This window comes from Lolium rigidum, chromosome 5, assembly GCF_022539505.1.
Source record: "Lolium rigidum isolate FL_2022 chromosome 5, APGP_CSIRO_Lrig_0.1, whole genome shotgun sequence".
Lineage (NCBI taxonomy): Eukaryota > Viridiplantae > Streptophyta > Magnoliopsida > Poales > Poaceae > Lolium > Lolium rigidum.
Window position 1 is genome coordinate 240835244 of NC_061512.1, and position 60948 is coordinate 240896191.

General features: G+C 44.9%; 4 protein-coding genes across 4 annotated transcripts; 1 reads left to right on the plus strand and 3 right to left on the minus strand.

The window, feature by feature from the left end:
• Positions 1–21677: 21677 nt before the first annotated feature.
• On the minus strand, positions 21678–22904 carry LOC124651197 (ornithine decarboxylase-like). Its single transcript, XM_047190327.1, has one exon. It carries the CDS (start codon positions 22902–22904, stop codon positions 21678–21680), a length of 1227 nt encoding a protein of 408 aa, XP_047046283.1.
• Positions 22905–38339: 15435 nt separating this feature from the next.
• On the minus strand, positions 38340–46943 carry LOC124653697 (BAG-associated GRAM protein 1-like). Its single transcript, XM_047192765.1, has 18 exons — positions 46710–46943; positions 46572–46613; positions 46356–46453; positions 45822–45897; positions 45126–45254; positions 45000–45046; positions 44521–44644; positions 44313–44429; positions 43119–43148; positions 42937–43036; positions 41942–42048; positions 41576–41719; positions 41395–41499; positions 39868–40014; positions 39587–39640; positions 39315–39378; positions 39162–39223; positions 38340–38677 (listed from the first exon to the last, which is right to left on the minus strand). The coding sequence occupies exons 1-18, from the start codon at positions 46893–46895 to the stop codon at positions 38537–38539; spliced, it is 1773 nt and encodes a 590-aa protein (XP_047048721.1). The 5' UTR covers positions 46896–46943; the 3' UTR covers positions 38340–38536.
• Positions 46944–49752: 2809 nt separating this feature from the next.
• Positions 49753–50457, plus strand: LOC124653028. The gene is made up of 2 exons (XM_047192083.1): positions 49753–49966; positions 50050–50457. Exons 1-2 carry the CDS (start codon positions 49842–49844, stop codon positions 50345–50347), a joined length of 423 nt encoding a protein of 140 aa, XP_047048039.1. The 5' UTR covers positions 49753–49841; the 3' UTR covers positions 50348–50457.
• A 1178-nt stretch (positions 50458–51635) lies between these two features.
• On the minus strand, positions 51636–57420 carry LOC124657337 (disease resistance protein Pik-2-like). Its single transcript, XM_047195908.1, has 2 exons — positions 56320–57420; positions 51636–53468 (listed from the first exon to the last, which is right to left on the minus strand). The coding sequence occupies exons 1-2, from the start codon at positions 57418–57420 to the stop codon at positions 51636–51638; spliced, it is 2934 nt and encodes a 977-aa protein (XP_047051864.1).
• Positions 57421–60948: the final 3528 nt, after the last annotated feature.

The following is a 60948-nucleotide window of genomic DNA, read 5'->3' on the forward strand; positions in this document are numbered from 1 at the left end:
TTCCATCATTCACCTTTGCAATATATAGCTCATGGGACAAATAGCTTAAAAACTATTGTGGTATTGAATATGTACTTATGCACTTTATCTCTTATTAAGTTGCTTGTTGTGCGATAACCATGTTTCGGGGACGCCATCAACTATTCCTTGTTGAATATCATGTGAGTTGCTATGCATGTCCGTCTTGTCCGAAGTAAGAGAGATCTACCACCTTAATGGTTGGAGCATGCATATTGTTAGAGAAGAACATTGGGCCGCTAACTAAAACCATGAATCATGGTGGAAGTTTCAGTTTTGGACATATATCCTCAATCTCATATGAGAATAATAATTGTTGCCACATGCTTATGCATTAAAGAGGAGTCCATTATCTCGTTGTTCATGTTGTCCCGGTATGGATGTCTAAGTTGAGAATAATCAAAAGCGAGAAATCCAAAATGCGAGCTTTCTCCTTAGACCTTTGTACAGAGCGGCATGGAGGTACCCCATTGTGACACTTGGTTAAAACATGTGCATTGCAAAGATCCGGTAGTCCAAGCTAATTAGGACAAGGTGCGGGCACTATTAGTATACTATGCATGAGGCTTGCAACTTGTAAGATATAACTTTCATAACTCATATGCTTTATTACTACCGTTGACAAAATTGTTTCATGTTTTCAAAATAAAAGCTCTAGCACAAATATAGCAATCGATGCTTTCCTTTTTGAAGGACCATTCTTTTACTTTTATGTTGAGTCAGTTCACCTATCTCTCTCCACCTCAAGAAGCAAACACTTGTGTGAACTGTGCATTGATTCCTACATACTTGCATATTGCACTTGTTATATTACTCTATGTTGACAATTATCCATGAGATATACATGTTATAAGTTGAAAGCAACCGCTGAAACTTAATCTTCCTTTGTGTTGCTTCAATACCTTTACTTTGATTTATTGCTTTATGAGTTAACTCTTATGCAAGACTTATTGATGCTTGTCTTGAAGTACTATTCATGAAAAGTCTTTGCTTTATGATTCACTTGTTTACTCATGTCATTACCATTGTTTTGATCGCTGCATCCACTACATATGTTTACGAATAGTATGATCAAGGTTATGATGACATGTCACTTCAGAAATTATCTTTGTTATCGTTTTACCTGCTCGGGACGAGCAGAACTAAGCTTGGGGATGCTGATACGTCTCCGACGTATCGATAATTTCTTATGTTCTATGCCATATTATTGATGATACCTACATGTTTTATGCACACTTTATGTCATATTCGTGCATTTTCTGGAACTAACCGATTAACAAGATGCCGAAGTGCCGCTTGTTGTTTTCTCGCTGTTTTTGGTTTCATAAATCCTAGTAACGAAATATTCTCGGAATTGGACGAAATCAAGTCCCAGGGTCCTATTTTGCCACGAACCTTCCAGAAGACCGAAAAGGATACGAAGTGGGGCCACGAGGGGCTGCCACCATAGGGCGGCGCGGCCCAGCCCTTGGCCGCGCCGACCTGTGGTGTGGGACCCCCGTGTGCCCCCCCACGTCGCCCTTCCGCCTACTTAAAGCCTTCGTCGCGAAACCCCTGATGCGAAAAACCACGATACGGAAAACCTTCCAGAGACGCCGCCGCTGCCGATCCCATCTCGGGGGATTCTGGAGATCTCCTCCGGCACCCTGCCGGAGAGGGGATTCATCTCCCGGAGGACTCTACACCGCCATGGTCGCCTCCGGAGTGATGAGTGAGTAGTTCACCCCTGGACTATGGGTCCATAGCAGTAGCTAGATGGTTGTCTTCTCCTCATTGTGCTTCATTGTTGGATCTTGTGAGCTGCCTAACATGATCAAGATCATCTATCCGTAATACTCTATGTTGTGTTTGTCGGGATCCGATGGATAGAGAATACCATGTTATGTTAATTATCAAGTTATTACATATGTGTTGTTTATGATCTTGCATGCTCTCCGTTACTAGTAGAGGCTCTGGCCAAGTTTTTTGCTTTTAACTCCAAGAGGGAGTATTTATGCTCGATAGTGGGTTCATGCCCGCATTGACACCGGGACGATGTGATGTAAAGTTCTAAGGTTGTGTTGTGCTCGTTGCCACTAGGGATAAAACATTGGCGCTATGTCCGAGGATGTAGTTGTTGATTACATTACGCACCATACTTAATGCAATTGTCTCGTTGCTTTGCAACTTAATACTCGGAAGGGGTTCGGATGATAACCTGAAGGTGGACTTTTTAGGCATAGATGCAGTTGGATGGCGGTCTATGTACTTTGTCGTAATGCCCAATTAAATCTCACTGTACTTATCATGACATGTATGTGCATTGTTATGCCCTCTCTATTTGTCAATTGCCCGACTGTAATTTGTTCACCCAACATGCTTTTATCTTATGGGAGAGACACTCTAGTGAACTGTGGACCCCGGTCCATTCTTTAATACTGAAATACAAATCTGCTGCAATACTTGTTTTATCGTTTTCTCTGCAAACAATCATCTTCCACACAATACGGTTAATCCTTTGTTACAGCAAGCCGGTGAGATTGACAACCTCACTCGTTTCGTTGGGGCAAAGTACTTTGGTTGTGTTGTGCAGGTTCCACGTTGGCGCCGGAATCCCTGGTGTTGCGCCGCACTACATCCCACCGCCACCAACCTTCAACGTGCTTCTTGGCTCCTACTGGTTCGATAAACCTTGGTTTCTTACTGTGGGAAACTTGCTGCTGTACGCATCACACCTTCCACTTGGGGTTCCCAACGGACGTGTGCTTAACGCGTCATCACAATTCAACATCCGGGAAGTTCATGTCGCGCCCTGGCAGCCGAAAGCGACACGCCGCCGCGTCGTAAGCGCGCGCCGCCAGCTCCGGCGTGTTGTACGTGCCGATGGTGAGGCGGAAGCCACCGGCGCGTATCTCGGCGGTGAACCTACCGCTCGGACGCACTCGAACGCCACGGAAACCGGACGCCCCTCGACGACGTAGAGGCATCCCGGAGATGAATGAGCGGAGGCGGTGGCGACATGTGGTTGCGCCCGCACTCGTCGCTCTATATAGCGCACGCGGGGCATGGCACGTGTAAGCAACGGCTACACACGTCGCACGCCGGCGTCGGCGGGGCGAGGCACGTGGAAGCGGTGGCTACACGTCGCACGGGAAAAGACAGGAGGCGGGAAGAAAGTGGCGGGTGGGATAAGGATGTTTGGGTAAGCTTTAGTCCCGGCTGGAGGGTGCAACCGTGACTAAAGCTAGCGGGAAGAGCGGATACAATTTTTTGATATATTATTTGTATTTTTAACATTTTGAATTGAATTAGTTTTACCTTACTTAATTTTTTGATATACTATTTGTATTTTTAACATTTTGAATTGAATTAGTTTTATTTTTCTGATTTTTTTGATATATTATTTGTATTTTTAACATTTTGAATTGAATTAGTTTTACTTTTCTTAATTTTTTGATATACTATTTGTATTTTTAACATTTTGAATTGAATTAGTTTTACTTTTCTGATTTTTTTGATATATTATTTGTATTTTTAACATTTTGAATTGAATTAGTTTTACTTTTCTTAATTTTTTGATATACTATTTGTATTTTTTACATTTTGAATTGAATTAGTTTTAGTTTTCTGATTTTTTTGATATATTATTTGTATTTTTAACATTTTGAATTGAATTAGTTTTACTATTCTGATTTTTTTGATATATTATTTGTATTTTTAACATTTTGAATTGAATTAGTTTTACTTTTCTTAATTTTTTGATATACTATTTGTATTTTTAACATTTTGAATTGAATTAGTTTTATTTTTCTTAATTTTTTGATATATTATTTGTATTTTTAAGATTTTGAAATGAATTAGTTTTATTTTTCTGAATTTTTTGATATATTATTTGTATTTTAACATTTTGAATTGAATTAGTTTTATTTTTCTGAATTTATTGATATATTATATGTATTTTAAAGATTTAGAAATGAATTACTTTTATTTTTCTGATTTTTTTGATATATTATTTGTATTTTCAGATTTAGAAATGAATTTTGTTTTGAAAAAGACCTTTAGTCGCGGTTGGCCTGGCCAGCCGCGACTAAAGGCTATTTTCCGCGGGAATCAAATTTTCGGCGAAAAATGACCTTTGGTCGCGGTTGGTCTGGCCAACCACGACTAAAGGGTAACCTTTAGTCGCGGGTCGCCTCCCCAACCGCGACTAAAGGGGGGGGTATATATTTCACGCGCGCCGCCTGGCGGTTCACTTCTCTTCTTCTTCCTCGAACCGTCAGGCTGCGCGCGCTCCTTCTCCTCTTCCTCGATGCCGGCAGGCTGCCCTCGACCGCCTCGACGCCGACGCCCTCGACCGCCGCCGCTCCTTGACGCCGACGCCCTCGACCGCCTCGCGTACGTCGCCGCCGTCGACCGCCGGCCGCGCCCCTTCTCACTTCCCGCGCCGCCCCTTCTCGCCGTACCACCGCGCGCGCCGCCCCGCCGTGTTTCGTCGCCGCCGCTGCCGCCTCCGCCGCCCCGCCGTTTCGCCTGCCGCCTCCGCCGCCGCCCACCGACTGTACCGGCCGCGCCGCGCGCGGGAGAGAGAGGGCGGGGCGCGCCAGATACACGGCGCCCCTGCCTCTCAATCTCTCTTTTTTTGTTTTTTTTTTGTTTTTTAACTTAACAAAATAACTTAGCAAAAAAATAACTTAAAATGAATATATAATATTAACAAAAATTTAAACTTAACAAAATATTTAACTTCAAATTTGTTAATCAAAATTGTAACTAAAAATTTTGTAAACTTAATTGTTTTTAATTTTGTAACTTAAAATTTTGTAACTTAAAATTGTAACTCAAAATTGTAACTTAAAATTGTAACTCAAAATTGTATTTAATTTTGTAACTTAAAATTTTGTAACTCAAAATTGTAACTTAAAATTTTGTAACTTAAAATTTTGTAAACTTAATTGTAACTTAAAATTGTAACCTCTCTCCTTTTGCCACCGCCGCCCCCCTTTCGCCACCGCCACCGCCGCCCCCCTTTCGCCACCGCCACCGCCCTCTCTCCTTTTGCCACCGCCAAATTAATTTGTTTTTACTACATGTTTTCAGGACTGACATATGGTGGACGATAGAGCTGACCCGATTATGGACAACTATGATCCGGACGCTGAAGACCATATGTTCGGCATCATAAACGGCGATATTGTATATGTGCCGACCGGACAAGAAGAAGATGATATCTCTTCTTATCTGAACCTTGACGGTGAATGATACGTCTCCAACGTATCGATAATTTCTTGTGTTCCATGCCACATTATTGATGTTATCTACATGTTATATGCACACTTTATGTCATATTCGTGCATTTTCTGGAACTAACCTATTAACAAGATGCCGAAGTGCCAGTTCCTGTTTTCTGCTGTTTTTGGTTTCAAAATCCTAGTAACGAAATATTCTCGGAATCGGACGAAATCAACGCCCAGGTTCCTATTTTACCCGGAAGCCTCCAGAACACACGAGAACCGCCAGAGAAGAGGCACAGGGCCACCAAACCCTAGCCCGGCGCGGCCAGGGGGGCGCCCCCCTAGGGTGTGGGCCCCCCTTCGACCTTCCTGCGCCGCCTCTTCGCCTATATAAAGCCCCTGGATCAGAAAACCCGATACCAATTGACGAAACCCACGTAAACCTTCCGGAGCCGCCGCCATCGCGAAGCCAAGATCTGGGGGACAGGATCTCCGTTCCGGCACCCTGCCGGAGCGGGGAAGTGCCCCCGGAAGGCTTCTCCATCGACACCGCTGCCATCTCCACCGCCATCTCCATCACCGCTGCTGCTCCCATGAGGAGGGAGTAGTTCTCCATCGAGGCTCGGGGCTGTACCGGTAGCTATGTGGTTCATCTCTCTCCTATGTAGTTCAATACAATAATCTCATGAGCTGCTTTACATGATTGAGATTCATATGATGATGCTTGTAATCTAGATGTCATTATGCTAGTCAAGTGAGTTTTACCTATGTGATCTCCGGAGACTCCTAGTCCCACGTGTGTAAAGGTGACGAGTGTGTGCACCGTGTGGGTCTCTTAGGCCATATTTCACAGAATACTTACTCATTGAATGGCATAGTGAGGTGCTTATTTATATCTCTTTATGATTGCAGCATGTTGTATCACAATTTATCTATGTGCTACTCTAGTGATGTGTTATTAAAGTAGTTTATTCCTCCCGCATGTGTGTAAAGGTGACAGTGCGTGCACCGTGTTAGTACTTGGTTTATGCTATGATCATGATCTCTTGTAGATTATGGAGTTAACTATTGCTATGATAATATTGATGTGATCTATTCCTCCTACATATGCATGAAGGTGACGAGTGTGCATGCTATGCTAGTACTTGGTTTAGTAGCGTTGATCTATCTTACACTAAAGGTTACTAAAACATGAGCATTATTGTGGAGCTTGTTAACTCCGGCATTGAGGGTTCGTGTAATCCTATGCAATGTGTTCATCATCCAACAAAAGTGTAGAGTATGCATTTATCTATTCTGTTATGTGATCAATGTTGAGAGTGTCCACTAGTGAAAGTGTAATCCCTAGGCCTTGTTCCTAAATACCGCTGAGTTACTACTCGCTTGTTTACTACCGCTGCGTTACTACCGCTGAGTTACTACTCGCTTGTTTACTTGTTTTACTCGCGTTACTACCGCTGCAATACCACCACCATCAACTACACGCCAAGCACTTTTCCGGCACCGTTGCTACTGCTCATACTTATTTATACCACCCGTATTTCACTATCTCTTCGCCGAACTAGTGCACCTATTTGGTGTGTTGGGGACACAAGAGACTTCTTGCTTTGTGGTTGCAGGGGTTGCATGAGAGGGATATCTTTGACCTCTTCCTCCCCGAGTTCGATAAACCTTGGGTATCCACTTAAGGGAAACTTGCTGCTGTTCTACAAACCTCTCGCTCTTGGAGGCCCAACACTGTCTACGAGAAAGGAGGGGGAACGTAGACATCAAGCACTTTTCTGGCGCCGTTGCCGGGGAGGAAAGGTAAAAAGGCACTCGTACTACGGTCTCAGGTAAACTATTTTTCTGGCGCCGTCGTGTGTGTGCTCAAAGCTATTTCCTTTAGATCCTGCAATTGCATCTTGTTGTTTCTTGTTTACACTAGTTTGGCATAATGTACAAGAGTGAGCTTCTTATCCTATTTCCTGATTTAAAACATGGATTGTTTGATGCGAAAATTAAAAAACCTATGGAACCTTATTTGCATGCTGGTAGTAATATTAGTATGAACGCTTCGAACACCATTGTTGCTAATGATATAGAAAGTTCTAAGCTTGGGGAAGCTGGTTTGCATGATATTTTTAGTCCCCCAAGCATTGAGGAGAAAATTTTCTTTGATGATACTTTGCCTCCTATTTGTGATGATAATGATAGTGGTCTTTTGGTACAACCTACTATGGAGAGTAAATTTTGTTGTGATTATACTATGCCTCCTACACTTGATGAGAATAATAATGATAGCTACTTTGTTGAATTTGCTCCCACTACAACTAATAAAATTGACTATGCCTATGTGGAGAGTAATAATTTTATGCATGAGACTCATGATAAGAATGCTTTATGTGATAGTTATATTGTTGAGTTTGCTCATGTTGCTACTGAAAGTTATTATGAGAGAGGAAAATATGGTTGTAGAAATTTTCATGTTACTAAAATGCCTCTCTATGTGCTGAAATTTTTGATGCTACACTTGTTTTATCTTCCTATGCTTGTTACTTTGCTCTTCATGAACTTGTTTATTTACAAGATTCCTATGCATAGGAAGCATGTTAGACTTAAATGTGTTTTGAATTTGCCTCTTGATGCTCTCTTTTGCTTCAAATACTATTTCTTGCGAGTGCATCATTAAAACTCGCTGAGCCCATCTTAATGGCTAAAAAGAAAGAACTTCTTGGGAGATAACCCATGTGTTATTTTGCTACAGTACTTTGTTTTATATTTGTGTCTTGGAAGTTGTTTACTACTGTAGCAACCTCTCCTTATCTTAGTTTTGAGTTTTGTTGTGCCAAGTTAAGCCGTTGATAGAAAAGTAAGTACTAGATTTGGATTACTGCGCAGTTCCAGATTTCTTTGCTGTCACGAATCTGAGCCCACTGCCCTGCAGGAAGCTCAGAAAATTATGCCAATTTACGAGCATGATCCTCAGATATGTACGCAACTTTCATTTAATTTGAGCATTTCCGTTTGAGCAGGTCTGGTGTCCTAATAAAATCCATCTTTACGGACTGTTCTGTTTTGACAGATTCTGCCTTTTATTTCGCATTGCCTCTTTTGCTATGTTGGATGAATTTCTTTGATCCATTGATGTCCAGTAGCTTTATGCAATGTCCAGAAGTGTTAAGAATGATTGTGTCACCTCTGAACATGTTAATTTTTATTGTCCACTAACCCTCTAATGAGTTGTTTCGAGTTTGGTGTGGAGGAAGTTTTCAAGGGTCAAGAGAGGAGGATGATATACTATGATCAAGGAGAGTGAAAGCTCTAAGCTTGGGGATGCACCCGGTGGTTCACCCCTGCATATATCAAGAAGACTCAAGCGTCTAAGCTTGGGGATGCCCAAGGCATCCCCTTCTTCATCGACAACATTATCAGGTTCCTCCCCCGAAACTATATTTTTATTCCATCACATCTTATGTGCTTTTTCTTGGAGCGTCTGTTTGTTTGCTTTTGTTTTTGTTTTTGTTTGAATAAATTGGATTACATCATGCTTGTGTGGGAGAGAGACACGCTCCGCTGGTTCATATGAACACATGTGTTCTTAGCTCATAATATTCATGGCGAAGTTTCCTCTTCGTTAAATTGTTATATGGTTGGAATTGGAAAATGATACATGTAGTAATTGCTATAATGTCTTGGGTAATGTGATACTTGGCAATTGTTGTGCTCATGTTTAAGCTCTTGCATTATATGCTTTGCACCTATTAATGAAGAAATACATAGAGCATGCTAAAATTTGGTTTGCATAATTGGTGTCTCTAAAGTCTAGATAATTTCTAGTAAGGTGTTTGAACAACAAGGAAGACAATGTATAGTTTTATAATGCTTGTAATATGTCTTTTATGTGAGTTTTGCTGTACTAGTTCATCCTTGTGTTTGCCTCAAACAACCTTGCTAGCCTAAACCTTGTATCGAGAGGGAATACTTCTCATGCATCCAAATACTTGAGCCAACACTATGCCATTTGTGTCCACCATACCTACCTACTACATGGTATTTCTCCGCCATTCCAAAGTAAATTACTTGAGTGCTACCTTTAAACAATTCAAAATTTATTACCTCTTATTTGTGTCAATGTTTTATAGCTCATGAGGAAGTATGTGGTGTTTATCTTTCAATCTTGTTGGGCAACTTTCACCAATGGACTAGTGGCTTCATCCGCTTATCCAATAATTTTGCAAAAAGAGCGGGCAATGGGATTCCCAGTCCCAAATTAACAAACTAAAAATAGACACTCCTCCATGGTATGTGATTGTTGGACGGCACCCGAAGGATTCGGTTAGCCATGGCTTGTGTAAGCAAAGGTTGGGAGGAGTGTCATCATAATAAAACTAAAATAAAAAGGTACTCCTTCATGGTATGAGATTGTTGGCAGGCACCCGAGGATTCGGTTAGCCATGGTTTGTGAAAGAAAGGTTGGAAGGAGTGCCACCCAAAAATAAAATAAAATGGGAGCCGCTCTTTGAAGGTTTGTCCGGCAAGGGGTTAGAGTACCCACTACCATTCGTTGACAACAACAAACACCTCTCAAAACTTTACTTTTATGCTCTCTTTATGTTTTCAAAATCAAAGCTCTAGCACAAATATAGCAATCGATGCTTTCCTCTTTGAAGGACCATTCTTTTACTTTTATTGTTGAGTCAGTTCACCTATTTCTCTCCATCTCAAGAAGCAAACACTTGTGTGAACTGTGCATTGATTCTTACATATTTGCATATTGCATTTGTTATATTGCTTTGCATTGACAATTATCCATGAGATATACATGTTACAAGTTGAAAGCAACCGCTGAAACTTAATCTTCTTTTGTGTTGCTTCAATGCTTTTACTTTGAATTATTGCTTTATGAGTTAACTCTTATGCAAGACTTATTGATGCTTGTCTTGAAGTGCTATTCATGAAAAGTCTTTGCTTTATGATCCACTTGTTTACTCATGTCATACATATTGTTTTGATCGCTGCATTCACTACATATGTTTTACAAATAGTATGATCAAGTTTATGATGGCATGTCACTCCAGAAATTATCTTTGTTATCGTTTTACCTGCTCGGGACGAGCAGAACTAAGCTTGGGGATGCTGATACGTCTCCAACGTATCGATAATTTCTTGTGTTCCATGCCACATTATTGATGTTATCTACATGTTATATGCACACTTTATGTCATATTCGTGCATTTTCCGGAACTAACCTATTAACAAGATGCCGAAGTGCCAGCTTCCTGTTTCTCGCTGTTTTTGGTTTCGTAAATCCTAGTAACGAAATATTCTCGAATCGGACGAAATCAACGCCCAGGTTCCTATTTTACCCGGAAGCATCCAGAACACACGAGAACCGCCAGAGAAGAGGCACAGGGCCACCAAACCCTAGCCCGGCGCGGCCAAGGGGGCGCGCCCCCTAGGGTGTGGGCCCCCCTTCGACCTTCCTGCGCCGCCTCTTCGCCTATATAAAGCCCCTAGATCGGAAAACCCGATACCAATTGACGAAACCCACGTAAACCTTCCGCAGCCGCCGCCATCGCGAAGCCAAGATCCGGGGGACAGGATCTCCGTTCCGGCACCCTGCCGGAGCGGGGAAGTGCCCCCGGAAGGCTTCTCCATCGACACCGCTGCCATCTCCACCGCCATCTCCATCACCGCTCGTTGCTCCCATGAGGAGGGAGTAGTTCTCCATCGAGGCTCGGGGCTGTACCGGTAGCTATGTGGTTCATCTCTCTCCTATGTAGTTCAATACAATAATCTCATGAGCTGCTTTACATGATTGAGATTCATATGATGATGCTTGTAATCTAGATGTCATTATGCTAGTCAAGTGAGTTTTACCTATGTGATCTCCGGAGACTCCTAGTCCCACGTGTGTAAAGGTGACGAGTGTGTGCACCGTGTGGGTCTCTTAGGCCATATTTCACAGAATACTTACTCATTGAATGGCATAGTGAGGTGCTTATTTATATCTCTTTATGATTGCAGCATGTTGTATCACAATTTATCTATGTGCTACTCTAGTGATGTGTTATTAAAGTAGTTTATTCCTCCCGCATGTGTGTAAAGGTGACAGTGCGTGCACCGTGTTAGTACTTGGTTTATGCTATGATCATGATCTCTTGTAGATTATGGAGTTAACTATTGCTATGATAATATTGATGTGATCTATTCCTCCTACATATGCATGAAGGTGACAAGTGTGCATGCTATGCTAGTACTTGGTTTAGTAGCGTTGATCTATCTTACACTAAAGGTTACTAAAACATGAGCATTATTGTGGAGCTTGTTAACTCCGGCATTGAGGGTTCGTGTAATCCTACGCAATGTGTTCATCATCCAACAAAAGTGTAGAGTATGCATTTATCTATTCTGTTATGTGATCAATGTTGAGAGTGTCCACTAGTGAAAGTGTAATCCCTAGGCCTTGTTCCTAAATACTGCTGAGTTACTACTGCTTGTTTACTACTGCTGCGTTACTACTGCTGAGTTACTACCGCTTGTTTACTCGTTTTATCGCGTTACTATCGCTGCAATACCACCACCATCAACTACACGCCAAGCACTTTTCCGGCACCGTTGCTACTGCTCATACTTATTTATACCACCTGTATTTCACTATCTCTTCGCCGAACTAGTGCACCTATTTGGTGTGTTGGGGACACAAGAGACTTCTTGCTTTGTGGTTGCAGTGGTTGCATGAGAGGGATATCTTTGACCTCTTCCTCCCCGAGTTCGATAAACCTTGGGTATCCACTTAAGGGAAACTTGCTGCTGTTCTACAAACCTCTGCTCTTGGAGGCCCAACACTGTCTACAGGAAAGGAGGGGGAACGTAGACATCAAGCACTTTTCTGGCGCCGTTGCCGGGGAGGAAAGGTAAAAAGGCACTCGTACTACGGTCTCAGGTAAACTATTTTTCTGGCGCCGTCGTGTGTGTGCTCAAAGCTATTTCCTTTAGATCCTGCAATTGCATCTTGTTGTTTCTTGTTTACACTAGTTTGGCATAATGTACAAGAGTGAGCTTCTTATCCTATTTCCTGATTTAAAACATGGATTGTTTGATGCGAAAATTAAAAAACCTATGGAACCTTATTTGCATGCTTGGTAGTAATATTAGTATGAACGCTTCGAACACCATTGTTGCTAATGATATAGAAAGTTCTAAGCTTGGGGAAGCTGGTTTGCATGATATTTTTAGTCCCCCAAGCATTGAGGAGAAAATTTTCTTTGATGATACTTTGCCTCCTATTTGTGATGATAATGATAGTGGTCTTTTGGTACAACCTACTATGGAGAGTAAATTTTGTTGTGATTATACTATGCCTCCTACACTTGATGAGAATAATAATGATAGCTACTTTGTTGAATTTGCTCCCACTACAACTAATAAAATTGACTATGCCTATGTGGAGAGTAATAATTTTATGCATGAGACTCATGATAAGAATGCTTTATGTGATAGTTATATTGTTGAGTTTGCTCATGTTGCTACTGAAAGTTATTATGAGAGAGGAAAATATGGTTGTAGAAATTTTCATGTTACTAAAATGCCTCTCTATGTGCTGAAATTTTTGATGCTACACTTGTTTTATCTTCCTATGCTTGTTACTTTGCTCTTCATGAACTTGTTTATTTACAAGATTCCTATGCATAGGAAGCATGTTAGACTTAAATGTGTTTTGAATTTGCCTCTTGATGCTCTCTTTTGCTTCAAATACTATTTCTTGCGAGTGCATCATTAAAACTGCTGAGCCCATCTTAATGGCTAAAAAGAAAGAACTTCTTGGGAGATAACCCATGTGTTATTTTGCTACAGTACTTTGTTTTATATTTGTGTCTTGGAAGTTGTTTACTACTGTAGCAACCTCTCCTTATCTTAGTTTTGAGTTTTGTTGTGCCAAGTTAAGCCGTTGATAGAAAAGTAAGTACTAGATTTGGATTACTGCGCAGTTCCAGATTTCTTTGCTGTCACGAATCTGAGCCCACTGCCCTGCAGGAAGCTCAGAAAATTATGCCAATTTACGAGCATGATCCTCAGATATGTACGCAACTTTCATTCAATTTGAGCATTTTCGTTTGAGCAGGTCTGGTGGCCTAATAAAATCCATCTTTACGGACTGTTCTGTTTTGACAGATTCTGCCTTTTATTTCGCATTGCCTCTTTTGCTATGTTGGATGAATTTCTTTGATCCATTGATGTCCAGTAGCTTTATGCAATGTCCAGAAGTGTTAAGAATGATTGTGTCACCTCTGAACATGTTAATTTTTATTGTCCACTAACCCTCTAATGAGTTGTTTCGAGTTTGGTGTGGAGGAAGTTTTCAAGGGTCAAGAGAGGAGGATGATATACTATGATCAAGGAGAGTGAAAGCTCTAAGCTTGGGGATGCACCCGGTGGTTCACCCCTGCATATATCAAGAAGACTCAAGCGTCTAAGCTTGGGGATGCCCAAGGCATCCCCTTCTTCATCGACAACATTATCGGGTTCCTCCCCTGAAACTATATTTTTATTCCATCACATCTTATGTGCTTTTTCTTGGAGCGTCTGTTTGTTTGCTTTTGTTTTTGTTTTTGTTTGAATAAATTGGATTACATCATGCTTGTGTGGGAGAGAGACACGCTCCGCTGGTTCATATGAACACATGTGTTCTTAGCTCATAATATTCATGGCGAAGTTTCCTCTTCGTTAAATTGTTATATGGTTGGAATTGGAAAATGATACATGTAGTAATTGCTATAATGTCTTGGGTAATGTGATACTTGGCAATTGTTGTGCTCATGTTTAAGCTCTTGCATTATATGCTTTGCACCTATTAATGAAGAAATACATAGAGCATGCTAAAATTTGGTTTGCATAATTGGTGTCTCTAAAGTCTAGATAATTTCTAGTAAGGTGTTTGAACAACAAGGAAGACAATGTATAGTTTTATAATGCTTGTAATATGTCTTTTATGTGAGTTTTGCTGTACTAGTTCATCCTTGTGTTTGCCTCAAACAACCTTGCTAGCCTAAACCTTGTATCGAGAGGGAATACTTCTCATGCATCCAAATACTTGAGCCAACACTATGCCATTTGTGTCCACCATACCTACCTACTACATGGTATTTCTCCGCCATTCCAAAGTAAATTACTTGAGTGCTACCTTTAAACAATTCAAAATTTATTACCTCTTATTTGTGTCAATGTTTTATAGCTCATGAGGAAGTATGTGGTGTTTATCTTTCAATCTTGTTGGGCAACTTTCACCAATGGACTAGTGGCTTCATCCGCTTATCCAATAATTTTGCAAAAAGAGCTGGCAATGGGATTCCCAGTCCCAAATTAACAAACTAAAAATAGACACTCCTCCATGGTATGTGATTGTTGGACGGCACCCGAAGGATTCGGTTAGCCATGGCTTGTGTAAGCAAAGGTTGGGAGGAGTGTCATCATAATAAAACTAAAATAAAAAGGTACTCCTTCATGGTATGAGATTGTTGGCAGGCACCCGAGGATTCGGTTAGCCATGGTTTGTGAAAGAAAGGTTGGAAGGAGTGCCACCCAAAAATAAAATAAAATGGGAGCCGCTCTTTGAAGGTTTGTCTGGCAAGGGGGTTAGAGTACCCACTACCATTCGTTGACAACAACAAACACCTCTCAAAACTTTACTTTTATGCTCTCTTTATGTTTTCAAAATCAAAGCTCTAGCACAAATATAGCAATCGATGCTTTCCTCTTTGAAGGACCATTCTTTTACTTTTATTGTTGAGTCAGTTCACCTATTTCTCTCCATCTCAAGAAGCAAACACTTGTGTGAACTGTGCATTGATTCTTACATATTTGCATATTGCATTTGTTATATTGCTTTGCATTGACAATTATCCATGAGATATACATGTTACAAGTTGAAAGCAACCGCTGAAACTTAATCTTCTTTTGTGTTGCTTCAATGCTTTTACTTTGAATTATTGCTTTATGAGTTAACTCTTATGCAAGACTTATTGATGCTTGTCTTGAAGTGCTATTCATGAAAAGTCTTTGCTTTATGATCCACTTGTTTACTCATGTCATACATATTGTTTTGATCGCTGCATTCACTACATATGTTTTACAAATAGTATGATCAAGTTTATGATGGCATGTCACTCCGTAAATTATCTTTGTTATCGTTTTACTCCGCTCGGACGAGCAGTAACTAAGCTTAGGGATGCTGATACGTCTCCAACGTATCGATAATTTCTTGTGTTCCATGCCACATTATTGATGTTATCTACATGTTATATGCACACTTTATGTCATATTCGTGCATTTTCCGGAACTAACCTATTAACAAGATGCCGAAGTGCCAGCTCTCGTTTTCTCGCTGTTTTTGGTTTCAGTAAATCCTAGTAACGAAATATTCTCGGAATCGGACGAAATCAACGCCCGGGTTCCTATTTTACCCGGAAGCATCCGGAACACACGAGAACCGCCGGAGAAGAGGCACAGGGCCACCAAACCCTAGCCCGGCGCGGCCAAGGGGGGCGCCCCCTAGGGTGTGGGCCCCCTTCGACCTTCCTCGCGCCGCCTCTTCGCCTATATAAAGCCCCCGGATCGAAAACCCGATACCAATTGACGAAACCCACGTAAACCTTCCGGAGCCGCCGCCATCGCGAAGCCAAGATCCGGGGGACAGGATCTCTGTTCCGGCACCTCGCCGGAGCGGGGAAGTGCCCCCGGAAGGCTTCTCCATCGACACCGCTGCCATCTCCACCGCCATCTCCATCACCGCTCGCTGCTCCCATGAGGAGGGAGTAGTTCTCCATCGAGGCTCGGGGCTGTACCGGTAGCTATGTGGTTCATCTCTCTCCTATGTAGTTCAATACAATAATCTCATGAGCTGCTTTACATGATTGAGATTCATATGATGATGCTTGTAATCTAGATGTCATTATGCTAGTCAAGTGAGTTTTACCTATGTGATCTCCGGGAGACTCCTAGTCCCACGTGTGTAAAGGTGACAGGGTGTGCACCGTGTGGGTCTCTTAGGCCATATTTCACAGAATACTTACTCATTGAATGGCATAGTGAGGTGCTTATTTATATCTCTTTATGATTGCAGCATGTTGTATCACAATTTATCTATGTGCTACTCTAGTGATGTGTTATTAAAGTAGTTTATTCCTCCCGCATGTGTGTAAAGGTGACAGTGCGTGCACCGTGTTAGTACTTGGTTTATGCTATGATCATGATCTCTTGTAGATTATGGAGTTAACTATTGCTATGATAATATTGATGTGATCTATTCCTCCTACATATGCATGAAGGTGACAAGTGTGCATGCTATGCTAGTACTTGGTTTAGTAGCGTTGATCTATCTTACACTAAAGGTTACTAAAACATGAGCATTATTGTGGAGCTTGTTAACTCCGGCATTGAGGGTTCGTGTAATCCTACGCAATGTGTTCATCATCCAACAAAAGTGTAGAGTATGCATTTATCTATTCTGTTATGTGATCAATGTTGAGAGTGTCCACTAGTGAAAGTGTAATCCCTAGGCCTTGTTCCTAAATACCGCTGAGTTACTACCGCTTGTTTACTACCGCTGCGTTACTACTGCTGAGTTACTACTCGCTTGTTTATTGTTTTATCGCGTTACTACTCGCTGCAATACCACCACCATCAACTACACGCCAAGCACTTTTCTCGGCACCGTTGCTACCGCTCATACTTATTTATACCACCTGTATTTCACTATCTCTTCGCCGAACTAGTGCACCTATTTGGTGTGTTGGGGACACAAGAGACTTCTTGCTTTGTGGTTGCAGTGGTTGCATGAGAGGGATATCTTTGACCTCTTCCTCCCTGAGTTCGATAAACCTTGGGTATCCACTTAAGGGAAACTTGCTGCTGTTCTACAAACCTCTGCTCTTGGAGGCCCAACACTGTCTACAGGAAAGGAGGGGGAACGTAGACATCAGTGAAGATGAAGGGCGCCGTCAGCAAGATGATGCCGAAGAAACGTCGATAAACGACGATCTTCAATTCGAAGTAGCAACCACCTCCGGCGCCGAGGTATATATATACATTGAGCCTCTGGTGATACAAACTAACTGATTTGAATAAATATGTGTGTACTAACGCGCGCGACTCTCTTTCTTATTTTAGCCCTCGGCCGGATCGTCGAAACAATCGAGTACGTCGTCAAAGCGTGGCGCAACCAAGACGATGAAACAAGGAGAAACATGCACCATCGAGGTTGTCGACAGTGCAACCGGCAGGCCGCTGGAGCCCCGCAAGAACGCCACCAAGTTTGTCAACCAATGCGGAGCCATTGTTAGAGACAACGTCTCGATCACCGTCCAGGAGTGGAATGAGCCAAAGAAGGCACGAGTTGGTTTCACTTTTGTCGATGAGAGAACAAAAAAGATTGCTTCAAGAAGCTTATGGAACATTTCGTTCTACCTCCGGAATACAACAAATTCGATGAGGAGGGTAACAAGATTGAGGAAAACAAGGAGAGGAGGAGGCTAGTCAAACAGTTCGCTCTTCATAAGATGTCCGCGGCATTCCGGAAATTCAAGCAAAATCTAGCCCATGACTTTGTCAAGGAGAACAAGACTCCGGATTTCAAAGGACAATATGAGAAACTGAAACATGATTGGCCAGAATTTGTGAAGCAAAAGAAATCGGAGCAGTTCCTTGAAATATCGAAAAAAATAAGGAAAATGCGGCTAAGAAGGAGTACAATCATATTATGGGGCCAGGAGGGTATCGCCTTTGGGAGCCTAGGTGGGAGAAGATGGAGAACGAGCCGAGGGCGCGAGGAATCCGTCCAGTACGGAGGGATGGGACCCAAGGGCCAAAAGCTGGTGGTACGGGCATGGGGGATCGCTGAACCCGGAGACAGGGAGTGTGTTTACCGGGGGAAAATAATTAAACCCACCCAAAAGCTTATTGAGGCAATGAGGGATGCTCAAGAGGGGAAGATCAAGTTCAACGAGAGAACGACGCGCCGACAAAAGCCCTCGGGAATCCTGAACACGGAGGACGTGTACGAGGCATGGGGCACATTCCGTGGAAAATAGGGTTCCCCAGAACGATGACCCGTACGGTTACAGAAGCCGTAAGAGAAAGATGGATCGGGAAGCAGATGTTGTCGCGCGGTTGGCATCGGAAATGGATGTGATGAAGAAAACCGTGAGTGTACTAGTAGCCGAAAGAGATGCAGCTCGGGCGCAGCATGAAGATCATCCATTGGATCTCGGAAGCCAGCAGCAGAAAAGCAGCGTGGCTTCCACGGAGGCCCCACCGGCTGGTGCACCGACGATCAAAATTACTGCACCGGAGCCTCTAGTGGTGGAAATTACTGCACCGGAGCCTCCTCGCTACCCCGTGGACGATATAAAGGAGATGAAAGAATGTCATCTGTATTATCCTATCGGGAACATGTCCATGAAGGTAGCCATCGGCAGTGCTTTACCATGTTTACCCGGAGCACTCCACCACAACAACCCCATTCAAGATGGCTATGCTCGTGTCACGGTGGAGGACATAGTCCAAGGGTTTGAGGACCTGGACATTGACATTGCTACACCTGAAGGGGCGAGAAGACTTGGAGATGTCAAGCGCCAGTTCATTCTATGGCAAAAGAAGTTTATCAAGTTTCCAAGCGAGGCGCCAACAAGTCCACCCCCCTACGGTGGTGGTGGCGGTGGCGGTGGCGGTGGTGGTGGTGGTGGTGGTGCTTCACCTACACCTCCTTCACGTCAGCCGACGCCGCCCCCCAATTCACCTCCGGCGGGTAAGCAGCCGCCGCCCCCCAGTCCTCGTCCGGCGGGTGATTAGACGCCGCCCCCCAATCCACCTCCGGCGAAGAAGCAGAAGCAGTCCTGGGTTATTAACCCGGACCCTTATGTACCTAGAACCACAAAGGTACCGGAGCCATCACTGAAGCCTCTCCCCACGAGGCCTTGGGAACGTACTGCCGAGGAAGTCGACCCACACGCGGCTGCTGATTATGAGAAATGGAAGGCGGAATGCAAGAAGAAAAGAGAGCCCGAGCCCAAGCCAGTATTTTCTGATGAGCAAAAGAAGTGGGCTAAGTCATTTTTGAGCACACCGTCCCAAGCCGCGAAGAATCTGCTCGACGACTATGCACGTGAACTTCGTAGGCAAGCACTCGCGTTCAAGAGGAACCAAGAGTTGGCGGAGAAGCAGGAGAAGAAAGCCTTGGAGGAGGCCGAGAAAAAATTAGAAAGGGGGAAAGAAGTTGCCCAGCTCGGGGAACAAAGTAAACAATCGATTGCCCCGCTCATAGTGCAAGCCGCCGGTCCGGATGCCCCCGATATCATAGCAGCTGCGGCAGCACATGGATTGACTGTAACGAGTGCCAGAGAACAAGCGGCCAACTTAGGTATCACTCTTCGTGCACTGTTAGGCCTTGATGAGGCGCCAATGAAGGACGTAGTATTTACATATGTGGAGAATGGCCCTCTCGTCGAGCCTGCGCAGGAAGAGGATCTACCTCGACAAATGAAAGGTCTGCTAATTTGGTACAAGGGTTACATAAAACTTAAAAACGCCAAAGACTATATTTATGCGGAAGTTAGATATGAGCATCACTTCAAACATTACTATATAACAATTCATCGGAGTGAATTGTTCCAGCTGTTCAATCTGCGCGAGCTCGACAAATCTATCATCAGTTGCTACGTTCTGTAAGTGATTTATTAATTTCTACCCCATCTCGTTCATTGCCTGCACTATCTATATATATATTGTCCTAACTATCTTGTTGTGTACGCTATTATGCAGAATGAAGAAGCGGGAAATGCGAATAAGGAACATCCATGATGTTGGGTTCATTGACCCACACATCGTTAATTCATATGTGTTAGAACACCACCCCGCCGACGTGGAGGAAGACTCGTGGCGGTTTTTTGGAAAACAGGAACTCAAAAGTGATATTCTATTTCCTTACCATTTTGGGTGAGTGTTTCGTCTTGAGCACATTCTCTTTTGTTTACTCCATGCATGGTATGTGGCTAATCGATGAGTTATGCATGACTGTGCATGTATCGTGTCCGCAGGTTCCACTGGATTCTGATGGTAATTCAATTTCACAACTCCACAGTTCTCGTCCACGACTCTCTGAATATGGATACGGCGCTTTGGGCCGACATGAGAAAAATGATGCAAAAGTAATTGTTTTCATTCATTTGCGCTCTATATCGATCGGCCTATTTCGTTCATCATTTCCTAATATCAAGTAACTAATTAATAACTCTCTTGTTCATTTAATTTTCTTTGCCTCGTAGGGTTTGGAGACGGTTCGTAGATGAAAAGGTCGGTGAATTCAAAAAAGAGCTACAATTTAGAAGGGCAGTGCCTGGGACTGGGGATATTCAGCCACCGGGGACCAATCTATGTGGATACTATGTTTGTGAGAGGATCCGGAGATACACCAATGAGCGGGACCAGATCGTCCGAGATCAACATCAAGAGGAATAACCTCCGGAAGACGCTTAGTCCAGAAGCTCGCTTCCGACCACTTCAAGAGGAACTAGTTGGATGGTTCGCGAGGGAAGTCATCGATCCTAGAGGAGAACACTATGTAGAGGACGTAGAACTTCATATGCACTAAATTATGTATGGAAACTTGTTCAAAATTGTATATGGTCATCCGATATTGAATATATATTGTATATTCCTCTTGAATTCTTTTTGGTTCTAATTTCAAATTTGTTTGAAATTGTACATTCATATGCATGTATATATGTAGTACCGTAGAATATGTGAAACTCCTTCAAAATTAAAACCCAAAAGAAATAAAACAATACAAATTAAAAAGAAACCAGGTTTGGGGGGGGGGCTAAAACCCTAAACCTGCGGAGGCCTTTAGTCGCGGCTGGCCGGAAGAACCGCGACTAAAGGTCCTCCGCCCTGGCGCTCGCCCGCCGCCCACGTGGACGGGCCTTTAGTCGCGGTTCGTAAGGAACCGCGACTAAAGGGGGGGCCTTTAGTCGCGCATAATTGGTCGCGGTTGCGCAACCGCGACTAATGGCAGTTGCGAACCGCGACCAATGGCCGTTTTTCTACCAGTGCTGGCACGCGAGGTCGCCAGCGACGTACCACGGTCGCATTTAGATTTAATAGTAAAGATATGGTTTTTTCATAGTGGGGCCATCCAACACACGTGTAATTTGATAATATGGGTACTTACTTTTTTTGTTGTATATACACGTAGTCAAATATTACAAAATACTTCGACTAATGCTAGAACGCAGGGTAATTTAGAAACACTTTAGAAATGAGAGAGTAGCACGACCAATCCTCCTTAGGTTAGGTAGGACCAACACCCTTTACTCAACCCGCATCAACTTAGCCATAACCCAAGATGTCGAATATGTACATGACACAAATTAACAACACGTGTGGCGTCCAGCATATATATACTGTGGTACTCTAGCTGCAGTAGGCCAAGAATGTCTTGATGTCAGACGTGTAGAAGCCGTTGAAGTTGGAGCCGGACCCGGTAGTGTAGGCGCCCATGTCGTGGAACACGAGCCACTCCCCCACGTTCAACTCCGGCAGCTGGTACCCCGTAATCACCGTGTCGAGAGAGTCGCACGTCGGCCCAAACACCGTCGACGCGTACGTCTTCTCACCGGGGCGGCCGGCGGCGAGCGGCCTCGGGCGCGGCACGTAGTCGTCCATGAGGACGCAGTTAAGGGAGCCGTAGACGCCGTCGTCGATCCAGTACTCCCGCACCTCGCCGCGCGTGCGCTTCCCGATGACGCGCGCCGCGAGCGTGAATGCAGTCTCTGCGAAGTACCGTCCCGGCTCGCCGATCACCTCAATGCATGGGAGGTCGCCGAAATGCTGGGCGAGCGCTTCCTTGATGACTGCCGCCGCCTCGTCGAAGGTGGCGCCGGCCACGAAGCCGCCGCCGATGTCGAGCACGCGCATGGGCGGCATGCCGAGGGCCTCGGCCGCGTCGAATGCCGCGCGAGAGGCCTTGATGGCCTCCCGGTACACGTCGGTGCGTGACCCGCCGCTGCCGACGTGGAAGGAGACGCCAGCCACGGCGAGGCCCGCGCGCTGCGCGGCGCGGAGGAGCGGGACCACCTCGTCGGCGAGCGCTCCGTACTTGACGCCGAGGTCGACCTTAGCATCGCCGTTGACGGGGCCCTTGATGCGGAGGACGAGCTCGCAGCCAGGGTGGCAGCGCTTCACCTTGGCCACCTCCTCCTCGGAGTCGTACGTGGTGAGGTTGACGCCGACCTGCGCCGCGTACTCGATGTGCGCCTCGGGCTTGCACGGGTTGGCGTACACTATGCTCCCCGGCTCGACCCCGAGAGCGAGCACGGCCTCGATCTCTCGGCGGCTGGCGCAGTCGAACCCGGCGCCGAGGGCGGCGAGCGCGCCGAGCATCGCCGGCTCAGGGTTGCACTTGACGGCGTAGTAGGGCCGCACGTCGGGGAGCTCGCGGCGCCAGTGTCCGTGCAGGTCGAGGACCCTGGCGAGGTCGAGGACGTGGAACGCGCTACGCACGCCGGAGCCGGCGATGGAGCGCATGAGCGCGGCGACGGCGTCCTTCTCCTTGAGCGCGTGCCGCTTGAACGCCAGCACCTTCCTGTCCTTCACCCCCGGTGCCACCAGCACCGCCTGCATGGGGCTGCCTCCACCCATGTCCGTCGACAGCTTTTGGCGACGACGGTACGTGAATGCAATGCAAGCCAAGCTTAGCTTAGTTAGCTCAAGGTTTGCCAAGAATCTAGACGAAGAAGCGGCTAGAGTGACGATGTCAAATCCAGCGAGAAAGATCGATTGCTTGATCCAATGCTTCTGCGGCTTTCGAAGTGATCATGAACTAGCTCGGTGGGTTATTTATATATAGTGCGTCGGCGGGAGTTAGGTGGCGGCGCGGTCAACTCCACCATGCCCAAAAGAGGGCATAGCATGCGACGCTGCGGCCGGTGTAGCTCCAGCTTGTGCGGCGCCAGCGGTAGGTAGAAGAAAGAGCCGGGGGCGTTCGATCGGGCTTGGTCAGACCCGTCCTTTCCCCAATTGCACACGGGAGTTCGATTCAATTAAATACGCATATGCAAAGTACACTTAGAACCCCTGAGAGGCTGAGACTCGATGGTGTGGTGCGCGGCAGAACCAACTGCGCATGCATGAGCATCTCGTTTCTTCCACGGCTCATTCCGAGTCAATCCAGAACTCAATCCGGGATACTTGGGGCGCGTTTGATAGCCTGGACGTCCCTTGGTTTGCATCGGCTCAGTATTTTTCGGGTCATTTGGTTTTCTGGGCGCACTCGCCTTCTTGCATAGCACAGGTTTTAAAGCACCCCTGGGACAGGCCCCGAAGGAACGCCCGGTTTGACAGTTTCTCCAGGGCCAGGCCCTGACGAGACGAAAATCGACAACGCCGTTCGCGCGGGAGCTCCGCCTCGGCATGGCGGGAGAAGCCGAAATCCCAGCGGCGTTGCGCGGCAAAGGTAGGGGTAACCTCCCTCTTCGGTTACCCTCTCCATTAGCCCTCTCCCAAATTTTCACTTCCCCCAAATTTCGCACCGACGGCGGCGGCGGCGACCCAAATCTGGCAGCGCGCATATCCCTTCGGTCTCCGGCGCCACACCAGGGTCCTCTTCTCCAGCCGCGGCGGAGCCTGCGCACATCTGTGGCGGCTTTCGGCCGTGTCCATCGTCCGCCATAACAAAGGTAAGGGGAAAGTCCTCTGCTCTACTGTAGTGTTCGATTCATGTTCGTAGATCGTTCGTAATGCATAGATCTTGTTTGAGTAGACCGACCAGCTCCAGCTTGTGCATCACGCCGCAACACTCATCATTTGCGTTTAAGCCTGGATCCTGATGGTGCAGAAGAGAGCAGTTAGGCATGCTGCTTATCCTCGTGTGACTTACGGACCTATGTTACAACGAGATCAGGAGAGTATTGCCAACCTAAACAACATCTACAACTGCAACGACGTAGAGGCCATCCAGACGCTACGGATGAGAAGAGCCCCTTTCTATGCACTTGTGAAAACGTTCAGGGAAAGAGGACTGCTGACTGATAGCATCCACACCCCTGTCGAAGAACAAGTCGCAATGTTTCTTCATGTCGTCGGTCATAACCAGAGGTTCAGAGTCATCCATAACACATTCAGACTATCCATGAAGACTATCTCTCGGTACTTCCAGCAGGTGTTGTTCGCCATTGGGGAGCTCAAAGGTGAAATGATCAAGCCAGCATCAATGAACACACCAACCAAGATCAAGAACAGCTACAGATGGTTCCCCTATTTCAGGGTGAGTACAAAATCATGTTCCTTCTACCTATCAGATGTGTGCTACTGTCAGAAACATGGTTGTTTGCTAATCTTTTTACAGGATTGCATTGGGGCTATTGATGGTACTCATGTCACTGCAAAGGTACCGAGATCAATGTCTGCAGCGTTCCGCGGGTGGAAGCATTACACCAGCCAGAATGTTCTAGCAGTTGTGGATTTCGATATGAGGTTCACCTATGTGCTTGTTAGGTGGGAGGGTTCAGCTCATGATGCGGGCATCCTGGCCGACAGCTTGTCAAGGCCTGATGGGTTGCAAATCCCTGACGGTAAGTTCTACCTTGGAGATGCTGGATATGCATGCCGACCTGGAATTCTACCTCCCTTCAGGAAAACAAGGTACCACCTCAACGAGTTCTCTGCGAAGCACCGACCTCTGAATGCGAGAGAGTTGTTCAATCTCATACACTCAAGCCTTAGAGTCGCCATTGAGAGGGCCTTTGCTGCATTGAAGAACAAGTTCAAGGTCCTTGATCAGAAACCGTTCCACACGTTTGACTCAGGTAAAGCTGGTCCTTGCTTGCTGCATTCTTCACAACTGGATTCTAGGTTGGGGCGAGGATGAGTTCTTCGAAGAGGTTGTCACTTTTGATAAAGTAGAGACCGACCATGGCGTGGAAGCAGGCGACAATGATGCTTGGAAGGTGAAGAGGCAAGAGTGGGCAGACGCAATGTGGGAAGCCAGAGGCAACACCACCATCTGAGAAGAAGTGAAGAAGTGAAGAAGAAGAAGTGAAGAAGAAGTGAAGAAGAAGAAGTGAAGAAGAAGAAGTGAAGAAGAAAAAGAAAAAGAAGAACCCCTATGATCCCCTGTTTCTCGAACCCTTTCGATCCCCGTATGTTGAACGATCCCGTTATGATAAACTGCAATTCATAGTAGCTAGGGAGCAACGCGTTATGAACTACCATTCGTAGTAGCTAGGGATGATTTCGTGAACTGATTGCAACTATCATGAACTGTGATTTCTGTGTGATGGGAGGTGAGAGAATTGTAGGCTATCCGTCGTAGAGAAGAGGTAACGGTAGACATGCCTGGATGGTACCAAACAGGCATAATATCATCTCCATCGAGATTTGGGCTTAAACAGAAAGTCCTTTTTGGCGCAGCCGATGCAGCCCGACCTACCAAATAACAAGCCAATTTCGGCCCGTGGCTCGTTCTGGACGCGGAAGTGTGCTTGCATGGCTGCGCCAGTGAGCCAGGAATCAGGCACAGGCAACCAAACGCGCCCTTGGGCGCCACCAACGCCAGTCTCGGTCAAACAAAAACAGAAGATGCATGCGATGCGGTGCACTTTTAGATCCTCGACAAACTATTCGAAAAAAATAACATTATTTTTTATTTTTGTAGAAGTATTCTATTAAGCGTATTAGATATGAGTCTGACTAATTTTCAGTCGAGTCTAGTGATATCATACCACAATTTTGTAGTTACATACATTCCAAATCGTAACACATACACAGCTTCAAATAATACATATCACATGACTACATAGTTTCATGTCACTTTAAAGTAATATATACACTTCACCTATTCTAATTAATGACATGATTTGTGGGCATTCGATCTCCTTCGTATGTCCATAACGGTGTGTCTTCATCATACACTCTGGATCATGTTCGTTGCCACCAATTCATAAACGAAACGATTAGCATAAAATGATAGTATACATAAGAGATTTGTAAGAATGCACATGATACATATGAGTGTACAATAGCTAGTATCAAAGTAAAATGGTATATAGATGATGATTTAAGACGACAGTATATGACAAAGGTGTATCGGAGAGTAGAAAACAAGACAAATCAACTACTCTGACAAGTAAACATACATGATCACCTGCTAGTGATATTACACTGCACCAGGTTCGTAGGGTGGAACCTCTTATTACGACAAGGACAACACCTCCATTTTATACCCCTTAATGGCGTGAAGTCTGCATTTGAATAAATCATCATGTGCCTCTTACGGACGCTTTATATAAAACAGAGTCTCCGCCGTGTTGTCAAATGCAATAAGGCATCGTGTTGTCAAATGCAAGATATGCAAATGCAGTTACCCAATATAAAACTTCTCCAGTGAGAGTTGCTGGACTCGATTCACGAACCGATGTCATATATATCGATGGCATAGATGCAACTAAATTCCATCTTCATGTTTACGATAAGTACCTTTGTACCACTACGTGTTCAGTGTTTGTTGATATCCAAACAACCAATAAATTGCTTATATGAAAATTATCAGTGAATGATCCACTATGATTGTTGGAGTAGAGAATCGTCCTGTTGAACTTAGTTTGGAACCCACGCCATAAAGTTTTCACACGAATGTATAGTTGTTCCTGATTGGATGCCATACAAACATGGCTGGATAAGCTGAAAAGTAAAGTAGCACACACCAGTGCCGATATTCTAGGATACGCAGGGTTCCGTGTGCCCCTCCATCACTGCCAGTGTCAATCTCACCAAGATAGTACTATGATAGAAAGTAAGGTTGGGGATTATGCTACCCATAATGATGATTTTATGCGTGACCTATCACTCAGCCCATTGTGACACCGGCGAACTATGAAATTAAGCCTACCTTTTTAAGTTTAGTTCAACATAATTAATTTGGAGGATCGGCCGATGAGGATTCAAGTTTGGACTTAAATATATTTACTGAGATATGTGTTTATTCCCTTTCTCACTTACTGAGATAATGCGCATAATAAATGTTGACCCCAATGCAGTCAAGTTGTGTTTATTCCCTTTCTCACTTAGAGGAAAGGCAAAATATTTATTGCTAGCTTTTCCTAAAGGCACTATTACTTCATGGGAGGAATGCACTAATATTTTTATGACTAATTTTTTTCTTCCAGCTAAGACTATATATGCAACTTCGATCTAACATTACAGGCTTTAGGAAGGAAGATCGCGAGCCACTAGCGCTTGCATGGGAGAGGATGAAGGAATGGTTAGTTCTCCATTTATTTTATAATGGTATTAATCATATGTCTAAGTATATGCTTGATACTGCAGCTAGAGGCACATTCGTGGGCAAGCCGTAAAATGTGCCCAAACAGCTCCTTAATGACATGCAGAGAAACCATGCCCAATGTCATATAGAAAGTTCCTTCCCAAGGGCCAAGATCAGGGCACGCCACCAGCCCACCACCACCGTCGCCTCGCCTTCTGTCCACCGACGCCGCGCACCACTGCCACCGAAGAAGAGAGGGGTACCACCCCCACCCACTAGGGCCGCGACAATCTGGAACACCCTCTGCCGCCATGCCACACTTGCTTTCCCTGGCGACACCACCGGTGGCGGCGGGGGGGGAGGGAGGGGCGTGAGGGGGCCAGAGGGCCGGTGAGGAGGGGCTCCCTGGAGTGGCACGTCGCGATCGCCGAGGGAGGGTTAGATCGTATCCTATGATATTATTAGGTTATTATGGACATCTCATTGTGCTCTCTTAAGAAAGATTTGATATTATAATAGCCTCTACCATTTGATCTTCTACATTTTCATCACTAACAACATGTAGGATCGTCAACATGCAAACAAACAATGATTTGACTTTTAATTTTGTGCTAGTGATATTTTTTATTGGGTTCATTTTGGTCATCCTTATCAACAATACTTTATTTACTATACATATATAGAGATAAAGCTACAAGAGTAATGATGCTAAAATCAGAGACATCGGTAAAATAGTGATTTTGGGTGAAATTGGGGCTCCATCGACATCGGCTAATAGATGGTGAGATCAAGGGGTCAGCAAAATACCTACTTCTGTTGCTGAACGTCCAAAAACATATATATGTATTAAAAAGTTCATTATACAGTTCCTTTAATATTTTCATAATTGTTGGGATTTTTATCAAGTCCCACTTAAGTTTTAATTTATCTATGGAAGGCACAAAATCCCTTATACTTATTTATTTATTTTAATAACCTTCTATACGCGAAATAAATATGAAAAGTAGAAATAAATTATTATTATCGAATATGAAGAGGACCAGTGTTGAATGTACCCGAGAGGAGCCACCAGGGGCAAACGGGCGGCCACAGGGCGGGCCCGGTTTCCCACCGTTGCCGTGAGTGTATGCAGCAGTCACCCTTTTGGCCAAGGAATCCATCTTGACAAAAACGCATTTAGATACCCTTCAAAAAATCATGAACAAGGAGACGCGGTACGAGACAAAGCACGAATCTTGAAGAAACAGAGCGTCCTTCGAGTAAGATCTAAGGGGAAAACAGTGCAGTCGCATCTCCATCATCTCTATCAACTTCTTCGTTTTCTGCATGATGAACCGAGGTAGTCCACCCGGACTATGTGTTCGTGGTATCTAGGCCCGGCCACTTCTACCCTCTAGCCATATGAACCCAAATCTAACACTCATATTCACTTTTAGGCCCAAACCAGTACCATTTAGATCGAGCATCTACACTCGCTTATACCACTAGCTTGATCGAATTCCTCTATTTGATATCATAGTTTTAAAACCACGTGTGATGAAACACAGCACTTAATTCACATGGTCTAAACGAGTTATAGTGTATGATGTATAGTTCCATGATTTTCATGTTGAAATGAACTATGCCCGAGATGAGGTCTCAAAACAACAACTTGGGCGCTCTGAAGAAAAATAAAGCGGTGACTGTCTCCGCTGAACCATGCCCCTGCATGTGATGGTTGAAGCTATGAGTTATTCAAAGCTGATTATAAATTTAGATTGTATTGAAGTTATTGATGTGATGAAGAGTGCCACACATAGAGACCTGCAGCTTCTATCTAGCTAGGAAGATTGCATGCATATTTCTCTGTAGAGAGTTTAATGATGTCATTTTTGTTTCAGGTAGTGTAATTTTGCAGCTCATGTTCTAGCTAGAGAGACGGTGGATAATCCTCAAATATGGAAGGGTGATCCACCTGAGTTCATTATTGATGTAATTGCAAACGATGTATTTGTGTTCCCTAAATTGGTATAATCTTCCGTGGTGGCTTTCTCTCAATAAAAATATACTACCCCTTTTTTTTGGGAATAAAAATATACTACCCCTGTTAACCAACCCAATACATTTTAATTAAATTCTGAAACTGAGGTATAGTAACTGGGAATATACCTTGCGATGTTACTTGTTAGTAAAGGAACACAGGAAAAAGTATTGATCTTGGGACATCTGGCCGGTGGCCGCGCTATCCAGGACAATCTTTAATTCATCGATCTGACGACGCTCTTCTAGACTTGGTCGAACTCGACGGCCAACGCGTTAATTAACCAGTCCACTGTCCACCGTGAAATATTCACGTTCATAGAAAGAATGAAATGTTAACGGTGCTTCATGAAGTTGTCATGAATGGTTGGTTTGTGTCCGAACTTCTTGGCATTAAATTGGTGGTGTCTAAAAGATTGGAGCTCGCTTGGTTGGGTATAAGATTATTTTTCTTCATGAAAATCTACTGGTTCCTCCCACGCCTACTTCACAAGATATTTTGGTTCATGCTTGTCTGGTTACCTTCGACATTCGTTTCCCTTCAGCACTTAACCCCTGAGAAATATGGCAAACCAGTGTATCATATGAACTACTTGTAAGTTGCGAATAAAAATAAAAGTGATAAGATAATTTATGGTTTGTTTTCACAAAATAACTTGAAGACCTTTTTTATACCACGCCACTGTAAGTTACTGTAGCTCGGTGTAAAGTGACATAATTTGTTACTTTCTCCAACTTGTAAATTATCATATTTTCATACCAAAATTCCAAACGCAGACGTTTCTACCTATATTTTTTTGTGTAGAAATTATTTTTTGCATAATTTTCTATGCAGGTATATATCAATTTTACTCAGTTACGACATCATGGTCGACATAAGATCTTTAGATTAGAAAATTTACTATTCATGCATACTATGGTTTTTGTCTATAACTTATACCTCTTTATTCATTGGAAAAAGAGGTTAAATTGCATCAGGTGGTTCATCTATATATCCAGACATTTTGGATTGAACCTTTATCGACCCCTTGAAAGCGGTACTCAGATGGTAAAAGGACAGCGAAGTGGCACTTGATTTTTTTTTCTCAAGTTGCAGATACTATTTCCTAGATTAACACATTACACCGCTATGACGATGGATGTTTCGAGATCTGAATAAAATACCATATCGGAAGCGATCTCCCGATAAATTCTTGATTGGAATTGGCGAGAAGTCAGCTTAACTGTACCAAGTCCTCGACCGTCCCAATCTCCAACTACAACAGAACTATCCTCCACAGTAACAGGATCGGTGATAATGCAAGTATACCATTGGATCATATACTTAAACATTGAACAACCACAATGGAAATTATTCAGCTGCTAATTGCTCGTACAAGAAAAACAAATCTGCTACTTGATCAACACAAGTATGAAGTTATACATTTGAAGAATGGAGAAAAGCCTACTTGGTTGGGTGCGCAACTTTATTTTAGCCATGAGAGGTCATGTGTCGATCATGTCTGTCGTGATTAAACAGAGAACAGTTCGCCACAAACAAATCAAACTTACAAATATGGAACGAATTCAATGGAAATTATTTAATTTAACTACCTTCCGACCTTGATGAAGGTTCAAAAGTCTCTCCGCATGCGACACTTGGCGCGTTGTGGTGCGAGAATTTTGCTGGGAAGTGGTCTCCCTGCTCACCAAGTGTCGCAAGGGAAGCAAGGTGGGGATGAGAGAGGAGAGAGAATTACAGGTGATGGTTCAGTTTTCCCTTTATTTTTTAGATTCGTTTTTTCAAAATAAAATATATTGAGAACCGTAAATTCAAATTACGAACCATTTTCACTTTTGAGACCTTCGCGTAGATCTTCAAAACTAGATCTCATGTTGATAGATTTCAAGATACTTTTTTCGTACTTCCAATACTAATATGGTTGTACTCATGTTGTGTACCTAACTGCTCTTTCGGTACTTTTGTTTTTAGTGTATTTAGTGCAGTTTTTATTTACTCGGTCAGTTGTGTTAGAGTAGATATGTGTGTATTATATTTTGCCCATATGTTAGGGGCCCTTTTGCATATTGCACCTGTACATTGTACTATATATTGTGGCCTTTTGGCCCCCGCATATACAACACGGATTATTCTCCTATCATGGTATCGTAGCCGTAAGGCTTTTTTCGCATCGCGGCCGCCGCAGACCGCCCGCCTTGGCATCTCGCCGCCGCGCCCGGTCGCCGCCGCCGCCTCTCCTTCACCAGCTCCGGCCGCCGTCGGCCGTTCTCCGCTGTTTCCCGGTCTCCCGCCGGCCGTTCTCGCCGTTCCCGGCCGCCTCCCGTCGGCCGCCCGCTGCCCGCTGCTTCCCTGCTCGCAGGCCGCTGCTCCGGCTGCCCGCCGGCCTGCTCGCCGGCCGCTGCTCCGGCCGCCCGCGCCTCCAGGCCGCTCGCCCTCCCCGGCCGCTGCTCCGGCCGCCCGCGCCTCCAGGCTGCCCGCCCGCCCTCGATCGGGCGTTCCGCCGCCGTCCCTGGTCGTTCTCGATCGGGACTTCGTTCTGGAGATCGATCTCCTGATCGGCTCGATCTGAGCTTCGGCTCGGCTCGGCTTCGTTCGGTTCGGCTCGGCTCCGTTCGGTTCGGCTCGGCTCGGCTCGGCTCCATTAGTTCGCAAAAAAAAAAAAAAAAGCAAAAAAAAAAAAAAAAATCTACAGAGCTATGTCTTCCTCGTCGGGTTATGTTGCGATTCCTCGCTGCCCGGTGACTTTTGATGGCGCGAATTATCCTGATTTCGCTGCCTTTATGCGCGTCCACATGCGCGGTCTTCGTCTTTGGGGTGTGCTTTCTGGCGAGGTCCCTTGTCCGCCGCGCCCCGTTGCTCCTACGGCGCCTACTGCACCGACGTCCGTTTCCCTTGCCCCCGATGCTTCTCAGGAGGACAAGGATGCAGCCAAGAGTGCCGGCGATATCGCTTCTGGTTGATTATGACCGGAAGGTTGCGACCTACCGGCTGGATCCGACCGACTACACTCGGTGGATCGATGATGATGCTCGGCTGCTGCTGTTCTCACTTCCAGTGTTCTGCCTCAGTATGCTGCTGAGTTCATGAGTCTTCCCACCGCTGCTGCTCAGTGGGCTTTTCTTCGTCAGCGCTATCAGCCGTCTGGGGATGCTCTTTATCTGTCTGTGGTTCGTCAGGAGCATGATCTTCAGCAGGGTGATTCTACTATTGACGAGTTCTATACTCAGAGTGCTGCTATTTGGCGTCAGCTTGATTCTCTTCGTACAGCTGTGTGTGGCACCTGTCCCTGCTGTCTGACTGTGCGCGCGGATCTGGAGTTTCAGCGCGTTTTTGAGTTCTTGTTGCGGCTTCGCCCGGAGTTTGAGCCGCGTCGTGCCCAGCTGCTTGCCCGTGGTCGTGTTCCGCTCTCTGAGGTACTCGCTGAGCTGCGCGCAGAGGAGACTCGTCTTCGTGGTGCTGGTCTTCTTGCGGTTCCCTCCGCACTTGCCGCTCGTGGTCCTTCCGTGCCGTCCGCTCGTGGTTCTCCCGTGCCGTCCGCTCGTTGCGGTCTCCGGCACCGCCGTTACTCTCTACTCCGCCGGTCCAGGGCCGGAGTCGGTCCTCGGCAGCCTCGTGGTCCTCGTCCTCCCTGCGCCTTCTGTGGCAAGGCTGGCCACGACGTCTCTGGCTGCTGGAGGAGGGACCCCAGCTTACGTCAGCAGTACCTTGATAAGCTTGCTCGTCGGCAGGCTGGTTCTTCAGGCTCGTCTGCTGTTGCGCTGTCTGATCAGGACATTCTCCGTGGTCTTCGTGGTCTGCTCGCTGCTACAGGCTCTTCTTCGACGGGTACTGCTGGTTCTGTGTCTGGCTCTTCTGGCACCGCGCGACCACCACCTTCTACACAGTCAGGTACGTCATCCCCGTGGTATCTGGATTCTGGAGCTTCTTTTCATATGACTTCTGCGTCTTCTATCCTTTCCGCTCTTCGCTCTCTTATTTCTCCTGTCCGTGTTATCACGGCTGATGGTTCCTCTCTTCCTGTTTCTAGTCGAGGCACCATTTCTACTTCATCTTTCTCTGTTCCTGATGTTTCTCATGTTCCTAGCCTTAAGATGAACCTGTTTTCTGCTAGTCAGCTTACTGATTCTGGTTGTCGCGTCATTCTTGACGCCGATTCTTGTGCTTGTTCGGGACCGCCGTACACAGGCCCTGGTTGGAGCTGGCCCTCGCAGCCTTGAGTCCCCGGGCCTCCGGGAGTTAGGCGGCTTCGCGTTCCTTCCGCCGACACTTCATCTGCCAGCTCTCCTGCAGTTGCTGCTTCTGTCACTGGTTCTTTTCAGCAGTGGCATCATCGGCTGGGTCACCTTTGTGGCTCCCGTTTATCGTCATTAGTTCGTCGTGGTCTTCTGGGGTCTGTCTCAGGAGATGTGTCTTTACATTCGTGTCAGGGTTGTAGGTTAGGCAAACAGATTCAGCTTCCCTATCCTACCAGTGCGTCTGTATCTCAGCGACCTTTTGATTTAGTTCATTCTGATGTTTGGGGTCCGGCTCCCTTTGCTTCCAAAGGGGGCCATCGATACTATATTTTGTTTATTGATGACTTTTCCCGGTACACCTGGTTGTTTTTTATGCGCTCTCGCAGTGAGGTGCTTTCTATTTATCGGCGTTTTGTGGCCATGGTTCGTACTCGGTATTCCACTCCCATTCGTGTGTTTCGTGGCCGACTCTGCAGGAGAGTATATCTCCCAGGCACTCGCGTGGTGTCCTTGCCGAGCGAGGGCACGCTTGCCCACTTCTCGTGTCCCGGCGCCCATGCTCAAAATGGTGTCGCCGAGCGTAAGCATCGTCATATTCTTGAGACTACCCGTGCTATGATGATTGCTTCCTCTCTTCCGCCGCATTTACTGGGCGGACGCTGTCTCTACGTCCACTTATCTTATTAACATTCAGCCTTCTGCTGCTCTTCAAGGTGGCATTCCTCTCGAGCGTCTCTCTGGCAGCTTGCCAGACTACTCGACTCTTCGTTTATTTGGTTGTGTTTGCTATGTCCTTCTCCCTCCTCGCGAACGCACCAAACCGATCGCTCGATCCGTTGAGTGTGTTTTTCTCGGATACGGTGATGAGCATAAGGGCTATCGCTGTTGGGACCCCGTTGGTCGTCGGATGCGCATCTCTCGTGACGTCACGTTTGATGAGACGCGTCCTTTCTATCCTCGTCCCACCTCTGGTACATACCCGGTGGATGATCTCTCTTTTCTTCTCCTTCCTGATGCACCACCCTCCGTCCCTCCTGTTTCTCCTCCTGATGCGCCCTCTCCGACTCCGGTGCCATCTTCGCCTCCTAGTTCTCCTTCCTCTTCTTCTTCTGATTCCACTGGTCCTCCTTCTCCCTTGTCTCCTTTTCCCTTCCACTATTCTCGGCGTTCTACGAGTTCCGGACTCTTCGCTCGATGATCCTTCTCTCTCCTCTTCCGATGAGTTGTCTTCTTCTGATGAGTCTCCTAGTTCTCCACCTCTTCCGCCTGTTCGTCAGCGTCGTGCTCCCAACCGTTTCTCTCCCAGTCAGTACGGTCTCTCTGTCGTCTCCGAGCCGACTTCTTATCGGGATGCCGCGTGCCATCCTGAATGGCAGCTTGCCATGGCTGAGGAGATCGCTGCGCTTGAGCGCACTGGCACCTGGGATCTTGTTTCTCCTCCTCCTGGTGTCCGTCCTATCACGTGTAAGTGGGTCTATAAAATTAAGACCCGCTCTGATGGATCTCTTGAGCGCTATAAAGCGCGTCTTGTGGCACGTGGCTTTCGGCGGGAGCACGGCCGTGATTATGATGAGACTTTTGCTCCTGTGGCTCATATGACCACCGTGCGTACTCTTCTTGCTGTTGCTTCTGTTCGACGCTGGTCTGTCTCTCAGCTTGATGTTCAGAACGCTTTTCTTAATGGCGAGTTGAGTGAGGAGGTTTACATGCAGCCTCCTCCTGGGTATTCTGTTCCCGATGGGATGGTTTGTCGTCTTCGACGTTCTCTTTATGGCCCGAAACAGGCCCCTCGTGCCTGGTTTGAGCGCTTTGCCTCTCGTGGTGACTGCTGCTGGTTTCTCTCCTAGTTTTCATGATCCAGCGCTATTTGTTCACACTTCTCCTCGTGGACGCACTCTTCTCCTTCTCTATGTTGATGATATGATCATTACTGGTGATGATCCTGAGTATATTGCCTTTGTTAAGGCTCGTCTTCGTGATCAGTTTCTTATGACCGATCTTGGTCCTCTTCGCTATTTTCTTGGGATTGAGATTTCCTCCACTTCTGATGGTTTTTATATCTCCCAGGAAAAGTATATTCAGGATCTCCTTACTCGTGCTGCTCTTGTGGATGAGCGCACTGTTGAGACTCCTATGGAGCTTAATGTTAAGCTTCGTCCTACTGATGGTGATCCTCTTCCCGATCCCACACGCTATCGCCATCTTGTTGGGAGTCTTGTTTATCTCGCTGTCACTCGTCCTGATATCTCTTATCCTGTTCATATTCTGAGTCAGTTTGTCTCATCTCCTACCACCGTTCACTACAGTCATCTCCTTCGTGTCCTCCGTTATCTCCGTGGCACGATTACTCGTCGCCTTTTCTTTCCTAGTTCCAGTTCTCTCCGGCTCCGGTGCTACTCGGATGCTACTTGGGCGAGTGATCCTACGGATCGTCGTTCACTTTCTCGCTTACTGTGTGTTTCTTGGTGGTTCGCTTGTTGCTTGGAAGACGAAGAAACAGGTAGCGGTTTCCCGTTCGAGTGTTGAGGCTGAGTTGCGGGCTATGGCTTCGTTGATTGCTGAGGTGACCTGGTTACGGTGGTTGCTTGCAGATTTTGGGGTCTCTGTTACGACACCCACTCCACTTTTGTGTGACAGTACAGGTGCTATCGGCATTGCACGTGATCCGGTCAAGCATGAGCTGACCAAGCATATTGGTGTTGATGCCTTTTATACACGTGCTCGGGTGCATGATCGGGTTGTTGCGCTTCATTATGTGCCTTCAGATTTACGAGTTGGCGGATTTCTTTACAAAGGCACGGACTCGCGCGCAACATGACTTCTTACTCTCCAAACTCGGTGTTGTGGATCCACCCCGAGTTTGAGGGGGTGTTAGAGTAGATATGTGTGTATTATATTTTGCCCATATGTTAGGGGCCCTTTTGCATATTGCACCTGTACATTGTACTATATATTGTGGCCTTTTGGCCCCCAGTAATACAACACAGATTATTCTCCTATCAAGTTGCTTGTGTGTATGACTGTACCTGTACTTGTACTTGCTCGTGTGTGCGATTGTACTTTTGTACCAGTACTTGCTCGCGTGTGTGGTTGTACTTCTGTACATGTACTTACTCGTGTGTGTGTGATTGTACTTCTGTATATGTACTTGCTCGTGTGCGCGACTGTACATGTACTTCCTCGTGTGCATAGATGTACTTATGTAATGTACTTGCTCGTGTGCTACCACATATTTTTCTCGGATTCCGACCGGAGCGGATATTAACCGGTTTCGAATTCAAATGTGAATATACTTACTGCAGATTCGAATCGTGAACGGGGCGAACTCGAACCGGAAACAAAAATATTCGGATGTATGCTCTTATAGTTGATACATATAGTTTTTGCAAATCTTGAGAGGGATTTGAACTTTTAATCTTATGTAGTTAAGAAAAAAGAGACACAATTTACGCTAAAACTCAAGTATTGATAGAATTTAGAGCTAAACATGCTCGCCAAATGAATTCGGTAACTCAATAACCTAACCTTGTGAGATTGGCCTTGGCTCTTGACTCAAAATCGGATTATCCGGTTTAAAACATTCAAATTATCCTAATTGAATTTCGGATAATCCATATCAGCATGCTATTTTCTATACCATATCCTGTACCGTATCCGGAGCACCACATCGGAATCGTACAATCTTATATTTAAAATCGAATATGGACAGCTTAAAACGGATTCAGAGCCGGTTTCGGCAGGGAAATTATCTATCCGTTTACACCCCTATCGATTGTACTTCAGTACATCTATTTGCTCGTGTGCGTGACTGTACTTCTGTATCTATACTTGCTCATTGGCGCGAGTGTACATGTACTTACTCGTGTGTGCAACTGTGCTTTACCCGTACTTGCTCGTGCGCGTGGCCGTACGTACGTGCCTATACGCGCGGTCGGACGTATGTGGCTGTACACGCGTGGACGTAAGTACTAGAGCTGCTCACTTTCCTACTCGCGCGGCGGGCCACGCGTCAACCGTACGTACTTGTGCGGGACAAAGTTTCCCTTCGTAAAGGTCGATCTCTAGCTAGTGATGCCCTTGACATTGCAGTTAGTAGGCCAAGTTTGTGAACAATGCATCTAAGCATTTAAATGAGGCTCTCGACAATCTTATGTGCACAAGGGAGCATGAACGGTGGACTGACAAAATTCCCTCTTTTTTTAAGGATAAAGGCAGTCCATCTGCAGTCGGATTAGATAGAATAAAAAAATTATATACAGAAGAGTTGTACAAGCTTTTTAAGGAAATTCAGTTGGCATTATGTCGCTTTCTTTTCGAAATATAGTGGAACAAAATACAGCTACGGTTAGCACTAGCAGCAGTCTAGCAATGCGGCACGGAGAAACCATAACCGCGTGCTCACACACAGTTATAAAACATAATAAGAGGCTTGCAGCCCGCAAAGACCCATCAAACTATGGATATTGGACACAACAGCACTGCATATGTTTGCTATTTTTAGATGACTCGTTCATATTGAGACCTTACCTGCACTATGTTGGCCGCTTTACAAATATAAATTAACCAATTGGAAAAGAGTTTATATACTAGTATGAGATCTCGTAAACATTGTTCTTGAAGGCAGCTGATCATATCGAATTTTGGACTAGTTACAGTTACAGCTACAAAACCACCGTGCCTTCATCTGGGTATAACATTATAAACTATTAGGGGACGGTTGCTATAATCCTAAATACGACAGCATAACCACAAATAGTTACTGATCACAAGGTATGTTATCTGGATCTGCCGCCATGTTGTCTTGTTCGGTACGAACATCGTCTTCTTGGTTAGGGGGGTTAGCTTTGAGCATATAGGACTCTGCAAATCCTAACATTTCTTGAACTTCCTTCTTGTACTGCAGGATATTGAACATAGTTACGTCAACTTTGATGATTACTAAGCACAGATTTACCCAGGACACTTCTATCTTAAATTTCGAAATTCAAGACTTGGATCTCGACCCATGTGTCCTAAGCTATTTTAGTCTTAAAGAGGCTCTTAGAAACTGCAACATCCGATGGCTTATAGCAAGAAAATCAGTAAAACTACATAAGCTGCCAATCAAACAGTGATTTGTATTCCAATCTCAAATGCAAGTGCACACTCGGATAGGAATGCATTGCTAATCTGGGTGACCATTTGTATCTCATATCTAAGTTAAAGCTGATTCACTTATTTCCAAACGGAGGTAGTTGCTTAAATGTGAACTGAACAGCATGCAAGTTCAACACTAATCTTAAAATTTAAAATTTCACTAGTTTGTTAGTCAGAAATTCGGAAAAAATTACCATCGACTGATCATCTACAAACAAAATCTTAATTAATAGGTAAACGTATACCTCGTCCACAGCACCACTCTTTATCTTAGACTGCATTATGCACCATTTTTTGAAATGTGCACCTGAAAGTTCAGAGTCACCGCCACATTCATAATATTGCAAAATATCATTTGCAGTTTTGAGAAAAGACAAGAGTTAACACGAAGCACCAACCAGCACTTATTTTAAGACTGCACGAACTAGAATTAACAGTTTTCACAGTCCATCTGCAGTGTATCTGAAAAGTAACACATCAGTTAAATATAGCACTTAGTGGTAACACAGTTGTATCTGTAGAACTGTAAAATAAAAATATATACAATCATAATAGCAAGCGAGGATTAAAAACTGAGCTTGCCCAAAATTGCGATAGCATCAGCTTGCAACTTAAGTGCGAAAAGAAAAATGTAAATGTATCAACCACATAAACGAACTGAACTAAGTACCTCAAAAAATGAACCAAAAGGAACATCATGTACTTGCTGCACAGTCTCAAATACCTACATATTAACCAGTGGAAACAAATATAATTTTTGATCTAAAATATATAACATAATGTAACTACTGCTACCTCTGTCCATAAAAGAATGTCGAAAGTTTATCTAAATTCTAATGTATCTAGGCACTATTTAGTGTATAGATACATCCAAATTTGGGCAAACCTCCGACATACTTTTATGGACGGAGGGAGCACGATTTAAGAAATAATAGCTTTATACAAACATACCAGATCTGTTTTATCAGCTGAAAGAACCATATGCTGCCACTCTGTCATTGCTGAATACGGAGGGCACATAGGACTGTGGCATATGGATTTACAATTCAGTTCTCTCACTTGACCATCATACTCGTCTGCGACATGCCATTGGCCAAGCTACATTAAGGACCATGTTTGCTCAGACCAGTATCAAGTCAAAAGAACCAGTTGATAATAACAGGATGAAGAGCATTATAAGCTTTTGTATTTTCTAACTGATCCAGCTGTTCAGGAAATGTTTGTGCATATGTCATCGCTCACCATAGAACTCAGAATACGGAAGCTTATCGATTGTAGAAACATGCATGAGGGATGGACAACAAATTAATACACATGTAAAGTTTTGGACGGATCAATATAGAGTTATAGACTGGCATACAATATATGCAAACTTGAGTTTAAAAACTTCGAATGAGGCAAGTTGATTCAGGGCAGTAACCCTGGCATCGCACTGATTGCCTGGAAGAATTGCAAGAAAGTCCTACTTAAATGAAAGCACATAAGGCCTAAACAATAATATCTAGGGAAAATGGTTATATGATTTATTTATTACCCAGGACATGCATCATCTTCCTTTTAAGATGAGGCCCGTCGAAATGGGATTTTTCCCTACAGTTTCTTTTCAAATAAAAATGAGGCCCATCGAAATAGCGTAAAGGTACATAGACAAAACAAAGAATGAAAGAAAAACTGAAAACAGTAAAAAGAAAACAACAATGTAGCTAGCTCTAGAAAGGACTATAAAGCAAAAAATAAACTGAACCAACTACTCCCTCCTTCCGAATTTAGGATGCATATTAGGTTTGGTCAAAGTCAAACTTTGTAAAGTTAGTCTCATTATATATGAAAATATATTTACTTTTATAATACCAAATACATATAATATGAAAATATATTTCATGATGATTCTAATAACATTGAGATAATGTGGTATGATGCTATAGTTTTCTATAAATTTAATTAAAGTTTACAAAGTTTGACTTTGACCAAAACTAATATGCATCCTAATTTGGGAGAGAGGGAGTATCTATCAAGAAAGAAAATGGTTATATCAAAAAGTACAAATAAAAGTAAATGTTTTCCTTCCTCGAAATAAATAAAATAAGGGCAATGAGGATTAATATTAGCTGCAACTGAGCATTAATTTTGGCAATCTAGTACTCCCTCCATCCTAAAAAGTATGTCTCAACTTTGTCAAAATTTGCATGTATCTAGATCTACACACTAAAACTCGTCTAGATACATGCATATCTAGACAAAGTTGAGACATCCTTTTCTTGAAGATGGGAGTATTATTATTAGATACTATTTATTGGGTTCAAGATATTAACCGCATCCACAGTTTTAAACTTTTCATCAATGCACCTTTTGGCCAATGTTCAATCATCCATGAACAGCTGGGAATGTAAGAATGCCCTTTCTTGGAAAAGCTCCAACGATATGTACTAAGGACAACGATTCCTGTCTGAAAGAGCTGGCATTGTGCTGGATACTTACATTGATGTCTTTATCCTTACGAGCTGTCCGATATTCTGTTGTGTAGCTTGAGTCATCACTTAGTAGATTATTAAAAAACTGCTCTGCTGTACACGGAAATGTTCCCTGAAATGAGATTCGATTAAGGATTAGTTGTCTTGTCAATTGCAAATTCATTGAAGATATAGCTAGCCATTATTACATCAAATACAGATACTAGAACTCCTTCTTTCACAAAAGGTTGTAGTTGCCCTGTTAAATCAGCAAAATCTTCTGGAACATTTATCTCCTTCCTGCTATTCTTTCTTGAGCTACTGAGGGCGCGCAATGCAGATTGGGCACGTTCCTATAATCCAATATCCAAAATCCAAATGTATTAAAACAATCAATTCTGATAAACAACTTATGGAGATTACCACCTATCATGAACAAGTCCAGAAAGGTCATTCTAAACTAGTGCTCCAACAGTAAGAATCCAAATATGCAAACAGCATAAGCATCATTTATCATAAATTCTTAATCAGAAAATATGTACAAAAAGAGGATGAGTGTGTCAAACTGTCAATACCTGCTTCTCGGCCTCTATCATTGTATGAAAGTTCTTAACAGCTCGTTGCAATGCTCTAATAGTGTGGTTTCTGTTCCAAAACGATGCAAATTTATATCTGACTCTTCCTGCAGAAATATTATAAAATATGTGAAATAAAGCAATTGACCACACTTCCCAGTCTATATAACCATTACCCGTCCTTACTGAGCCTGCAGAAAAAAGGTATGGTTTTTGTTCTATACAATTTTGGCCACCAAGAGCTCTTTTAATCTGTTTTGTGGCACGGATGCATGACCATTAGCACTATACACGCATTTATTAAATTTTTAGGTTGCAGTCAATGTTGTTGCGCCAACATAAACTTGCAACTCAATTAATAGTGAACTCTTGCAAGCTACACAACTACACTCACAAAACTCAAATTTACATGGAGTCATTCACCAAAAAGAAATACCAAACAGAAGCAAGCATCAAGATCCAAGGTATGCTTAAGCTAGAAGGAGTGCAGAAAATTACTCCCTCCGTTCCCAAATAGGTGGCATATAAATTTAGTTAAAAAGTCATTTTTTCTAAGTTTGAACAAATATATAGAAGGCTATCAACAACTACAATATTGAATAAATACATCATGAAAATATATCTTATGGTGGGTCTATTGATTGGTATTGTAAGTCTTCATATTTTTATATATATACTTGGTCAAACATAAAAAGAAATGGCTTTTGACTCAATTTATACTTCACCTATTTGGGGATGGAGGGAATACATTACGTGTATGCACCTAAATATTAGCTAGATGCAAAATAATGAAGACCACATTATGTACGTACCTAGTGAAAACAGTGGCCATTATGATTTAATTATAATCCCAGGGTAGTTGGTACGCGGCTAATAATCAGTGGAAGGCTTTAAGTTTGCATTACTATCCATGAGTGCAAGAGCAACAATCAAGAAAATAGGCAAATGTCTGTTTGTTTAAGAACTATGCAACATCCGTGAGTTTTAAATCTTACCGTCAGGGTATCCTAAGGGAGGAACGCCATGTCCACCAGCTCCCATCCGAAGAAATATCGTAATTGCTGGATTAATAACTGCATGTTGACTTCTCCTTATCTACTTGTAAGCAAAAAAAAAACATTAACATTTTTACAAAGGAAATGATAGAGAACACAGAAAGGTGTAGGGCAAGGCTCACCTCATCAATATCTCTCAAAGGGAGCACAACCTTCATAGATGAGAAAGGATGTTCTTAGTCACACGATATCAACTATCAACCAATGAAACAAAAAGATTCATTTCCAATACAAGCTATCTAGTTTTACCAAAGTATAAGTTACAGAACACATCAACAATGATACGATATTCAACCCAAATAGGTAAATTTAGTTTAGAAAATATCAGGGAACATTGGTTTCTAAAATGATTGCTGACAAGTACATTAAAGAACAATTCGCACATGAGCTATGAAAATATCAGGCCATGAAACTCAGCATATTTATTAGCGATAGTCTCCACTAGATCTCAAGCAGCAGGACAAGGCCATATATATGAATGTATATAATACCAAACTATGTCAGCATTTAAGAACCAGGACAAAAGGATCTGATCATCTAACTAAAACCAACTTCAACAAAATAAAAATCGACAAAATGATTCATCACGTACTTTGTTATCCTATAATTTCCTCACCCTGTTACCAAATAAACAGGCAACACAAGAAGATCTCAAAATATTTTCAGAATGCTAGAGGCACGGGGAACTCCCACATATTTGCAAAAACGAACATACACATTTTAGTAGATGAACACCAAGACAGGCTCTCCTTATATAGCTTAAAAACATCTATATAATATCTTGAGAGAAGTCTAATTTACCCCCCTAAACTTGTCTTAAAATTCAGCTTACAACCCTGAACTTTACTTTGGTTCAGCTTTCAACCATGAATTCTAAAACGGTTCAAAATCGCCGCTTGCATTGTATTAAGCTGGTTTTTCTTGTACCGTGTATGTTGTATGTTGATGAGTTGGCACAGTATATAGGAAGAAAAACCGCTAACGGGGGAGAAAAACCGGTTCAATGCATGTCAAAAAAGGGTAGAAGGTCCAATTCCGAACGGTTTATAAAATTCAGGGTTGAAGATTGAACCAAAGTAAAGTTGAGGGTTGTAATCTGAACTTTGAGACGAGTATAGGGGGGTGAATTGGACTTCTCTCTAATATCTTCATATCTCCCGAATTGCCTCTTTAGAATTTAGATACACAATGAAACCAACAGGGCATTAAAAATTGAACATTTTCTGGTGAACACAAAGAAAAATAAAGTGTTCTAAATAAAACACCAAACAAATGCATCAACCAAGGATGCAGTTGAATACTGTATGTAAGCTAACCTTGATCTGCTTAGAGAAGACGTTTGAATGGAAGCAAATGTGCCATGAAGAAACATACATTCGACCATGATACAGAAATGACCTCTCAAGTGCACATGAATAGCTGTGTTCAACAACCTGAAAGACAAAAGCAAGGACACAATAACTCTTGGAAGTTGGAGACTCTAGTATTAGATCTATGCACGAATCCAATTAAATAGTTACTTGCCTCATCTGGAGGGAGCCCAAAAATTGTCTGCAAATGACCTGGCTTTTGGTGAACTACAGTGGGGCCTTGTTTGTCCATGGAGATCCTTCTACGAGCATCAGCCTCAGCAGAGTTGTTTAGAACCCTAAAGCATAAAATGTTTGATATGTCAGAAAAATCTCGATGGAGGTTACTGATTTAATAAATGAAACCAACAGACTTGGGCAACAAAATGTACCGCATCAGGGTATTGCATATAGAAATCGTAAATAGAGCACTGTTGGCTTAATGAACACAACAGGAAGGCAATACTATAGCGCCACTTATGTTGTCGAAAAACGCAAAGTAAAATAGTGAAGCAATCAAGCAAGTGACTAAAACATGTGAAAGCTTTTCAAGCATGCAAAATTTCATAATAGGATATCACACTTAACAGCAAACTAATAATAAGAACAAGACTATACGAAAAGTAAGATGTAATGAATAAGCGAGATATAGACCTGGAGGAGCTCTCATGAACCTTGATTGCCTTAATATGAAGACACACCTGTCAATACATAAAAGTACCAAAATATTAAGGAAAAATCCATTTTCTGAAACCAAGTGATTTTGTAGAAATCAATTACCTGGCCAGATGAGCTATCAAGCGTATGCCAAACTGGTCCACTCTGCCCTTCAGACTCAACTGGAACAGTAACTGAACCAAGTGTTGTGCTCTTCCATACAATGTCCCAATCATATATTTTCACCTTTATCTATGGAAATGTACAGAAAGAAGCATGAGTTACACTTTCCTGAAGTACTACGGTGGAGAAGTCTTCTTGTATTAATATGACTGTTCTTAAGGAGAGGGTCTATGAAAATATTGCCAGAACTGACTTTCTAGCTTGAGAACAGCAACAGTTAAATACCTCATTTGGCAAAGCTTTGCTTAGGGGTTATTATTCTTCCCTGGTTTGTGTTAAGCTTGTTGAACTTTTTCAATACTCTCCAATTTCCTTGTATTTTAACATTTTGTACAGGTTTTCTCTATTTAGTGATCTTCTTGTATTGAAGAATTTTCATAACAAAAATGGATGTATTCTTTTAGTGGAAAAAATGAGCAAGGGCACAATTGCTTCAAGGTGATGGTAAGCCATCATGAAGTTACTATCAAAGACAATTGTGTGACAAGGTTGTCCTATTATATCAATAACAATGCGCTTCAAAGTGGTGCATGAAGTGTGACTTTTGTCATGTTTACCAGTAAAAGCTACAAACAGAAACTGCATGTTGTAAAGAAGAATGAAATCTAGGCCAGAAGAGGAAGTAGTGGCAGTAACCTTTACAGGAAGACTTTCAACAACAAAATTGAATTCCTCTCCCCACATTGGGTTTCTTGATCCAGGGACCATGGAGCTGTAGGGTGTAAGAGAAAAAACAAAGGGGATAAGTAGACTACTAAATTTGCAGAGGAATGACAGTACAGTCCTTTTTTTTGAGGGAAAATGGTACTACAATCCTATCCTCTATAGTTCGACAGGTCAGTTCAGTCAGTAAACATTTCTCACCAAAATGGTTTTCTTGGGTAATTGTTCACCTTGAACTACACGACTATCAAAGGAAAAAAAAAAAACTTGCTTGAGCTATAGTATGCGTTTCTGGATTCAGAAATGCATTCGGGACATATTCAGTTAATGTTGTCACGGCGAGACTATCATCCAGATCAACTATCCACGGAATTGACCGGATTGCTTACATAAAGTAGTACTAGTGAACTGATCGAATTGCTTGCATAACGTAGTACTACTGAATTTATCGAATTGCTTGCATAACGTAGTACTGAATTTCCCAATCACCATGAGCAAGTAAATCACCTGAACCGCTTCTCCTCGCCGCAGGTGATGAGGGCGTACGGGTCCGACGTCCCGTTCAGATTCGCCGCGATGAGGTTCTTCGCCGCTAGCAGCTCCAGCTGGACAGACAGAGCATAGCAGAGTCACACACACACAGCCGCTCAGACCAGACCAAAAATTCATTCAGGGCCGCAACAAAAAAAAAATCAGACAAGAGGGTGATGAGCGCGCGGTCACCTTGACGACGTACGCCGAGGGCCCGCTGGAGCCTCCCTTGTACTGCCGCACGCAAGCGAAACGAACCGATCAGCACGCACAAACGAGCGCATTCATTCGCGGAAATTTCGGAGGGTGGGACAGGCAAGCGGCGGTTACCTTGTCTGCGGCGTCGAGGTCCCGCGCGAGGCTGAGGTCGTCGGCGCCGGACCCCGGGGAGGAGGGGCGCGGGGCGAGGAGCTCGAAGGCGGCGTAGAGCGCGACGAGGATCATGGCCGCGGCGCAGGTGACCTCGATCTCCCAGCAGGTGGGGAGGAGGAACCCGAGCGCCGCCGACGACGACATGGTGGTGGTGGGGGGCGGGGAGGGGGAGCGCTAGGGTTTCTGGGAGGAGGAGGGGAGGGACAAGCGCGCGATGGCCATGGGAGGGGAATGGGAAGGTGGTTGTGGGAATGGGAGAGCAGGCGACGAGACGAGGCGGAGAAGGTGGAACCGGTCGGGGCTCCCTGCGGTTACTGGACCGACCGCACGGCTGGCGGTGCGAGGGCGTGAGGCGGCGCGAATCTTGATGCGGTCGGGGGACAGGTCGGGTGGGCCCGGCCGACGGTCGCGCTCCGGCACCGGGGTCAAAACCGTTTTTTTTTCCTCTCTTGGAACTTTCCGTTTGGTTCTTGTTTTTCCTTCGGACACAAGGAACTTTCCTTAACCTCGGCGACAATTCGAGAATTACAAAGGAATGGAATCCGCCATTTCGAGCACAAACAACATTCTGTACCTCTGTTTTCCTTGTCTCATCTAGCTCTTTCCCCTTTCTTGCACTTCGTCGTTTGTCTCCACCACATCGTCATCCTCCTCCCATAACGGCCTTCCCCTCAGGGACGGAGCTAGGGGTGCTAGCTGGGGCCATGGCTCTCTTTTGCTGAAAATTTTGCTGAAAGATTCACTAAAATATATGTGAATTGCTCTCTAAATTTTTGAATATTTGCCTATCTGGCCCCCTCCAAGAAAAGTTTTGTTCAATTGGCCCCCTCCAAGTAACATTCCTGGCTTCGTCCCTGCTTCCCCTAGTTTCATGCCTCGACTTGTGGTGACATCATCAAGGCGGTGCATCGGGCTCGTCTTGATCTTTTCTTCGAGAAACTCGGCGTGATTTAATTATAAGAAAATGGGATATGATGAACAAAAAATGACATAGGTACTAGTCAAGCTAAAAGTCAAAAAGAAACAAGAAAAAAGATTGTATGAGCTTGTGTGGGGGGGTATCAATTAGGGTTTGCACCTCGATCTAGCCTAACGATGCTTATTCTATGTTGGGAAATGATGAGCACTCATCGTCTACACGGAGTTCAGCCACCCCGTCGACCTATACGGCAAAACCCAATGGGAACAAGGCATTTGGAGGAGAGGAAGTGGTAGTGGGAAATGAACGGTCAACTGATTATCGAGAAGGTGTTTCTGTGGACCTACTAATCTTAAAGATTATTTCTTTATAATGTTTGTGTGGATGTACTAGTAGACAAGAGGTGGGATTTTAAGATTTAGGAAACGACTAAATGGGGAGTCACACTAATCAAAACCGTGTCATTGGAGGTGGCGCTTACCAATGACCGTGATGAATCTAAATGGAACTGGTTAACTAAATCTGGAAAGTTCATTGTCAAGTCAATGTCCATATTTTTAAAATTTAAAGATCATTCAAATACATGAGGAAAGCTAAGACATCCCTGAACATAAAATTTTGGCTTTGGCTAATATGGCACAATGGCATCACCACTAAGGATAACATGGTGAAAATGTAATGGATTGGGAGAGTAACTCGCTGATCATGCACCGAAGAAGAGACAAGTGCGTCATCTATTCTCTAATTGTGTCATTGTGTAGCAGGCAGAGGACGGGACTAAGTTTCTTTAGGAGCGAGCAGAAGTGCAAAAGATCACATGCCCCGTTGTGATATTCTAGGCCAATTGTGAATTATGAAATAGAGTATTTTTGAACGAATTAATCAAATAACTATCTGAACTGGTTTGGTATGGTTGTGTTTTTCTTAGATCTACAAAGGGTTGTGCTAGAGAGTCTTCCTAGTCCAAATAATGCACATATGAATGGTCGTTTGTGGGAGGAAGTCAAGGTCAATGCAATTACCAATGCACATTTGCGACCCGTGTGATGTTGTAATAATCATGATTTTGCTTTTGTTAGTCACCTCAAACTTACTAAGGTTGTCCTTGATATGTTGATGATAGTGGAGCCCAACCTTTTATTGGATCAGATAGAAAAAAGAAACTAGGCACTTTTTTTTACAGCAAGAGACTAAACATTTGTTATTATAGAAGAGAAAAAACAAATGGTGGGAAATAGAATTTCCTTTTTAGGGTAAAACATGCTTAACTTTATTGATGAATGTTGATGTTTACGGGAATAGAAATAAACTAAGGAATGTTGATGTTTACGGGAATAGAACCTACGGTTGGATGGTTAGGAGGGCAGTGGCACCCCAGCCCACCAGAGTTCAAACCTCAGGTTTGACACTTTGGTGTCTCATTAAAGGCGGAATATTCTTCAATGGGAGACGACGTTCCCGTCAACAGCGAGGCGCATGTGGTGACTACGTCAATCTCAAGACCCGTCGGTTGAAGATGAAGTTTCTTAAACGCAGTCTCTCGAAGGTGCTCGTAGGAAACTAGAGATAGGGTGTGCGTGCGTTCATAGGTGTGAGTGTATGTGCATATATGTGAGCGTCTACATCTGTACTGTGTTTCTCAAAAAAAGAAACTAAGAAAGGATAATCAGCCACAATGGCGACCCTCATCTAACCTAAAGCATGTTTTGCTAGGCAATGTACCTCTTCGTTGGAAAGTCCCCCCTCATGAATAAAGGAGCACTGTGCCATCTCACTTGACCCAGTCTCTCGGACAATACAGCCCTGTAGAATTTCCAGTTTCAGAGTGTTCACAGGTACAGCCCAGTTCGTATGGGCTTTGGAGAGGGCCTTCTCCCGTGTACTAATGCTGAATGTCATTATTTAGCTCAAAAAAATAAAAGCTGAATGTCATTATTTTCTGCTTGTGTTCGTATGCACGTGTTGCTTCTCTCAAGACAAAGACAGTACAACTATGGCATATGCTCCGGTACCTTATCCATGTCACTGCCTGCAGCCAATAGGAAGCTGACGTGACGCCTTCGTGGGGCCACCTCTATCTCCCTCGAATGGTTGCATCTGCACATTGAGAGTTTGAGACACGCTTATGCGAATCGCCGCACCACCATTACCGCGGCAACTCGAGGCCAGCAATGCTTCTCCATTCCATGGCGCCCCTCCACACCGCCGCCGCCGCCGTGCAGCATGCAGCCGTCGGCGCGGCTCCAAATGCCGCTCCGAAGAAGAGCAGCAACACAGCCAGATGCGACACCAGAAGGTTCAGTCAGTTTTCAGCTAGTATTTTTTTCTTCTGAACTCTGATGCGTATCAGTAATATCCTCTGATGTGCTCTTCTTGCAGGGCGTTTCTGCACGGCGTGTTGATCGCTGCCGCCGGCGCCGGCACGCTGCTGGGCCACGTCGACGCCGCGCCGGCGGCTTCCAAGAGGCGGGCACCGCCGCCGGCGGAGCAGAAGGAGAAGAAGGACCCCAACATGAGCGGCGTGCAGGCCAAAGTCATGGCGAGCAGGAAGAGGAAGGAGGCCATGAAGGAGGCCACGGCCAAGCTGAGGGAGAAAGGCAAGAAGCCTGCAGATGCTCCTGCTGCCAGTTCCCTAACTAAAACGCCGATCAAATCGGCAGCGGTCCCTGTAGAGTGAGTATATGTATATGTGCGTGTGCAGCATAATTACCAAATTGTAACTTGTCATAGATGTGGTTTCATGCATCGCTCGATGCAAAATCCAGGGCGTTTCATTCTTTTCGAAAAGAGATGAGTACTAACTTATTTGTTCACGACAAGCACATACATACTGCACTTTCAATTCACGATTATTGTTTCGCTGCATGATATATACAAGATTGAATGCACTCCTACTACCTTTGAATAACTTTGTCGTGGGAGAAACAAAATGCTAGTACCAGATCAATGGTGTAGATCAGGCTACTAATTGACGATATGCAGTAGAAGAATATTTCAGAAAAGAAACTCAGAACAATAGTGTACTTCACCTTCTTGCCTCCACATAAAACAACAAGCGAAGATAGATTGGAAATCTGATAGTATCACGTATTGATGATACTGGTATGAGTACTAAAAAAATATACATGGCAAAGCTAACGGATCTAATGAGTCTAGATGGCTCTATACTATGGACTAACTCCTTGTTACATCCTCTCTTGCCGAACGACGGAAACACTTCGTACTTTATTATTAGGTGTAGGTGTTTATGCTCTGGAAAACGCTTAGGCCTCTCCTTGTCGCCTCGCTCCCACAGGCGACGGGAGAAGAAACCTAGCCGCCAGCCTCCCTACCCCTCCCTCTCCTCGCCGCCGCCCGACGGTGCTGCTGGCAAAGGCCCGGCGCATGCGGGGCACTCCCTCTCCCTCGCAGGGTGGGTTCGAGTCTGGGCGGCAATGAGGAATGTCATGGAGGTCGAGATCTAAGGACTAGCAATGGTGGCTCGAATCTAGGCGGCGATAAGAAATTGGCTTGGTGATTCATGACTTAGAGCGGCGGCATGCTAGTCAGAGCGAATGCACACAAGAAGTTCATAGTCTTACCTTTCAGGATAAAAATCCAAGGTCTGGCCTTAATTAACTGTATCTGGTAATGTCTTTGTTGAAAGCATTGTTTTAAGTGAGAACTTTTCTCGGGATGAAAACCTAAGATCTATGATCGGGCGACTGCATTGTTCCTTTTTTTGGAGGTGTCGCATTTGAAGAAGCTAGATTTCTACTATTTTGGTGGTGTTAGTACTCCTCTTTCAAGGAATATATCACTCTAGTGGGACTTTTTTGTAATTCATTTTTTTCTTGGCTGTGTGAATCTATAATGCTGCTAGGGTAATGCGTTGTTGCAGAGGATAGATCTAATTGGTATCTCCGTGATTAATATATGTTTTTTGTCGAAAATAAATCTATTGCCGAACGCAAGTATTACATATGCTAACTGATCTTTGTTACTATGGACTTCCCGATAATAAGCTTCGGACGGTTCACAGATTTAGATCCACTAATCTGCTTTTGAAGTGCCTTCTCCAGCTCCGGTTTATCACCGCAACTCTTCAAGACAAGTTCATTCAGTTTCACCAAGGACAACACACTGGACAGACCCTCCTCGCGGTCATGTAAATTATTGCATTTCGTTACCTGAAGGTTCTCGAGCAGGGGCAACGCGCCATCCTCGATTGTTATGGTGCTGACGTTCTCCAGGCCTTCAATGTAAAGCAGATTGAGCTTTTGAAATGTATCTTTGCCGAATCGTAAAGATTCCTCTGCAAAGGACTCCTCCCAGAGTGCAAGAAGAGTAAGGTTGAGCAGGTTCCCAATCACCTCAATGTCACCCCGCTTCAGTTGTGTCTGAATTAGCTTTACCTTGGCTAGATCATTGAGGGATATCATCCAGCTAGGGAGGCTGCTTAGACGACCGGACAAGTTCAATGCAGTGAGATGCTTTGGTGGTTTCTTCACGTCTTTCAGAAATTCAAGTGACTCAGAGCGCACCTCAAGCCGTTCAAGACGAACAAGACTTGCTACTGAGCTGCATAAATCCTTCTTTACATCTTCATTTGCATCTACATCGACTCCTAATTCCCGCAAGCTAGTCAGCTTCCCCAGGTTGCTTGCCACTTTGCTTCCTTGTGTAATGTGCACCATCCCTAGAGCTTGTAAGTTCCTTAGCTTCTCAATCCTCTGAGGAGCTGCTACAGTACTAAACTCGCCGATGGAACTTGAAGATGGAGAGGCACCACGCCACCAGGAAACCATGTCTGTCAAGGGTTTAAATAGGTTGCTGGTATATCTGCCTGCACCATTGTTCTTCCTCGTCTTCTCAACCAAGTCGTTGGCAAAGTTGATGCCACAAACAAGGTACCGTAGCTTCTCCAGCTTGGTGATACCGGCCGGGAGCTGTGTCACCTCTGTGTCTTGAACATCTAATGTCTCAAGGTACCTGAGGTTCTCAAGAGATGAAGGAAGTCTTGAAATACTTGTGTTTCGCAGACCAAGGTACCTTAGATGGAGCAATTCCCCAATGTACTTGAGATCTTCATTCCCTAGCTCAACTGTATCTTCCAAGTCAAGAACTCTCAACAATCGCAGTTTAGAGGAGATAAGGGACGGAGGGCATTTTCCAAAAATTGTCAATGACCGTACTTGTGAAAAGTTTATGCTTACCATCTTCTCCTCATCCCTCTTCCATTTTGTCACCGCCAAGTGGCGTATCTTACTTTGTGGTGCCTCATTGCAATGCTTATCCATAATGAAGAGTTGGTTTTCCTCAATAGACTTGGACATGATTATTTGGAGCACCACGCCATGAATGCGGCAACGTTCTACCGCCATGCTATCCCTAGCCTTCTCCGAAGGCTGGATCATACTTCTATTGATGAGATCATTGTAGTATCTCCATCCGACTTCCTCGATGCTCATGTCACGTGGCTTTGTTATATAGCCTTCTGCCATCCACCGACGCAGTAAGCGGGTGAACCTGATCTCGTGATTTTCCGGAAAGATACTCAGGTACAAGAAGCAAGACTTGAGATGATATGGTAATCCATCGTAGCTAGAGGTAATTACTCTTTTTATATCTCGATCGGACTCTAGCTCTGACCCAATGTGCTTTCGCAAATTCATCCATTCCCTACTTGTTTTGGGTCTGCTAGCCAATAGACCTCCTATGGTGTCTATGGCAAGTGGAAGGCCCCGACATCGCCTCAAGATAAGATCGGCTTCGTCCGACATATCATTTGTCATTTCATGGCCATCGTGCTTGTAAACCTTGATACAAACAAATAAATGAAAAATAAGAAACTAGGAGCACAAAATAATAAAGTGACAAACCGAAGTAGTAGCCGGCTAACGGTAAGAAAAAACACTATCCAACCAGACTAACAAATCTATGATTCGTATCAATGTGGAAGTGTGAATGTTACCCAGGGTTCTATTTCTCCACCGGTATTCCCGGTATCTCGTCAGTAATCGGTTTTCCGGCACCAACCATACAGTTATAACCAAATAAATTGAACTAATTTTGATAAATCTAGGACCAATTTTTAAATTATTTTAAATAATTTCGAACAGTATTTTGATCAGTATTACTGGTTTCCGTGAATGAGAAAAAAAACCTTGATGTTTTCGCAACTAATAAATTTCATTAACATTGTACCATCCATTCTTTAGTTGGCAGGCAAATTCTTATATTGTATTTCAACTATATTCTGAATGTTGTTCTTTGTATGACGAAAGTTGAGTAATTTAAGTTTGTTCCGTGATGTTCCTCATGGAACTAGTTGTCAAATGATTTGCGAAAAGGCCAATCCTTTTAAAGCCTTGTTTGGTACCAGAGTTTTTGCGGGGATAGTGGGGATAATTTCCACCAAAATTTAAATTCCCACTCATCTATTATATATTAAAAGTACAATACATCTATCTATTATATATTAGAAGTACAATACATGGGTCTAAAATAGAGACACCACGTTAATCTACATCATTAGAATTATTTTGACTATTAGATCTATAATTTACGGCTATGATTTAATAAAAGACTAATATTCACGTAACTAACAAGTAACTACGAGTTTGACACGTTCAATAACAAGCATTTATACCAAATATGGAAGTTAAATCACATCAGACGCGGAAAAGAAAAAAGAGTCCTAGATTAAAACGACAAGTCTTCTTAGACGTGCATCTTTAGGACTCTCTAGATTTGCCTTTTTTTTTTCTTTTACATTTGCTAGCTCCAGACATTGCCGTATGTGAATCCTTTCATGCAAATCAAAGATTAACAGCCGGACCAACAAAGTAGGCTTCAGAAGGCCGAATGGTCGTCGTTGCTTAGCCTGAGACTCCGGCTGGTCTACAAGCTAGAGAAATCATAGCAGGGGTTGCTAGACTGACTAGCCATCTCTACATACGTCGCTGAGAGACCGAGACTCCAACCAGACGGCGTTGGTGATGCAGGTGAAACTGGTTGGATCAAGCGATGATTTTTACGCACATTGCAACTATAGGTTCCGCTAAGTTTTTTTTTTTACTCAAAGATTTGCTCGACCGTTATAATACCGCAAACTGATCGGTCGGATGGCTCACAATTTTGTTGACAATTATTTTCTAAACTTTGAGCAACGTGTCCATATAAAAAGTAATAGTTAAAGTTGCATCTTTAGAGACCATGCATGTCCATGTGTGAAATATCGCCTTATTTTACCAAATGATATAAATGAGCGGAATGTTAGTCAAAATTATTTATGTTCAGCTGACCTATCTATAAGTAAATTATTTTGTATATTGATTTTATTTAGAACGCAATCAAATATTTCATATTTATTATAATTTAGAAGCACATATTATATACCCAGAAAGGGGAACATTTATTCGCAGAGTACAAGGATAGAGAAAGGTAAAGTAGTTACAAACAAACCAGTTGATATTCGTAGTTGTCTTAATCATGGGTACCTTATGTTTACTGCACGAGTATCAACAGTTTTATTTAAGGTATTTAAACATGGTCTAACAATAGTTCACCAGTAACTTTACATCCATATATATGATTCTCAAAAAAAAAACATTGCATTCATATGAAAGACAAAACAATTGAATATCCAAACTTTAACCTTGCATGAGAAACTAACATCACATAAGTACTACTAGCAAACATGGCGATCTAATCTCATGTACAAAGTACATATATGTTCATCAATATAGTGTTGTATATGAGAGCTGGTAATCATGTGCCCATAAATTAAAGGTGATTAATTCTATTGACCAAGTAGGATTTTAACATAGTATTTAAAGTTTCTGTAGAGTATCTTCACTTGAGTTCAGGAGGTGCTAGGTTGAAATCAACGTCCCTGCATAAAGATAGCAAAGGAAACAGATGCCTAGAAATACTTGTGGGTGTTTTTAGTTATTTATAGCGGATATAGAGGATTATAATTTTATATATTAATAAATGAGTACTAGTGACACGTGTTAAATACATTTCACACATTAAGAAAGATAGGATGTCCTCGCATTTGTGAGGGCCACTGTGCTAGTTTCTAAAACAATATTTGGTACGAGAGTAATGAGCGAGATTAATCCCCGCTTATCCCCACTATTTCCTAAAGTTTAGTGTATTTTTCTCAATCCCCAATACTCTACTCCTACATAGTGAATTGGAGATGAGGTTTTGTGGGGATTGGGTGACAACAACAGTTCACCCAATACTTTAGAGTATTACCCCTACTAATTCCCACAAAAACTCTAATACCAAACAATGCCTAAGGGTTTGTCTACGCCCTAGTCACTTCGAAACTCTTCTCCATCGATTTTGAATATTTGTTCATACAGATCTAAAACGAAATTAACCATGTCGTAATAATTTGTTCGTGTAATGCAAAAAATGTAATAACTGGGCTGGGAAAATCTTAGTTCTTAGATGACTTCACAAATTTGTTCAAACATATCCGTCATGTTGGTTGTGACAATTTGTTTCATTTAACGCAGAAACGTAAACAATATTTGGATCTACTTGAGTACTAGTATAAATTTGAAGATACTTGTATGGAAATTGGAAATCAGTACCAAATCGAGTGCAAAAAAAAGCGACCAAGATTCCAAGAGTGGTGAGCAAATAACGCACCTTTTGACGGAGCAGTTTCCGGGCCTCATCGAGTTTGAGAGGTTTGAGCTTGTACTTGTACTTCTCCCCGGCGCACAGAAGGGCGACGTCCTCTCGCCGTGTCGTGACGACGAGCCGGCTGCTACCCGCGCCCTTGCCGCCGAGACAACTGGATATGAGCTCCCACTCCTCTTGCGAGGACACGTCGTCCACCACGACGAGGCAGCGCTTCTTCCCTAGCCACGCCCGGAGACCATGGCCGTCTTCCACGCCGAGCTGCTTCCTAAGCCGCCGCTCGAGCTCATCGGTGCAGTCGAGCGGGTGCGACACGGTGACCCAGGCGCGGCCGTCGAAGCCATCGATGAGGTCCCTGTCGTTATACAGCATCCTCACCAGGGACGACTTGCCCATCCCGCCCATGCCCCACACCGACACCACACTCGCACTTTGTTCTCGGACCAGATCAACCAGTTGCTTCGTCTCGTCGTCCCGCTTGATGTCCTGGTGCTCCTCCCCGGACGCGAGCTGGTATTCTTCGTCGGCGTTCCCGTGTCTGTGCTCCTCCACGGCAGTCAGACCATGGTCGGCGACGATGACGTACCGCGGGTTGCCCTGGTTGAGCTCCACGCGGCCGTCGGCGGCGGCGGCGAAGACGTTGAACCGCTGGCTGCGCTCCACGGCGACGACGCTGGCGTCGGCGGCGAAGACGTTGTACCGCTGGTTGCGCTGGTTGAGCTCCTCTAGGCTGGCCTTGAGGAGCCGGATCCGGTCGGCGACGCGGTGGCGGGCGGCGAGGTCGGGCCCCCCACACTGGAGCCAGCTCCCGCGGGAGGCGTGCATGGTCATGGTGAAGTCGAGGAGGCAGTCCTCGAGGTCGCATGCGAGGTCGCGCACCTGCTTCACGCACGTCCTCACCGTGTCCTTGTAGCACCCACCGTCCGAGCACGCGGCGGAGGACTGCACCCGTAGGAAGGACTGCATCATCTGCAGCTCGCTGCGGATGAACTCCACCTCCCTCGGGACGCCCAGCAGCAGAGCCGCCTCGTCGGCCATGGCCGTCCCCACGCTGCCCAGCACGCCGTCGAGGACCGTCCTGGTCAGGCTCACCGCCGTCGCCTCCATCTCTCTCTTTCCCCCTCTGTATATCTCTCTCCCCCTCTCTAGATCTCTCTGTCTGAAATGGATCTCTCTCAGTTTGCGATTTGGTATACTAGATGCCCGTGGTGCATGGTCTTATATATGCAAGCAAGCAAAGTCATCTTACACAACCTCGATGGGCCACTGGTCAGTCAACGGCGAGCCAGCTTCACAAAAATAGAAGAGTGCATGGCGTCTAGTGCATGCTTGCCCGAGTGCATGGACATTCAGCGTGCAAGCCATCGGTCGACGCGTGATTGCGTGATACTGCCAAAGCAAAACGAGTCTTCCCGTCCGTCGCTATGTATCTTATTTTGCGAAAATTCCGCCAAATCATGAGCAAGCGCAACAGTATAAACAGCAATACAAATTACAACTAGATTCTTTATCACCTAGCAATGACTACATACAATAGCACGAGCTAAAGACACCCCGCTTCCTCGCGCCTCCATCACTCGGGCTGGGCAAATCTTCTCCCTGGTCACCGTTGGAGTTCCACATGTTGAACGAGCACTGCTCCCCCCTTGTCGCTAAGCTTCTTCCTATATCCTCTATCCCTCCGTACAGCTCTCATCTCTAGTTCCCTCTTACTCACCCTACCTCTCACTCTCCTTCGCCCACTCTACGGTTCTACGCTCGACGATGACCATCGCCCTCTTGTCATTGCGTTGCGTAAGGCATTGTGAAGCTCCCTGAGTCTGCATGATCACTCAACCGGCTCCACTGCGTCTACATGTCCATCCGCTCCCAAGGAATCAGTCTGACTTATCTCAAGTCGCCGACATCATCACCGTCTTCTCTAGCCCCGGTCGAAGGACATCATCGATGACACCGTCTTCTCTGTCCCTCCCCGATCTTCTTCGGCACACGTAGACCTAGCCGTGTGTGGTGGCACCCCCGTTCGCGTCATGTATCCCTGCAACGGAGTAGCGTGTCCACCATAGGAAGACTCGGAATCTCCTTCTTATGTCCCGATGCGGCCGCATAACTCAACGCCTAGGCCGTCCTCCCTAACTTCCGTTGCGCCCCCTATCCCACTCTTACTCATTATGCCTCCTTAGTCCCCAACATGGATGTCGTGTTCAACCATGCCCAGGGCCTAGACCAAGAGACCACCGTCAACTGCGGCATGGGCACACTGTATGCTCTGGGTCTAGCACCTTCCTCTGGTAGTAACGGATTGAGAGGGATGAGACAATGTATGTTGCAATGACATGTGTAGATGCAGTCGGTCGGCCCTCCTCGTCGTCGATTTTAACCATGGGCATAGGAGTATAGCGGTGTCAGATGATGACATTGCGCCGACATTGCGGGATAAGGCGGTCCTCCTTGCGGTCAATTTCATACAACTGGCAGACGCTAGGTTTGTCACCACTGGAGAACAGGTTCAGTGGTAGGGGTGGCCGAAGCCGTGAGTGGAAAATAGGCTGGGGGTTTTACTTCTTTTTAAGAGACGGGAGAAAACTGTATAAAATTAAACCCCATATAAACTGAACCTGCCTAACAATATGTATCCCTTTACAGTGTTCTTGTTCACCACATCATCATGATAGTGTGGGACTCACTCGTCAGAAACAACCTTTGCACGTCTAGAATGTACCGTGTTCTCATTTGCGCGTCTAGAATGAACTATCAGTGTTCGTTTTTTTCTTTAAACCAGCGTAAAACTGTACCAGTGGCCTTTTGAAAAAATATACCAATACAGATGATTTTAAGTATTTTCCACGCAATTATGGTGATTTTTTGCCTTATCTGAAAGTCTGGCACGCTCGAGGCTCGATCTCGCGCGGTACATTGACAGCCGCAGCTTTTTTTTTTTTTTTTTTTGAGACAAATTGACAGCCGCAGCTTCCAAGGATAACTACGGACCTAGGCGAAATGTCGCGGCCGCACAGGCCGGGAAGGAAGCAGCAGTGCATAGAACACCGTACCGGCCGTACGTGCAGTGCATACGTGGCGTACGTAGGCACGCCAATGCCCGATCATTAACGTTCATGCAGATGCATGTATGCCGACTGACTGTGCCTGACTATTCCGCGTGCAAGTAAGTCAATGGTTGGCGCGCGAGTAAAGCCAGTCTTGCACGCTCGATCTCGCGCGGTAAAGTCACAGCTGCTACTGCTGCTTCCTTTTTTTTTTCGAGAGTACGCCAAAGGCGTACCATATATTTATAGAAGGTCGAGGTTTGAATACAAGAACGGCACCACTCGCTACAAGTAACGAGGGTAACCCCACACAACACCGGCTACAGACCAAACAACCACAACACAAAGCACCTGTCCTAAGCAAAGAACCAAGCCACGTCTCGACCGGCGCCAGCACCTCCGTAGAAGAACAACTCCGGCAAGGCCTTCCTCATCAACGCACCATCCGAAGGAGATCAATGGCGGGACTTGGTCGGACCCAAGAAGACGTCCTCAAGAAATGCCAGCAAAGGCGTGCATAGCGCCCTGGAAAACTGCCGCGGACCGTTGCGCCACCGGATTAGAGCCGCAAGGAACATCTGCATAGTGTCTTCACGCACGAAGCTCTCAACAGAGTCACGACATCGACGACGCTGTCATCGTGCCGATCCGCACCGGATCAAGGCTTTCGCCCGAAGACACCCGAACTCCAAGGGTAGGGGAGATGTCGACACTCCACGGCGACGCCTCCAAGGAGGGGAACGACGCCCACGGGCGCCGTCGCCACCGGCCCAACCCAAGCTAGGCAAGACTTTCGTCCGAGTCGTCGACCATCTCCGAAGCCCCGAGCAAGGGCGGAGCGCCTTAGAGCCTCTCACCGCTGCCGCCACGACGCCTCAATGATGAAGCCGCAAAAAGCGCAAGCCACTCCGACACACCCGAGCACGCCGAAGATCCGGTCAACCTCCATCTCCACCTCCCGGACCGACCGAGCACCGCAGCCTCCATGCTCCCTCCGGCCGGAGCAATGCTGCCCGTGGTGGACCTCGCCCACTCCGGGCGCCCACCCACGTCCATGTCGCCCCGGCCCGAGCGGGCCCGGATCGGGCCCAAGAAGCCCGGATCCGGCCCGCACTCCATCCTCCTCTCTCCGCCGCCGGGCGACGCGGACCTCGCCGGAGTTGAGGCGGCGGACCTCCGCTCGCCGAGGCTCTCCCCGGCCGAGCTTCTCCGCGCCGCCACCTTCCGCACCGGCCACGCCCATCGCCACCCGACGTCGCTCTCGCTCCGCTCCGCCTGCGGACCTCGCCGGCCTCCGCCATGACCCGCGCCGCCACCCTCCCCGGACCTCCGCCGCGCGCCGCGAGCCCGCGTAGCCCCCGCGCCGCCGACCGCACTTGCCCGCCGCGCCGCCCATGGCGTCCCGCCGCCGCACGAAGGGGACCCGCCGGGCGCGCCGCGCCGCGCCCGCCATCTTCGATGGCCAGGCGTGGCCGCCACCGCCGGCCCTGGCGGCGGCAGCGGCCGGAGGAGAAGATCCCGGTGGCGCTCTAGGGTTTGGCGTTGTCGCCTCCGGAGCCGCCCGTGCGTGGCGGCCCGGGAGGGATAT

Coding starts and splice junctions, on each gene's coding strand:
- LOC124653697 (XM_047192765.1), bottom strand. CDS start 46,895: ATGTCGTCGTCGGCGGCGCTCGGGTTCCTCCTCCCCACCTGCTGGGAG. Junction 45,047..45,125: donor TTGATAGCTCATCTGGCCAG/GTAATTGATTTC, acceptor ATGTATTGACAG/GTGTGTCTTCATATTAAGGC. Junction 44,645..44,999: donor GTTCATGAGAGCTCCTCCAG/GTCTATATCTCG, acceptor TTTATGCTTTAG/GGTTCTAAACAACTCTGCTG.
- LOC124651197 (XM_047190327.1), bottom strand. CDS start 22,904: ATGGGTGGAGGCAGCCCCATGCAGGCGGTGCTGGTGGCACCGGGGGTG.
- LOC124657337 (XM_047195908.1), bottom strand. CDS start 57,420: ATGGAGGCGACGGCGGTGAGCCTGACCAGGACGGTCCTCGACGGCGTG. Junction 53,469..56,319: donor GGAAACTGCTCCGTCAAAAG/GTGCGTTATTTG, acceptor GTTTGTATCAAG/GTTTACAAGCACGATGGCCA.
- LOC124653028 (XM_047192083.1), top strand. CDS start 49,842: ATGCTTCTCCATTCCATGGCGCCCCTCCACACCGCCGCCGCCGCCGTG. Junction 49,967..50,049: donor GCCAGATGCGACACCAGAAG/GTTCAGTCAGTT, acceptor CTCTTCTTGCAG/GGCGTTTCTGCACGGCGTGT.